The following is a 72,089-nucleotide window of genomic DNA, read 5'->3' on the forward strand; positions in this document are numbered from 1 at the left end:
TCGGGGCGTGCGGAGGTGGCCAGAGACGGGCGGCCCATGGTGAGTAGGGCCGGCGCCAAACTTGAGCTCGGCGTGGGTCGCCGAGGGCGTGCGAATCTGGGGTGGCGGCTCGGATCCGGTAAGGGTGCGCGGAGGAGGCGCCGCAGGGGAGGTTGGGGAGGACGAGATGGTGGCGGCACCGGCAGGGTGGGGGGCGATCCCGGGGTGGTAGCGGCGGGACGGGGTGGAGGCGGTGGGGGGCTGAGGCGGAGGTGAGGGGAGGCCGGGTGGCGGCGGTGGAACGGGGTGGAGGCACAGGAAGGTCGGTGCAGGAGCCGGAGTAGCAGCACCGGTGTCGAGCGGGGGCCCGGATGGCAGCGGCAGGCTGGAGCGGAAGCGGGTGGAGGAGCACGAAAATTTTGGGCAGCCTGACGGTGTACTCAGCCACGAACTCGAAAATTTTGCTAAGTGTTGGAAGGAAGAGGGTATATATAGAGAGTCATTTGTAGGGGCGGATGATACCCCTCACCTGGCCCCTACAAATAATTTTCCATTTTGTTGCGAAATTTTTACCATAAGCATATTGAGATATGTAGAACATAAAATAATATCAAAATCAAATTGCAGTGTATATAAGTAATAGAAGTGTTGAAACCACAATGTGTACCAATGTCACATTATTATCTTATACAACTCAAGTCTAACTTTATGTTTACCACAATCTTGAACACTAAAGGTGTTGAATTATATTTTTCGTATTTTTCTCTAGTTCTATAGGTCAATATATGCTTATGGTAAAAATTTCACATTTTTTTATGTATTTTGTTATTTTATTTTAATTAAATAAATTTTTAAAATAAATTTAGAAAACTATTTGTAGGAGCGGGTGCGGGCCTCACCCACCCCTAAAAATGAATTTGTAGATTAATATCATAATCATATTGTGATATATAAAACATAAGAAAAATATCATAATCGAATTGAAGTGTATGTTATTAATATCAATTTATATGTACTGATCGCAATTATTATATGTACTAACATAAAATATAGAAAACACATTAAAAAATAACAAGCATATATTTCAATATAAATAATGAGGCCAAGTGTCATTATAGTAAGCATGATATACTACAATTACTTTCGCACATTAATAGTTCTCATACTTATAATTATTTCAGAATACATGAACGCATAAGATATATTTAAGTGTTAATAATTCTCGATTCGCCATCTTTTCGTGCCCAAGGCTTGTCTTCTTTTCTTATGCCTGCTTCTATAATCTTCATCTTCTGAGGTAGGTCTGTTAAGAGGTTCATCTCATCATACTGATTATATTCTTCCACATCGTCGATACCCTCAACTCCTATGATATCTTATTTTTCAGGGATGACAATGTGTTTTGTCTTCTATGCAGAATCAGCTATGTAGAGTACCTGTGCGACCTGTGAAGCAAGTACCCATGGGTCATCTTTATAACCAATATTGTTGAGGTCGACAATCGTGAGCCTATAGCCGTCTACCTCAACACCTTTTGGGTGTTTGACCCAACGACACCGAAAGACTAGGATTTGTATATTGGAACCATTGTGCACTTTCCATATATCATCTATGATACTAAAATATATTGTACTTTTCCTAGTTCTCTCGTCTAAGGCCTCAATATGAGCACCACTATTCTGCGACACGGTCTTCTTGTTCTTGGTGGCAGTATAGAATAGATATCCATTAATATCATATCCTTGACATGATGTGACCTGGCTAGATGGACTAGCTGCCAATCTTTTGATCATTTGCTCCTCCACGATCTCCCCATCTGGTAGATCCAGGTCCTTCAACCAGTCAGTCGATGCTTGTGCTCTCTTATGATCCAATCATCCGAGCGGTCGTTACTTTCTTAATGAATTGTGCTCAAGTGTTCTTTGACTAAAGGTGTCATTATCATGAGGTGCTGCAAGATGCTATAATATGCTTGTTGCACATCTTTGAATTCTTTGTCGATGAAGATATTTCTTCCAGCTGTGCCCACACCTTCCAACCTCCCCAAAAAGCGTGGAATAGGCAAACCAAGGGACACATTATCCTTTAGGTAACCTAGGCAAGACTCGATGACTTCCTCAGTATCGTATCCCTCTATCAAGGACCCCTCAGGATGAGCTCGATTCAGTACGTACTGGTTGAGAATGCATATGAAATGCTCATACGTCCACATTTTGTGTAATTAAAGTGGACCAAGTGCCCATATCTGATCGACCATATGAATCATTAGGTGTTCTGTTATATCAAAAAATCCTAGAGGAAAGCGCATCTTGAGTTGCACCATAGTCTCCCTAATGAATTCTTGGAGATCCTACAATTCATCTTCATCGATTACCTTTTGTGAAATCCTATTGAAGAAGTAACACAACCGAGTGATTACCATCTTTACATATACTGGCTTGATCGGTCTGATTGCAATCGGGAGGAACACTGTCAGCAGCACATGACAATCATGACAGTTATAGCCGCATAGTGAGAGATTTTTCATCGAGACTAGTTTCCTTATGTTGGACGTGAAATGACTCGGGACTCTGATCCCTCTTAAGCTGTCGCACATTGCCTTCTTCTCATCATGTGTCAAGTTGTAGCTAGCTAAGGGAGTTCATATCTGTCATTCCCTTTATGCATAGGGTGAAGATCTTGTCTTATATTCATGGCTACCAAGTCTTGATGCGACTTCAAGGTATCCTTTGTTTTAGCCAATGTCTCCAAAAGGAGCCCAATTGTGTTACTAAACACATTCTTCTTCAGATGCATACCATCGATTGCATGGCAGACCTCAAGATCCGCCTAATACGGCAAGTATTTATAGAACATGGACTATTTCTTGAATAGTACGCCATCGATAGGTGACTTATCTCTCTTTCTCTTCTTCCCATCTTTCTTCTTCTTTCCATAAGTGACCTGGATTGTCCGGACCATATTGAAAACATAGTGCCTGTCCCTTTGTACTAGAGCAGAATGTAATTCAAACTTGCCATCAAAAGAACTATAGAACTTCTTACTTCGGTGCCTATCTCCTTCCACCAAGAAGCGCCTGTACCCAAGGTAAACTACCTTTGGAGAACCTTCTAGGAAAGACGATACGGTACCATCCACGCACACCATGCATCCCGTCCTACCTTTGATCTATCCTAATTAAAAGGCTGTCGTACAAAACCATCAAAGATATCGATACCCTCCTTCCATAAAGTTTCTATCTCTTGCATCAGAGGCTCAAGAAAAACATCTATATCGATGCCAGGATGCTTGGGGCCCTGTATAAGGACTGATAAAGGGGTTGTGTCCCAATCTTCCGAGAGGTATGATAAACTTGATTGGGTGGAGATCTCGACATTGATGATCCAAGGCTCCGAGCGATTGGTTCCTCGTAATCACTACACCACTGCTCCGTTGGTTATCATCCATGTCACACGAATGACCTCTCCATGAAGGCTTATCCTTGCAAGCGCAATCAAGAACACAAGCAAGAACAGTAGTTGCAATCAAAACAGACTTGATTACGAGTTTTGGTCTCACAAACCGATGAACGGCGACACTGTTCGATGACAGAAATAATCTAACCAAAACCCAACTCTATCTCGCAGTGGCAGCTGAGTATAAATAGTGTTTTGGGCGTGGCTAACCCTAGATATGCGTCCTTAAGGGACTCCAACATGATACATGGGCCAACGGCTTGTTTAGGTGGCGCAGCACCCTGGACAGATTCTGTCCATCATCTTGGGATGCGAATTCCCATTGACTCAGAAGTCCAAATGGGTTGAAACCAATGCCATTGGAAGCCTTTTGTTTTTAAGTTTCCATACATATGTGGATCACCAAATTTGGAGCCCGTTTGTGGCCTGGGCGACTAGTTTAGTGAATGCTGGTCCTAGAATCCAAAATATAGTCAAAGTCGAGTTCGTGTAGACGTCCTAGCTTCTCCTCCTTGCCTCGTTGGCCTTCTCCAAGTTCTTGCTGGTCCTCTCCAAGTTTCCTAATCACTAAAACATGCATGGAACCAAGCGTAAGTTCTGAAAAACAATTGACAAGGTTAGAACGTACCTGGAGATCCAACTGTCGTGCACGTGCTCTAGTGATCGGTCCTTGCATTGTATGTAAAGGAGTGATGTCCTCATCATCCTCCCCCTCTTGAATTGGAGTCGTCCTCGACTCAAGCTCATCTTCCTCACCCAAGTATGGCTTCAAATCTGAAATGTTAAATGTGGGACTAACCCCAAACTCGGGAGGCAACTCAAGTTTATAGGCATTATCATTTATCTTCTCACCAACCTTAAAAGGTCCAGCAGCACGTGGCATGAGCTTTGACTTTCTCAAATCAGGGAACCTATCTTTTCTCAAATGGACCCCACCAAATCATCGGGTTCCAATTTTACTTCTTTCCTTCCTTTACTAGCAGCAAAGTGATACCTTTCATTCATCTTTTCAATTTGCAACTTAGTAGTTTCATGCAACTTAAGAATAAACTCAGATCGTTGGGAAGTATCTAAGTTCACAATTTCAGAATGTGGTAAAGGTAGCAAATCAATTGGAGCACCAGGATTAATACCATACACTACCATAAATGGACTTAACTTGGTTATAGAGTGAATGGATCTTTTATAAGCAAACTCAATATGCGGCAAACACTCCTCGCACAACCTCAAATTATCTTTCAAAACAGCCCGCAACATAGTAGACAAGGTACGATTAACTACCTCCGTTTGTCCATCAGTTTGTGGATGACAAGTGTCGGGCCCCATTTCCGAGATCCACTGTGCTTACCGTATCAGTCCCTGGATCAGTAGCTGATACGCACAGAGAACAAAATGGTACAGAAACCATACATCGCATACCATATATCAGACAGAGTCTTACACATAATTACATAGAGTCCTTACATAACGGCTCTTAGGCCATGAGCTTTATTACACAGCGGATTCGATACGTGGTCACCCAAGTCCACAGACAACGGTTTGGGTGCAGGCGAAACCCTATCTATACGTCCTTGTCTACATCGAAGTCACCTTCCGCGTCTTCTGCTGAAAAACCACAATGAAGAAGGGGTGAGTACATAGCGTACTCAGCAAGCCCTATCTTTATTACAAAGTTTGTTTAGATGCATAGGGATAGGGCAAGGGTAAGGCTCTAGGTTTATTTTTGCGGAAATGCTGAGTTTGATGCAATGGTGTGAACTTGCTGTGTCATTTTTTTTTGTAAGGAGAGAAGGTAAGAATAAAAGTTTATTGAGTTGTGAGACTAAAGGGTTGGCCCTGGGGGAGATACTTCAATCCCGCCAGTTCCCGTGCTTTGAGATCTAAGCACAACTTGCATCTCTTTTTATCCCTTCACACAGTTTCCCACATAGGCTCAATAACAGAGTTAGAAAATCTTTTCCCAAAGATTACTCACGCAAAAGAAACTCACCCGAAAACCTAATCACTGTGACTCCACCATAGCATGCCTGAGACCGCAGGCACGGCTATCCGGATAGATTATTACTCTGCAGAGCTTGTACACTTTCCCCACACGATGTACTTGAGTTGCGTCAAGCACAACTTGATCCCGTACACATAGGACATATAGCCAACAACCACCACGGAACATCCAGGAGCCCAAATAGCACACAACTAATTGAGGATACTTTATCCGATTAAAAATCACGACACGGTATGCCACACAGTTCCCATGCCGGGGCCAGACTCCGTTACGCCACACAGTTCCTGGGTCCGCTCCTGGTGTCCGTTGCACCCTGCCTCCAGGTGAATTGCGGCTCTAAGCCTATGGGTATGTGAGCAAGTCCGTCCTAAGTCGGACGTGTGGTTATACTTTAGAAATGCTAGGTGATAACCACAACGACAGTCCTTATGTGTTAGGGCAGACTCTCCTTAGCAGGTGTACAAAGTAGGCACACAGCCATAGCTCAAAATAGTTTTTAAAACAATTTACCTGTTATAAAACTTAACGCACCATAACACCCACACAATTCACACTTTTGCAAGGCAAGAAAAGGCATTGGAAAGTATTGCATTATAATGTTTTTGGCCTGATGCTTCTAACCTAAGCAATTTGGCATGCGAGGCACTACATCATCAATTTATAGCTGATGATGAGTTTGTCCTAGGGTTAACAAGGAAATCAGGGTGATCAAAACTCAAGGAATGGCTTTGATATCAAATTTTTGGGTTTTAACTATCCCGCAGAAAACACTTGTTTTATTTTCAAATAAAGATCAAGTTTAATTGTTGGTCAAGATTTACCTTTGAAAAATATGGGTTCAATATGCATCAAGGAGGGACGATAGGACTTGCCTTCGGGCTCGTTGACGGGCTCTTCCTCGTAGTCCGGGTCCTCGAGGTCGTCGTCGTATGCGTCGTCGTTTACTCCAGCACGTTAAAATGTCACTATTGGTACGAGCACTCGTAAATAAACAACAAACAATACATTGAAATAAACATTTGAATTGGGAAAACTTGATATGGTTGGAAAGTTCTTGAATTTAGGAAATTTTAGGGACAAGAATCATCGGATTTGGATGAAAAATGAAAAAGTTATGGCTTGTAGAAGTTTGAATTCCTGGAAATTGTGAAACCAGGAAATTTTCTGGGGAATATTCTCGGTCTGGGGGTATATCTGGGAAAATCTGATCTTTGGAGGGGTTTCTTAGTAAATTCTAGGGGCTTAGATGTAAATAACCCATAGTTTCAGGGGCTAACGTGAGAAATTACACATCCAGGGACGACGGATCCTAATTCACAAAACTACAGGGGTTAAAACGTAAAAATAAGGGCTGTTTCACAAATACTTTTGAACTGAGCTGGACTGCGGGTTGATTACTGAAAAACTCAGGGGGGGTCCGGGCAAAAAGGACCGGCGCTGACCGGTACGCGGCTGGGTTGACTTGGGCTAAACGATTCTGGACCGTTCGATCGAGATCTGGTGGTCCTGAGCGATGGGGGTTGGAATCTAATCCAGTCCATTGGTTTCGGATTGGGCGGTTTGGGTGAAACGCGCAGAGTGGCGGCGGCGTTGGTCGCCGGCGGTGTTATCCCGCGGCGGCGGCTTGCCGGACTTCACCGAAACGGCGGTCCGGGGGCTCCCTTAGGCTCGGGTTGGGTCAGGGAGTGAGCTCACGCGACGGTGAACTCACATAGAGGCTCTGCTCGGGCTACGGCACTGTGGTGCGATGCGTACAGCAGTGAGGCGGCTACGCAGCGGTCAAGCTCGCCAGAGTCGCGCGCGCTTGCGCAATTCTTAGTGTGGCTCTGGGCATAAATTGGGTGGGTAGTATGCGCGAGGCATGGCGAAACCCAACAAGGACTACGCGCGGGGCTGCGGTGTAGCAGTGACCTCCGCCACGGCGGAGCGTCCTCTGCGCGCGGCGGCGACATGCCGGAGCCGGCGTTCCGGCCCCGGCAGTGTCCTAAAGACTACTGGATCTAGCCTAGGAGCAAGAGGGGATCGAGGCAAAGCTCACCAGCGCGTCAATTTGAGCGAAGCGGCAGTCTGCTGCGTCTAATTGAGCGGCGGAGCTGTGGTGGCCGGAGGTGGGAACACGGTGGGTGCAGGAGTTTGCGCTTGATTGGTGGCAGAAGAGGGGTGTTCGTGTGGCAGAACCACCTGAATTATCCCGGCCCAAGTGCGCAGGCCATCACCATAAAGGCAACACCGGCTCAAACGCACTTCAAATGAAACAATTCTTGGTCTGTCGGGTAACGTCCCGATACAACCACCGGTTCTCGGATCAAACAAGCATACCCCGCACGAAGGCGAGTCCAGAGATATTACAACCACAATTTTACAACACAGGCAAAGTAATGATTACAAACCAGTTCAAACCATTATTACAAAACCAACTTTAGTAAAATAGTTATACAAGCCTTGATTGTAAAACTTCAGAGTTAAAACAGCGGAAGATAAAACACGATGGCTACAACACGTCGCAAAAGTATACCAGGCTAGCCCAAGCATGGTATCACTCATCAGGGTCATTGCCGGCCGAAGACGTATCCCACTCTACAGACCAGCCAGGAGGCAAAGAGAAAGGATAGGTCAAGCTAGTGACCTGGTCCTCAAAACTCATACCTGAAAAAGGGTTTCAACAGCAAGGCTGAGTATTCTAATACTCAGCAAGACTTAACCGTCAACGGGTATACGTAGCCTACTTTAGCTAGACTATGCAAGGTTCTGTGAGGCTTTGGTTTTCCTTTTGCTGAAAAGCAATAAAGAGTAGGTCCTTACTTTCAAGTTTTAGCTTTCAAGATTCTAGTTGATTAACCATTCTATGTAAGCAACTACTATCCAATCATGGTAGAACTCTAAGCAAACATCAACACAGACGGGGTCTCACACAAGATCATGATATCGAACACAACCCCGTCCGTCGTCCTTATATTGATAATAGAAAGTAAACAAGCAATTCCTATAAAGCTCGCGAGTGACAGGCAATCACTCGACTTTTACCGGTCCTACAAGCTTAGCAATTATTCGAACTCAGGTCTAGTGTTCAGTACATAGGTTCATAGGATCATGCATCTAGGGTTTCAATTCAAATCCTAAGAACTGTAAATGCACAAGTAAGTAATAACAGTAAATGGTAATAATTTGAAATATAGGTTATGTCCGGGGCTTGCCTTCTTGGTAGTCACTAACTATTTCAGCCCTGGCCTCTTCCGAACTTTGGTCCGGGGCTTCAGTTAGTACAGCAGTGTTCACTTGAGCTTCGAAATCACCTCTGTCAGACTCCGGGATCAGTTCGTACGTCCCGTCCGATAGAGCAGACGTATCTATATGTGATGCAAGAACAGTATTATAAACACACTCACGATGAGGTGAAGCTAAGCAAACAAAATTAACACACATGGGCAATCGTTTATAGAGTAGTAACTCAACAGATCTAACTACACAAGGCATCATGATCAACAGCACAAGAAAGCTATACTAACTTCCTAAACAAGTGGAAGTAGCTTCCTATAGCAATTAAATCATGGTTTGTTAATAAACCAACAACTCAGAGCACAAATAGTAATAAATTTAGAAAAAATTACAATAAATATAATATGAACAGAGTAAGCAATCATGTAAATTTCATGCCAAAACATGTAGCCATTTATTCAGAACAATTGATTCATTCAGACAACACCTAGAACAATATTGAATTATACAGCTTAAACCATAGCAAAACAGAAGCTCAAAGTTTTTCATAACATACTACATATGATTATCAACACCTCATAAATTTTTCGGAATTTATTCTGGACAGAAATAATAATGAGAAAATAAACAAAACAGACATCAGTCTAACAAGATTCATTTTTAACTTCTGTTCTAATACTTAAATGGGGCTCAAACTTCATGGACAAGCTAAAATTTTAAAAAATAACACTCATAAATATTTTCATGATTTATCATAAAAACAAACTATTTATCATAATTAAAGTCTACTAAACAAGCATTAAATCAAAGAAATAGCTAAACCTGATAACTGACCACGGAATTTTTATAGCAACACTAGTGTCACATGAACAAACCACCATAAACATTTCAGAGCATAACAAGGCTTCAAGCAATAATTAAGAAAAAGAATAAACAACTAGCCTTTATGCACCTAGTAACATAAATCAAATTTTCCAACAAAAAGTTTCAACTAACACCCAGCATATTATGATTCTACTGCATAGAGCTACTCTCAAGGATTCCAAAACATCAAGGTTTACATTTTTCTAAATTTCCTACGAATTTCTATGGAATTTCAAAATTTACAGCAAAAATTACAAAGGGGCTCTTGCTGCTACTATTCAAATGAGTCTAGGGCTATTCAGATAACCCCCCGGGTTTTCGTTTCTTTTCACCCGAGGTCCTTGGCCGGTGGTCAGAGAGGGGGCGGTAGTTTGACTGGCCAAAACCGGCGAGGGTGAAGGGGCGTGGGAGGTTCACCAGACCCGTGCGCACCTGTAGAGGCCCGGGATTGAGGTCGGGGTGGCCTGTAGCGGCGGCGCTACGAGAGCAGGCGGGTCGGCGGCGAAGGAGAATGGCGGAGGCGGCGCTCCGGTGAGGATTGGTTGAGGAGGAGGTGTGGGTGAGCTTCGCGGGGCCAAGGCGGATCTTCTGGTGTGGTCAGCACGGGCAGAGAAGGACCGGAGCTATGAGTTCCACGGTGAGCAGGTGGCGGCGGAACTCTGAGCGGCGGCGGAGCTCGACGGCTAGGGGTTTTGGTGGACGATAGGCGATGATAAGAGGCCAGTGAGATGCATGAGGTTCGAGCGGTGCTAATGGCGAGGTCAGCGCGGGCGGAGCAGCTGTGGAATCGCGGTTCGGCGGTGAGCCTGTGCTTGCCGGCGTTCAAGTGGATGGCGGCGGCGTTCTGAGCTCTGGGAGTGGGGAAATGGCAAAAGAACGAGGGGAGAAGCTTTCTGGGGTACTTGTATGTAGTGCGGCTGCGTGCGAGAAATTGAGGGCCGGGGCTCTGCAGCGAGCTCGCCACTGCGACGGCGAGGTGGCGGCTGCTGGGCTCGGCGGGGGCGCGTGGCAGAGCAAGGAGAGGCACAGCGCGATGGCAAAGGGCGGTGGGGAGATTCTGTGCGACACGTGGAAGCCAGCGCGAGCAAGAGGTGGCCGGGAAGGCAGCCCAGCGCGGCGGGTGGCGCGGCAATGCGTCGGCGGCAGAGCAAGCAAGCAAGCAGGCAGGAGGTAGGGGAAAAGGGACCTAAATGCAATTTCCAAAAATTCTAGGGACCTGAATGAAAACCAGCGATAACTTTTAATATAGGGCTCAAATAAAAAAGTGCCCAACATGAAAGTTGTTCAACTTTTCAAGATCTACAACTTTGTTGTTGTGCAAAAATTTATTTGATCAAATATTCAAGAGCTATTTTTGAAAACATAGGAGGGATTTTGAATTCCAAGGAATTTTATCTTTTTCAATGCAAATTCACTTTAAACTTAGGCTGAATTGAAAATTTTCCTGCCATGCAATGATTACACTACATTTTGCAAAAACACCCTCCACAAAAGCTATAATTCCACAACCTATTCAAATATAACTATAGAAAGGACCTTGCATAAAATCATAATTACACATATAACCTTTATATTTACAAAAAGATCCTTTTTCAAGCAATTCAAGCACATGATGCATACAGTAGATACACAACTACTGTGCAGACACCTAGGGTGTCACAGTTCGGGGTGTTGTGGATGCAGCTATAGGAGCGCGAGGCAGCGAGGGCTCCATTTATAGGAGAGCTAGGTCGGGTCGGGAAGGGAGCGCGGCTCGGGAAGCTTCCCCGAGCTCTAATGACGGTGGCGGTAGGGGCCGGGCGTGCGGCGGAGGAGAAAAGGGGCACCGCGTGGCTCCGCAAGGTAGGGGCCGGGAGAGGGAAGCGGGGCAGAGAGGAGTAGGGCGAACTCGCACTCGTCGGCCACGTGGCACGGGCGCGGGTAGGGGCCGGCGGGAGTAGGAAGATGACCGCCGCGGCGGTGCCTGAGCGCGGGGCGTGGGCGCGAGACGAAGGCGGACGAGCAAGCGGCAGTGGCGGCTTCCTGCGCGCGCGGGCCGAGCGGCTGCGTGGCGCGGCAGGCTGGGCCGCGTGGGAGGAGGCGGCCCAGGGAGGAAAGGGTGGCCGGCCAGGCCGGGGAGGGAAGCGGGCCGCGCGGGCTGAAATTAGGAAGGGCGGCCCATTTAGAGTTTAAAACTTCAAACATTTTTCAAATGAGATTGAGCTCAAATTTGGGAGAAATTCAAAACGTTCAAGGCCACAACAGGAGCCTAAATATCTCAGAAAAACCAATGTAACCTAGAGATGCACTCAAAAATTTGAAAAGTTTTTATTTTGAGAGGGATTTTGAGTCTACCATTTTGCTTTAAATGAGTTTTATTTGAATTTCGGAAATTTCAAAATTTTATTTCATGGTTTTGGAAAGGAATTTAAAAATAGGGTGTTACAACAAGTAGTAGAAAACAACAACTTTGTTCCCAATTTATACCATAAAGTTTTCCAAAAGTGGCTCAAAAACTTAGCATCCCTATCAGAAACAATAGTATTGGGTACACCATGCAAACACACAACCTTATTAAAGAATAAATCAGCAACATGCAAAGCATTATCAGTCTTGTGACAGGGTATAAAATTTGCCATTTTAGAGAAACAATCAACAACCACAAAGACACTATCCCTCCCCCTCTTTGTTCCAGGCAATCCTAAAACAAAGTCCATAGAAATATCCTCCCAAGGTGCATTAGGAACAGGAAGAGGCATATAAAGATCATGTGGATTAAGTCGAGACTTAGCTTTGTTGCATGTGGTGCAACATGAGACGTAGCGCTCCACATCACGCCGCATTCGTGGCCAAAAGAAGTGAGCAGCCAGCACATCCTCCATCTTCTTAACACCAAAATGTCCCATCAACCCACCTCCATGCACTTCCTGCAACAACAAAAGACGAATGGAGCTAGCTGGAACACACAGCTTGTTAGCACGGTAGAGAAGGCCTTCATGCAGCAGGTATTTTTGCCATGTTCTTCCCTCTCAACAATTTTCAAAAGCATCTTTGAAATCCAAATCAGAAGCATATAATCCCTTTATGGTCTCCAAACCAAAGATTTTATGAGAAAGTTGGGACAGCATGGTATAACATCGAGACAAAGCATCAGCGATCACATTGTCTTTCCCTTTCTTATGTTTAACGATGTAAGGAAACATCTCTATGAACTCAATCCATTTAGCATGACGTTTATTCAGATTGGCTTGTCCTTTTAGATACTTCAAAGATTCATGATCCGAATGTATGACAAATTCTTTAGACCATAGGTAATGTTGCCAAGTTTGTAAGACTCGCACTAAAGCATAAAGTTCTTTGTCATATGTAGAATAATTCAGTGAAGGACCATGCAATTTTTCACTAAAGAAAGCAACAGGTTTACCTCCTTGAATGAGCACTCCTCCAATGCCAATGCCGCTCGCATCGCACTCAAGCTCGAAGATCTTCTCAAAATCAGGAAGTTGCAGCAATGGTGCTTGTGTGAGCTTCGTCTTGAGAGCATCAAAATCTTGTTGTTGTGCTGGTCCCCATCGAAACGGCACTCCATTCTTTGTCAACTTGTGGAGAGGTGCTGCAATGGTGCTGAAATCCCGCACGAAACGCCAGTAAAAACCTGCAAGACTAAGAAAACTCTGAACCTGCGTGACCGTAGTCGGAAGCGGCCAGCTCGTGATGGCAGCAATCTTTGCCTCATCCACCTCAATGCCCTGCGATGTAACAACATAACCAAGAAAAGACACACGATCGGTGCAAAAAAGGTGCACTTCTTAAGGTTACCGAATAAACATGCATCACGCAAGACATTAAAAACAGCATGCAAATGTTCAAGATGTTCATCATATGACTTGCTGTAAAGAAGGATATCATCAAAATAAACCACCACAAATTTACCATTGAAAGCACGTAAAACCTCGATCATCAATCTCATGAAAGTGCTGGGCGCATTAGTTAAACCAAAAGGCATGACTAACCATTCATAATGACCGAACTTAGTTTTAAAGGCAGTTTTCAATTCATCACCTAAAGCCATACGAATCTGATGATAACCACTACGCAAATCAATCTTGGAGAAAATAATAGAACCACTCAACTCATCAAGCATGTCATCCAATCTAGGAATAGTATAGCGATATCGAATGGTAATGTTAATGATGGCTCTACAATCAACACACATGCGCCAAGTGCCATCTTTTTTAGGAACCAAAAGAACAGGAACAGAACAAGGACTAAGGCTCTCACGAATGTACCCGCGGTCCAGAAGGTCTTGGACTTGCCTCTGAATTTCCTTAGTCTCATCGGGGTTGGTCCAGTAGGCGGCACAGTTTGGCAAGCTCGCCCCTGGAATCAAATCAATCTTGTGCTCAATGCCTCGCACAGGTGGTAATCCGGGGGGTATCTCTGATGGAAAGACATCCATATACTCCTACAAAAGGTTAGCAACAACAGGTGGCAAGGCAATGGACGCATCAGCAATGGAATATAAAGCATATATGCACACTAAAGCATAGCAAGTTCCATTAGATGCACATAACTCATCAAGATCAGATTTAGTTGCAAGCAAAACAGGATTTGTTAACTTAATAGGTTGCTGTTTTTCAAAAGTCGAAACACCATGTTGCTTAGCATTATTCTTTTTCTCTTGCTCAAAGTGCACAATTTCAGTGGGAGTCATTGGAAGCAACACAATTTTCTTGGCCTTATGCATGAGAGTATACTTATTAGATCTACCATGGTGAATAGCATTAGTATCAAACTCCCAAGGATGTCCCAACAAAAGAGAGCAAGCATCCATAGGCACAACATCAAAATCAGCAAAATCATGGTAAGACCCAATTGAAAAGTGTATCCTTGCTGTTTGTGTTACCTTTACCTTACCGTTGTTGTTAAACTATTGAATGTGATAAGGATGGGGATGCGCCCGCGTGGTCAAGCCAAGCTTCTTGACCACCTCATCATTCACCAAATTGTTGCAGCTACCACCGTCAATGATGGTATGCACACGGCAGTCCTTGATGACGAGAAACATGTTGAAAAGGTTGTGACGTTGGCGGTTGTCGTCCTCTCCAACCGTGGCACTCAAAGCTCGCTGTACAATCAAGGTATTATAGGTGTGGGTCGCAGATGGACCAAGGACCTCCTCAGCACCGTCATCGGAACCTGAAATGTTAGCTGCAATAATATTTTTATCTTCAATATCAGAAGCACTAACATACCCACCATCAGTAGTAGCAATGATCGCCCGTTTTCTGGGGCAATCTCGCTGCATATGGCCAAGTCCCTGGCAGCGGTGGCACTTGATGTCGGAGGAGCGACCGGTGGAAGTGTTGGGCGCAGCAGTTTTCACTGCAACAGCAGGAGGCGTCTGGGACTTGCTGTTGTCTTGGCCCCTTGATGTTGACTGTGCGGTACTGCGTACAACACCGGTGGAGGGGGGGTGTCGGCGCACATATGCCCGCAGAGGGCGCCGCTTTGGCTGGCGCCGGAAGCTGTCGTGGCGTGAAGGCACATTGCTCCGCTGCTGTTGGCGACCCTGCACTTCTTTTTCTGCCAACATAGCAAGTTGAAACAAACGTTGTATAGAATGATATCCCTTATAATCAACTATGTCCTGGATGTCACGACGCAAAACCCCATAAAATCTAATAATTTGCTCTTCCTGATCCTCCACTACCCCACAACGAAGCATACCTTTCTGCAAATCTTGGTAGTACTCTTGGACAAACATGTCACCCTGATCAAAGCGTTGCAATTTCTTAAGAAGGTCACGTCTATATGAAGGGGGAACAAACCTAGCGCGCATCTCTTCTTTTAACGCAGTCCATGTCTGTGGGGCATTACGTTCATTGACAAGTTCATTCCACCAAATGATAGCAAAATCTTTAAACTCACTAGTAGCTTGTCGAACTCTATGTCGCTCAGGAATAAGATGAGAGCTAAATTTTTGTTCTACCGTCATCTCCCAATCCAAGTAAGTCTCAGCATCATAAGATCCATAAAACGAAGGAATAGAAAAGTTAATCTTAGCATAAAGATCATTATCTTTGTTCAGGAGCATGAGGACGATGTCGACCATTACCTCCCATACCTTGACGATTATGTAGAAGGCGACGGCGGTGCTATGCATCTACCTCATCATCGTCGAACTCGTCCTCTGTGTCATTGTGAACATGGGCGTCGGCATCATGAGTGATGGGGGGTGGAACTGGTTGGGGAAGACGAGCCTCTAACTCGTCCATCCGAGTGAGAAGACCATCAACACTTGTATGAATCCTCTGAAAGGCGTTTGTTGTAGAGGTCTGGTAGTTGTTGAATGCGTCAGTCATCACCCGCATCATGTCCCTTAGTTCCAAATGGGACACGCACTCATTAAATTCTGGAGGTGTAGAGGCAGAGGTCTGGTCCGTAGGTTTCTGCCCTGTCATTGTTAGTACAAAACAGAGACGAAGGCAAAAAGGTTGGGAGCCCTACGACTACACTCTCTAAAGTGGAAAACAAGCAGTATGATGCGTCTTACCCCGCTCTTATAAGTTTCTTACCAGCACTGCAGGTGGCAAACGGCGGCCAGTGTAATAACCAGTAGAGAGTGAGTGTGATTGCAAAGGGTTACCTATTCCGCTCGAGAGAAGGTGGAGCTTGGGAAGTCTCAAATGCAGTATATATATGTGGCACACAATTTAGTAACAGATAGCAATGCTGAATAGGTGTCCAAAAGACTTGACCTAGTTGCTGGCCTAAAAATATATTAGAACAGTTACGGCAACAAGCAAGGAACAAGGATGGAGATGATGAACAGCAAAGATGATTTCATCAAGTATCCAGCAGCACTCACAGAAAACAGCACTAGTGGAAACCCCTTGTGCCTCCTGTTTCGTCATTTAGCACTAGTAGGAATCACAGTGTATTTTGTTTTTCTTTTTGTTTTTCTTTTTTTGATATTTTTTTCTCACTCAGGAGTACAAGAATAGGAACACCACAAAGTATCAACTCCAACCAATGAAGGATGTGATCGGTATAAATTCAGGAGTGTTTGGAAACACCGACGCTAAAACTTCACAGCTCGAATCAAGGGTCCTCCATAAATCGTATGTGCAATTTTTTGAGAGCGTTCAGGGAAAAAAAAGTTCACCTCAATCGGAGTTCCGAGCGAAAAGTTATGCCCGATTTATGGAGGACCCTCCGAAGTAGGTGTTGGCGGTGGCGAAATTGAAACGGATACGAATCGGTGGATGGAATTTTTGTAGATTGGTTTTGTATAGATGGTAGCGGATGGAAGAAACAAAACTGATCCAACCCAAATCTAAACCAGCAACCAACTCAACCTAGGACACGAACTCAGAACTGCGGACTCCGAAACCAAATTGTGCAAAAGGCTGAGCGAGGGTTGTAGGTCGGGAATAGTAAAAAATTTTGTGGCTTTTTGGTGGACTATAGGACTGAAACAAAAACGAATCTAAAGGGCACACGAGTTTACCACACGGGCAACCTGATAACTGATACCACTTGATAAGGGGTTGTGTCCCGATCTCGACGTTGATGATCCAAGGCTCCGAGCAATCGGTTCCTCGCAATCACTACACCACTGCTCCATTGGTTAACACCCATGTCACATGAATGGCCTCGCCATGAAGGATTATCCCTGCAAGCGCAATCAAGAGCACAAGCAAGAACAGGAGTTGCAATCAAAACAGACTCGATTACGAGTTGGGGTCTCACAAACCGATGAACGGCGACACTGTTCGATGACAGAAATAATCTAAGCAAAACCCAACTCTATCTCGCAGCAGCGGCTGAGTATAAATAGAGTTTTGGGTGTGGCTAACCCTAGAGACGCGTCCTTAAGGGACTCCAACACGATACATGGGCCAACAGCCCGTTTAGGTGATGCAGTCATCTTGCGATGCAAATTCCCGTTGACTCCAAAGTCCAAATGGGCTGAAACCAACGCCATTGGAAGGCTTATGTTTTTAAGTTTCCATACATATGTGGATCACCAAATTTGGAGCCCGTTTGTGGCCTGGGCGACGAGTTTAGTAAACGCTAGTCCTGGAATCCGAAATATAGTCAAACTCGAGTTGGACTTGGACTCCTTCGTGTAGACATTCTAGCTTCTCCATCTTGCCTCATTGGCCTTCTCCAAGTTCTTGCTGGTCCTCTCCAAGGTTCCTAATCACTAAAACATGCATGGAACCAAGCGTAAGTGAAAGTGATCGGGTGCTCTAGCCTAAGAGGGGGAGGGGGTGAATTAGGCACTAATAAAAACTTAGACCTATGGCTCCAACTAGTTTGCACAAAACTTGAACTCAAACAGCTATCAACATGTGCAACTAGGTTGTTCTAGTGTAAAACCCCTATCCCAAAAGAGTTTAGCAATCTATAGCCTTTCCTACCAAGAAACTATTCTATGAAAGTAAAGGCATACAAATTACTAGAATGAAATGCGGAAGCTTAAAGAGCGGGATAGGAGATAGCAAACTCTTGACGCGGGTGTTTATCCCGTGGTTCGGTTAGCCACAAAGGCACACCTACATCCACGTTGTTGTAGCACTCACTAAGAGTATTGCTACTCGGCCACCAAGTCTCTTCCGTGAACACAATCACGGTCACCTTGGCCCCGGGTTCCACTAAGGAGCTTCTCCACAAAGGATGGGGGTCTCCACGTCCCCCGCACAAAGGTGTCGTCGCCGCTCCACACCAAGTCGGAGGGTCGATGACGTTGCCGGCGAGCTCCACGCTCCAAGGTGCCGGCGCACCAAGCTCTTGTTTTGGTTCACTAATGAACCACAGCACAAAGGCTCTAAGCCTTGCAAACTCACTCACTAAGAGCTAATCCTTTACACAACACTCTCAAAGTGTGCTAAGGGCTAAGGATATGATCTTGATGCTTTTGTATGGCTTGGAGATGTTCTTGGGTGTGTGTGGGATGTCCAGCAACTCCAGCAATCTTCAAATGGCCGGGGTGAGGCATATATATAGGCCACCAAGTCTTGTAGTCGTTGCTCCAACGGTTAGCTGAAAATCTGCGTACCACCGGAAGAACCGATGCCTCTTGGCAGGGTAGCGTCGGTTCATCCGGTCACTCATAACACGAAGTAGCCGTTGGACTCCTGATGGCTGACGCAGAGACCACCGGTTGAACCGATGCTTTGCACCGATGCCTCACCGGTTCAACCGGTGCTGAAGGAATCTTCTCCTGGACGCTGACGTCATTACACCGGTGGTATGTACCGATGCACCGTCGGTTGAACCGGTGCTGAAGAAACTTCTTCTGGGCACTTGACATCGTCTCTGGTACAAAGGACGGCCATTGCACCGATGCCCTATTTTAGACCGTCGGTTCAACCGGTGCCTATAGGCTGACTTGGCTTCGATTCCCTTCTGCACCAAAGTATCAAGGCGTCGGTTCTTCCGACTACCATCGGATGCTCCGATGCCCTGGCGTCGGTTCTTCCGGTGCTCCTGAATCGAAGAGCTTTCAGGGCGCTGCCCTGAGACCTGCGAGGGGCGGCTCCCCCTCGACCCCCGTCCGCTAACCGGGTAGCGGAACCCCCGTAGGGGCAGTCCATCGGGCCTTGCTACGCCTATCTTCTCTTTCTCTTTGTCATCACTTGAACCTAAAAGCCTGAGAATGATTATCTTAACAATCATATTAGTCCAAGTGTTGTGTTGTCATTCGATCACCAAAATCACTCGAAATGGCATCGATGGTGCCATGTTCGTTACAGTAAGTTCTGAAAACAATTGACAAGGTTAGAACATACCTGGAGATCCAACTGTCGCGCACGTGCTCTAGTGATCGGTCCTTGCATTGTATGTAAAGGAGTGATGTACTCATCAAGGACAGATAGCAAAAGATACTTCCTCTTCTGGTACAACCTTGTAGGCAGGTTGTACATCGTCTGTATCACTAGCCATGTGCTGTAAAGGTAAAAAAAATAAATCAAGTTTTTTCTTAAAAGAAATTGAGCCCTAAATTGATATAAATATATACTTCTATATATATATATGCATTGGTGTTGAATAAATCAATTTAACTAGTACTAAATAAAACCAATCAAAACTCAACATATTATTTTACCACTAAATCTTGAGAAAAAAATCTATCGTGCATGTGTGTAAAAATAGGAAAACAAAACTAATCTTCTTCTCTCTCCTCCATAGATCTAGTAAATAATTTACTTAGAAATGAGGCTAAAACATATAGATCTAATCCAAATGATTAGGTAATCCTATTTTCCTACTTAAATAGCACAACTTCATCCAAATATTTTTGGCAAATGGTGCCTCAAATGGCAAATACACACCATGGAGATCTAGATCTAGCTAGAGGCAAAAAGAGCTCCAATTGAGCCTTCAAACTAACAAAAAGAACTTAGAGATGACATGGGATTAGCATCACCTTACCTCCTAGAGCCCCCAACTCGAAGGAAATCAAGTTAAAAACCTTCCCTTCCTTTTTCTTCTTTTTTTTTGGATTTTTGGTGACCTCCTCCCTGGAGCAAACAATGGCTTGTCGGGAGGAGGAAAAAGGAAGTATGTAGCTTTTATGGCCTGTTTTCGGGGTGGGTGGCAGCCCGAACCGCCCTTGAAAATTTCATTTGTAGGGGCAGTTCAACCCCCTCCCCCCTTCCCGACCCCACAAATGGCGCCCATTTGTAGGGGCTGGTGCAGGGTGAACCGCCCCTACAAATGAAAATTTTGGGGGTAGCTCACCCCTCTCCCCGACTGTAACACCCTAATTTTCAATTTTGGAACCTAAATAAATTTAACTAGATTTATTAGAGGTTCGATAAGGTTTTAATTGATTTATCTTGAATTTAGAGCATTTACCGTGAATTATGAATAAATTACTTAGCCATAAAAATAAATATAAGGAAAATAGGCCTTGAGCATACATGCTACCTTTGCATTGTTTTATTGCTTGTCGTTCAATTTGAATTTTAATTCCTTGAATTTGAATTTAAATTGAAATTGTTTGATTCTATTTCAAAAATGCAAAACCTTTCTCCCTGGTCCTTGCTTCCAGCCTAGCCCAATCTTCTTTCCCTTTCTCTTTTCTTTTCTCCCGCAGACCAACCGCCGGCCCAAGCTCTTTCCCCTCTCCCGACCCAGTCCATTCCACCTCCTCTCTCTCACCCTTACTGCTAGGCGGGTCTTGCCTATCGGGGTTGCCTTCCTCTCGGCGCCAGGCTCGGACTCGAGCCCGAGTCCGACTGCGCCATGTGCTGTCGCGGCCTTCTTGGCCCGCACGCCAAGGTGCCTCGGTCCTCCCTATAAATAGCTCCGCCCTACGCCCCTTGACCCACCAAATCCGCAGTCGCGCCCCTCGTCTTGAAACCCTAGCCCGCGCTGCCGCCATTAGAGCTTGGAGCTCAGGTCGCACGCTGAACCGCTGCTCCGCCGCCTTCTTCTCGTTGTCAAGTTGCATCCGAGCTTCGCATGGTGGTGAGCACGCTCGCCGGGCCCTTTCTTCCCCTCCCTCTCGCCTTCCTTCACATGGAATCGCTCACCGGAGCTCCGCCTTGCCGCTCTCACCGCCGAGCTTGCCATCCGCCGTGTTTACACCCCGCGTGGACCCCGCCATCAAGTTCCCTGTCGTACGCGCTTGCTCCCTGACCAAACCCGAGCCGAAACCAAGCCCGGATGGCTGTTTTCGGCCAACGCCAGCGAACCGCCACCGCGAATCCCGTCGCCGGCGCCCCTGCGCCGCCGCCTGCTCCCCCTGGCCAACCCTAGTCATTGGATCTAAATCTAACGATCCAGATCCGATCTATGTCGAGCCGCCAGATCTCAATCGAACAGTCCAGATTAGATCCAATCCCAGATCAAACCTAGGGTACCAGTTAACCTAGGCAAGTTTGCAAAAGAGCCCCTCGGTTTAATGAAAATCAAACCGCAGTCAACCATAGTTCAAAAATATTTACAAAATAGCCCTTTCTTTTCTATTTTAGCCCCTAACATTTTATAAAATCTAACATGCCCTTTATTTTTGCCTTCTAGCCCTCGCGTTTAGGGTTTAATTACATTTTAGTCCTTGGTTTCGTTGTCAAGAGCCCTTTTTCTTTGAAATCTTTCGCAAATAAATCCTTGAAACCTTGTTTTAGCCATAACTTTATCGTTTTAACCTGTTTTCAATGATTCTTGCGCTCACACAATCCTTGTAACATGTACAGTAGCTTTATAACCTCATTTTGTTCTATTTACATTGTTTGGTGGACTATTTCTTATTTATTGTATTTGTTTGCTTGTATGTGATTTGTGATATGTTAGACGGTGCGCTGTTCAAGGAGTAACAAGAGCAAGCTTTTGAAGACGCCGAGCAGGAGCAGCAGTTTGAGGCAGGCAAGTGGTCCTTGATCATACTTGTTGTCCCCGAAAAGCCACTAAATTCACTTTACTTTATACACATGCATGAGTCTATAATATGATGGATCCCAATTAAGGACATGCCTAGTTTGTTGATCATTCCTTATTGATCAAACTTGGGTTATTTCATTTATGTTGGGTAGCATTTGCTAGTTGCTATTACTTTTGGGCTATGGTTAGTTAAAGATGAGACAAATGCTACACCAGTTTTACTTCATGTTCTTAATGGTTTAATGTTGTTAGACAAGATCATATGTGTTAATTGGAACATGGAGAACCACCCAGAAAAACAGTGCAACCACAATACTACATGGCTCTAGTCTTGGTTAATTAATTAGAAACTCTAGCTTCTGATGATCTTACTGAAAGGGCAAGAGGGGATGCATCGTTGGGGTATAGCTCAGTCGTCTTTAGGTTTTCATTTTATGGTCCTTGGCTAAGGTACCTTCTCATTAGGATGTGTTATGACCACTTTGGATTGAAACCTTAGCGGATTGTCATAAGTAAGGGAATCTTTGTAAAGGCCTCATATTGAACTTCTCGCCACTCACCAAAGGAAGTGTTTAAGGGCCTTGCAAACCGGGGCGATATAGGGAAACATGAATTGTGGGTAAAGTGTTGAAAGTGATCAGGTGCTCGTAGCTTAAGAGGGGGATGAGGTGAATTAGGCAATTTAAAACCTTAACCTAAGGTTCCAACTACTTTGCAAATAAAATTAAACTATTGCATACTATCTAGATGTGCAACTACGGTTCTTCTAGTGTCAAACTCTCATCCCAAAAGGAATTTTGCAACCTATAGCTAATCCTAACAAGATACTACTATAAAAATGTAAATGCACACAAGTTGCAATATGAAATGTGAAAACATAAAAAGGGATGAGAGGAATCAAACACTTGACACAAGGATGTATCCTGTGGTATCTGTAGGCAAATGTCACCCCTGGTCTATGCTGTTGAAGCACTCAATCAAGAGTATCGCTTCCCGTCCACCAAGTCTCTTCCGGGGACACCTTGACTTGCCATAGAGGCAATGCCACTAAGGTTTACCCAAGTTCCAGGTCACTTTGGTCCCGTTTTCCAATAAGGAGCTTCTCCACAAAGAATGGGGGGTCTCCACATCTCTAGCACAAGTTCGTCTATGCCACTCCACACCAAGCCGGAGGGTTGAAGACTAGCCGGCGAGCCACCAAGACTCCAAGGAGGCCGGCGCACAGAGATACACAGGTGGTTCACTCTAGAACCAGCACACAAGGTTCAACACCTTGCTCTCTCACTCTCTCAAGAGCTAATCCTAGCACTAACACTCACAAAGCTTGTGCTAGACCTAAGGATTTGATCACTAAGCACTTTGGTTGGTTTGGAGGTGTTCTTCAATGTGTATGGGGTCTCCCTCAACTTCAGCAACACCAAAATGGCCGGGGATGGCATATATATAGCCCACACACTCGAGGTAGCCGTTTGTAGCCGTTGGGCACAATTCTGCGTAGGCATCGGTACAACCGGTAATCTTGCATCGGTTCAACCGATCACTAATAGGTCGAAACTAGCCATTGGATCAATGACACGCTCTGCTGCTGACTCAGCTGTCATCGGTTAAATTGATGCATTGTACCGATGCCCATCAGTTCATCCGATGCTGAAGATTTTTCTCCTCGGCTCCCTACAGCGCAGACGTCATTGCTCCGACACGTTGCTTCAATGCTTCACCAGTTCAACCGGTGTTGAAGACTTTGTTCCTTGCCGCTTAACATGCTCTCTAAGTAATAGTATAGTGAATGCACCGATGCATGTTTTTTGACCGTCGGTTTAACCGGTGCTTCTTAGTTTTCTTCTGGTGACTCAGCCATGCACCCTCCAATGTACCGATGCCTATGCGTTGATTTATCCGATGACCATCGATTTGACCGATGGCTAGGCGTCAGTTTAACCGGTGTAGCTAATTCTGCTGACACATGTAATCCCAGTAATCAAGTCTCTTCTGGGCCTCTTCTTGACTTCGCCACCAAGGCTATGTCAAGTCAGCACGGTCATGTTGAGCCCGCTTTCCACTAAGGAGCTTCTCCATGAAAGATAGGGGTCTCCACGTCCCCCGCACAAAGTCGTCGACGCCACTCCACACAAAGCCAAAGGGTCGAAGACTTGCCGGCGAGCCACCAAGACTCCAAGGAGGTTGGCGCACCGAGATATACAAGAGGTTCACTCTAGGACTAGCACACAAGGCTCAACACTCTGCTCTCTCACTCTCTCAAGAGCTAATCCTAGCACTAACACTCACAAAGCTTGTGTTAAGTCTAAGATTTGATCACTAAGCAATTTGGTTGGCTTGGAGGTATTCTTCAATGTGTACGGGGTCTCCCTCAACTCTAGCAAGCTTCAAATGACTCGGGGATGACATATATATAAGCCACCAAGTCCACAGAGCCGTTGTTAGCCGTTATGCCTTTTTCTGTATAGACATCGGTTAAATCGGTGGGTACCGTTGGTTTAACCGGTCCCACACAGGCCGAAACTAGCTGTTGAATTCTCTGACACGCTCTGCTGCTGACTCAGCTTTCATTGGTTAAAGCGATGCATTGCACCAATGCCCATCGGTTCATCCGATGCTGAAGATCTTTCTCCTCAGCTCCCTGCAACACTGACGTCATTGCTCCGACGTGTTGCTCCAATGCTTCACCAGTGCAACCGGTGCTGAAGACTTGATTCCTTACCACTTGATATGCTCTCTGAGTAATAGTATGGTGAATGCACCGATGTATATTTTTCGACCGTCGGTTTAACCGCTGCTTCTTGGTTTTCTTCTGGTGACTCAGCCGCGGACCCTCCAATGTACTGACGTCTATGCGTCAATTTATCCGATGACCATTGGTTTGACCGATGGCTAGACATCGGTTTAACCAGTACAGCTAATTCTGCTGACACTTGGCTTCTCTACGGCGAATTGGACACATCTCGACTGTGAATTAGACAGATCAAATTACATCCATGGAACCTAGGAATTCTACAAATGTGATCTCACAAACTTGTTAGTCCCATTGATTATGTTGTCACACAATCACTAAAATCACAAAACAATGGCCTAATTGGGCCATGTTCCTTTCAAGTGTACAAACTCTGCAGAGTGTAAAACTGATATATTAGCCTTGCTCATGGTTAAAAGCGGCTTAGACCCTCACATGATAATTGAACTTGAAGATGATCTAAATTGATGTTATTTATTCATGTTGTCTGTTATTTCAGCTATCTATTTGTGGGTTAATGGTATAAACTTATATTTAGTTAATGCTTGCTAATAAAATTTGATCAACTAAAAGTGCTTAATACAGTCAAATTATGTCAGCTATTCCTTGATTTGGCCTTGCATGTCGTATAATTTCCATCCACTTGTTGAGTACCAACCATAAATATACTCACCCTTGCATAATGTTGTTCAGACAAAGATAATTGTCTGGAGTTCCAAGAAAATTTTGAGGGGTTCTAGGCATATGTCTCCCAGTCATCTGTCTATGAAGATGAAGTTCCGCTGTTATTCTGATATGCTATTTATTCGCTTAAGATTAAGACATTCCATCATGTAATAAAGTTCTTAATACTCTCTTTCGTTATGGTATTGTAATGGTATTCACTTTATTTATATCTATCATATGTATGGAACTTGATCTTGGCATACATATGAGATGCATTTTATTTCTTTTCTAAACCGGGTGTGACACCGACCCGCCTCTAAAAATGATGCTCATTTGTAGGGGCGGGTGAGGGGGTGATCCACCCTTACAATTTGGTTTTTTGGTGGCACTATTGCTACAGTAACCCTGCTCTATTTGTAGAAATATGTGGAATTTTGGTCTGTCCATAAAAAAATCGAGATATTGCTAGAAATTGTTTTTGTAGTAGTGAAAAAATCCACCCTAGAAACAGTTTTCGAACCGTTACTAACTCCAGCCTGCATAAGAAACCGTCTAATGGAAACTGTGAGCCTGACCGTTGTCAAAGAACCGTGTAGTGGAAACGGTCGAGAGCCGTTTGCGTCAGAGCAGGACGGTCGAGGTCCGTTTTGCCCAAGTCCAGATCCTAGCGACGGGTGCCACACCTTTGGACCGTGGAGACCTACCCTGGAGGCTTGCCGCGCGCTTTGCCTATGCGCTGGTGCCGCGTAGGGGCTATACGTCGCTCGTGTTACAAAATCACGATCTATGGCCTGAAGCACGGCCCAATAGCAACCGATCCAATAAATATTCGACAGCCTGCTGTATTGATTGGTCCATCCACGCTACTAGGGGCCTACTAGGCGTGGTTGGAGCGGGGCTTTTTTTATTTTTAACATTATTTTTATTGTTTTTTAGAAAAATAGCATCTAAATTTTTTTTACAGAAATAGCTCCCTAGCGCCACCACTCATGACGTCTGGATCCAAATGTAAAGAAAAAATTTACATTTAGATCCTGACACCTTGAATGAACTTGTAAAATCGATATAAAATTGTAAATGAATTAGAAAAATACATACTCAACTGTTCTGGAATCTATGCAAGTAGATCTACAACTTTTACTACATGAACTTTTTTATTTGCTCACTGTATATAGCTCTATTTTAAATACAAGTTTAATATACCTTTAATTAGATCTCAAGATACCTCCTTTAGACGCCTGTCATTTTTGGCCAGTATGTTGCATGTTGTAAGTCTAGGCTCGTGTAAAATTTGTAGGACCAGTACACACCCCTAGCTTATGTTTTAAAATAGATCTTGAAATATACCTAGTTTAAATAGATTATTTAATCTAGTTTCAATACTGACTTTTAGGAGCTATAACTTTACCAGTATGATTATACAACTAAATAGAAGTTCCAGTAAAAATTTTAGATTTTTCTAGTATAGGAACTATTTTCCTTGATTTAGTGTATTTACCCTAATCATAAATCATTTGGTCCAGTTGTGCTTAAGAAAAAGTTATAGCTCCTAAAACTCAGTATAGAAACTAGATTAAATAATCTATTTAAACTAGACATATTTCAAGATCTATTTTAAAACTTAAGCTAGGGGTGTGTACTGGTCCTGTAAATTTTACACGAGCCTAGACTTACAACATGCAACATAATGGCAAAAAAGTATAGTCATCTAAAGGAGGGATCTTGAGATCTAATTAAAGGTATATTAAACTTATATTTAAAATAAAGCTATATACAGTGAGCAAATAAAAAAGTTCATGTAGTAAAAGTTGTAGATCTACTTGCATAGATTCCAGAACAGTTAAGTTTGTATTTTTCTAATTTTTTTATGATTTTATATCGATTTTACAAGTTCACCCAAGGCGTCAGGACCCAAATGTAAATGTTTTCTTTATATTTGGGTCCTGGCGCCATGGGTGGTGGCGCCAGGGGGCTATTTCTGTAAAAAAAAAGTTTTTGGGTGCTATTTTTATGAAAAATGATAAAAATAATGTTAAAAATAATAAAAAAAGCCTTGGAGCGGTGCCTGTGCGGTTCCGTGAGCAGCAGAGCAGGCACCGGCATGCAAGCATGCAAAGCAGAAGCACTTTCCTTTCTTTTTTTATTTCCTTTTTTAATTCTCCTTTTGTATTATTTCCTTCCATCCACTTTTCACTGTTTATTTCTAGTGCTGCGATAGATATTTTTTCATTTCATTTTCTATGTTATTTATTTTTTATTTCTTCTAATATTTTCCTCCATTATTCTATATTTTCTTTTTTTGATGCACTAAGTCTATGGATGCTATAGATATAGTAATACTTAATATTTCTTTCCTTATGTTTTTTATGGTTTGCGCCTTACTTCCTGTGTGATATTTTTCATTTCATTCTTGTTTCTTATTTCCCTATTTAGTTAGCTGATAAACTTGTTTTTCCTTCTTTTTTTTAGCCCTCGTAACTTTTTTCTTCTTTTTTTCTATATTCATTTGTATTCTTATTTTTAACTAAGATTCTTCTTGGAATATGTTTCTCAAAATATTGTTTTTTGGATTTTGTTGCCCGGTGAATACATTTTGTTCACTCTTATAGAATAATTATACATTAGATGTGTGATTTAAAAACTTTTCCCGAAGCATATGCTCTACGTGTGTCTGTGTGTAACATGGTGCATGGTGAAAATGAGGTGACTGATTTGTTTTCCATACTGACTCAATTGGTATGGCTATATGCTTATAATTCTTTATCTAAAATTATTTATTCGTAACTAATTTATTCGCAATGCCAAATTATTTGTTCTCGTTGTAGACTAAATTGTTCGATGGTGCTGACTCATTTGTTCGAGATATTCATTTTTCATTATTTATCCTGTATAATCAAATATTCGCGATATTCAATATTTTGTTCATAACATATTATTATTTATTCATTATGTTTAAATTTTTGTTCATAGAAAATAATTATTTGTCCATATTTTTAAAATATTTATTCCTAGTAGCTAAAATTAATTATTTAATATTAAGAAAATGTGCTTATAAAATCTCGGGCAAACATAGGCAAGTGTGGTCTTATTTTGAAGATTTTATCACAAGAAATATAATGGTACAATCTAAATTTAATTTGAATGCTTGATTTATTAGTTATAGCTTTTTATTTTCGAATTCGCATGCATTTGAGTGATGTCACCATTGTTGTCCACTTCTACATGTATGCACTTCTCTCTTCTATTTACGCCTTGTTTACTTACAAAATTTAAAATTCCAAATCTATCACATCGAACGGGAATTTTACATGTATGGAGTATTAAATTTAGACGAAATAAAAAACTAATTGCATAGTTTGCTTGTAAATTACGAGACGAATCTAATGAGCCTAATCAGACTATGATCAGACACTAAATTGCTACAGTAACTATATGCTACTGACGGATTAGTTGGCCTTAATAAATTCGTCTCGAAATTTACAGACGAGTTCTGTAATTATTTTTATAATTAGTCTATGTTCAATACTTCAAATGTGAAAAGATTTCATTTCAAAAAGTTTACGGAGGTAACTAACTACACAAGGGCTTAGATGCAAACATAAGCTCTGCAAACAGTCGGTCCGTACTTTATTACTAGGCTAGGCTGGGCCCATCTAATATTCTTTTCAGGTGATGGTTGCTGGTACCCTCGCCTGAAGTGATGGTAGCCGCCCCGTGCCCGGTGAGTGCTCGGACGCCTAAGCAACCGCGCAAAGAATACGAGGTGTGGCGGCCGGCGGACTGCCCAAAAATCCCCCTGAACTCCTGTTTTCTCAAATCCAGCAGTGGAATAAGTGAGTGCTCCTTCAATCCTTCCCTACCCAATTGAACAAATTTAATCACGACCTCAATCCAATCCCGCTCCTCAAACAGGCAAATTTTATCCTGAAGCTTTTTTCCTTAAGTGATGTAGAATGCCAGCGTATCAAGCAGGCAAAGTAAGCACAAAAAGAAAGGAAATGTTATATATCTCACTATAGAAGAAATCAAATCAGACAAGTGGACAATACATACAATAAACCATCAAACAGATTAAACCAGCAAACTATTTAGAAGGTTAAGTATGAGATTCGGACACTAATAGACTGAGCAGTTGTTCTTGGTATGAACTGATCTAGGAAAACAATACTAGTCTTTCCAATCCCAAGAAGTAAGAAAATAACTTGACAATGCTGAGACTAATCTAACACAATGCCTGACAAGCTACTCTAGCGATCCTGGCGACCTATTCATATAATTAAAATACATGTGGATGTACAGTTTGAAATGAGCTTATTTTTTATGGAAACTTAATGTCTTCTCAGAGCATGTACAACAGTTTAGACAGCTGCTGTCTATTTATCACACACAGACAGTTAAAGAGACAGTTTGTACAATGAGTTATCTGTTTAGCTGTCTATGAGATAGCTAATTTATTCTTTAGCACATATACACAGTGATCTAGTGCATAATTTGATATTTATAGCCATTTTATTGCATGCATAAGCGAATGCACAATATTTAGATAATACTATGACTCTTAAACATAAGCATGTATATAATTCAATAGCAAACAATTAGAAGGATTATCTAATTGAATAGCAATTAGCAAGCACAAAAACGAAGATTAAATCTAAAAAGTGGCATAAAACCATAAAACATTTTGTACCACGACAGACGGGCATAACATGCTCAGAAAAGTAATTCTATAGATAAAAACACAAGACAGTAGCATGAGCATTCATATTTTTAAATGTAAAGCATCACAAGACAGATCTAACAAAACAAGTTTGAGCTCATTTGAACGTATATTTATTTTACTATGGTTTTCAGAAAATTATGAACACACTAGTATTACTGAGAATCATTTGCTAGCTTCTACTGTTCATCTTGCTCCATCCGTAAAACACAAAGCGGAGGGAGAGAGGGACAGGTCTGCAGGCACAAGCATGCTGCCGTGCTGCAACACATGGGTAGGAGGGGCGCACCGGATCCCTGCCGCCGGCGCTGAGTGGGAGCGGGATCATAAAACGGCGCGCGGAGGAGGCGTCGACTCGCCTGGGAAAACGGGCAAATGCCGTAGACGAAGGACAGCGATCGATGCAAATCGATGGCGTCGTCTGGCCGTTGTACGTGCCCTCAAACATATCTATCAAAGTAGAAGGACATGTTGTCTTGAGATCCTTATAACCATCAGTTGCCATCACTGCATCCATCACAGTTGAACTGGAGATGAAATCAAGGCAAATATCCTTAAGCCTGTCGCAGTTACGCTGATAAGCTAGAGCAGTGGCGGAGGACGATCGAAAATTTAGGTGTAACGGTGCATTTATAGACTATAGTTATATATTGTACGGAAATAAAAGTTTACAACAAGGACATCGTTCAGAAGTACCTTAAATAAGGAAAAATATGTAGATTACTCATCAAATCAACAATTGGACCAAAATAAGCTGTGAAACAATAAGAAAATATCAATTAGCAGTGAAACATTAGAGTAAAAATATTAAATGTAATACGAGATATACAATTAGAGTATAGAGTTATACCGATAAATTTATTAGTTGTATCTAGGATACTTCAGCAATTTCATATTCCTATCTTTCTTCTTTTGAAATGCCTTTTTGATAGATTCAATATCAATTCCTTTAATATCTCCCTCTCAATATACACAACCATTAAGTCATTAAACCAACCATCAGACATCTTGTTCCGCAACTCAATTTTAATTATCTTCATGGACGAAAAAGCCCTTTCAACCGATGCGGTCGCTACTGGTAGTAGCAATACCAACTCAACTAGGTGATAAACCAATGGAAACATCATATGTCTCTTGAGCTCAATCATTTTTGTCCTAAACTTGCAAGATCTTGACAAACTCTGAACTCCTCAATTCTCCTTACATGAATAAGAAAGATTTGTAACTGCTCTTTTATTTATTTTCGATCATCAAAAGAGAAGTCATCTAAATATATCTCCGTGAGGCGAGCAAGGTTATTCACATCAAACTTAGAAAATGAGTCTCTTGGATCAAGGCATGCAAAGCAAGTAAGCAATTCCGAAGATACCTCATTGAATCGATGATCAAACTCTGTTGTAATAGCATCTATTGTAGCATAGAAGGTATCAACACGGAAGTAATGATCTTGAGTGATATTGTTTCTCCCTCCTTTTCTTGATCGATCAAATCTTGGTATATTATCTTCCATATTTGGTATTGGGATATCATTGTCATAGCAAAATGCTTTGGCTTCATCAAGTAATGGCTCATAACCTTCACTTCTCAAGTTGACCAAACATGTTTTCACATCAATAATCAAAGACATAGCCTCAACAATATTTTGATCCTTCTTTTGCAAGAGAGAAGATAGTTCACTTGTTAAGTGAAGGATTTGCAACATCATCTTCATAGTAAAGATAAAGCTAAAAGACTACATGGTATGCACCAAACCGCCCGCCCTTGATGGATTACGTTGATCATCATGTATGACTGATGGAACCACTATTATTGAATCCCACATTGTTTCAATACGAAGCAAAGTCTTCTAGTGAGATCCCCATCTTGTATCTCCAGGCCTAGCTAAAGATGTTTCTTGATGTTGTCCTCTACCAGATAAAATTTCTCCACTCTCCAACCTATCCAAAAGATACCTACCCAAAAGATTTTTACGATGATTATCAAGCAGTAAATCCTTTCTCTTACAACATGCACCGGTGCTGTTCACAATCATGTTGATATAGTCAAAAAAATCCTCCATGGATGAACAACATCTTGAGACCGAAACAACAACCAGCTGCAATTGGTGAGCAAAACAATGGATATAGAAAGCATACGGGTTCTCATCACGGATTAGTTTCTGAACACCATTGAATTCACCTCTCATGTTAGAAGCCCCATCATACCCTTGCCCTCTTAATTGTGCAATAGTTAAACTATGGGCACTAAGAACTTCTACCACTGCCATCTTTAATGCTTCTGATGTAGTTTACTTGACATGCTTGATTCCTAAAAATCGTTCAATCACTTGGCCTTTTTTATTCACATACCTGTATGAGCAACGATATGATAATTTATTTAGAAACTTCATATTGGTAAATTGATCAATGATCTATGAATCATAAACATAGACATTTACCTTACTACAATAGCCATTTTGCTCTTTGACTGATATATCACGGGATTCATCAACAAGAATAGATAATCGACAATCATCCATGTTCTCCTTTATTACTTTGGTAATCGCTTCAGCACAACACGCTGCAAGTTCTTTTTGAATTTTGCCAGAAGTCATTTTTGCATTTTTAGGACAGCCTTCAAAAGCCTGCCTCACTTCCTCATTTCTTAGCTTGTACCAATCAAGAAATTCTAAAAAATTACCTTTTTTAAAAGAATTTTCTGGTTCATCATGTCCACGAAATGGTTCACCTTGCAATGCAATATAACTCACAATACCCAAAGATGTATCCAAACGGGTTTCATACTTCGCTTTAGCATCTTCGGATTGAACTATAACTTTATGTTTTACATTTGCCTCTTGATTATCAAAATCAACATATGCTGTTCTTGCTCTATTATGAGCACTATTAGGCCCACCAACATGTTTCCGCAATATCAAGTAGGAATTCTTCCATTGCTTAAAGCCTATTCTAGTAAAGGCCTCATAACCAAATTTGTCATCATCTTTACCATTTCTAAAAAGATAATAGAAGCAATAAGCCCTATCCTTCTCCAAACTATATTCCAACCAATCATATTGCTTAAACTAATCTTTTTTGAAGCTCCTATTATCTTTGCCTTTAGGAAAATTATGACATGAAGGTTGAGTTGGACCTCTTTATTTGAAAGCCATCCTAACTTCATCTCTAATATTAGGACCAAATTGATCTATTGGAATGCGAAGACCCGGACCCGAGATGACATGCTCCAGATTAAACTCAGTTATTATACCTTGATCATTTGCATCTTCATCTTGAGTTTGCATCACCACCTGCTCGACCTTCAACCTCTTCAACCTCCGGCATTGGTACTGCTACAGCATCGGTACTCTCTACTTGAGTTTGTACCACCACCTCCCCCCTCTCCAATGCCTCAAGACCAACTTCACTTTCATGAGTACTTGGGGTGCTACTTGATCCTTGGCTAAAGTAGCTCTTTAGATCTGCAAACAAAAAATTGCATTGAAGTAAATTAGCCCCTTAACCTTAAGTTCTACTTCTACATCTATTTCAATTTGAGCACTTCATGTCTTTATTGGTATTTGGTACCTCTTCCAAATCATACTGCTTTTCTTTTTCCCTTTCTGTTTCTGTTGTTGCCGGAGCCCACAATATCCATTGTTAAATGTTTTCTGTTTCTGCACACACCACCACTACATCATATGAACTTCACATGGCCGGCATTCAGAGAACTCCGTCGTCAGAACTGACCAGCATACTAAGCATTTGACCAGATAACCTAACCTTATCTGACGGCAAGGCAATACTGCGTGATTTGAGAGAGTGAGAGGATGCAGGATTATGCGCAGAGACAGGTCGGCGGAGGCAGGTGGCATGGAGGCGAGGCGCGGCATGGAGGCGAGGCGCGGAGGTAGGCGGCGGCTGCGGCGTGGAGGCGTGGAGGCGGGGCGCGGAGGCAGGCGGCGGCTGCGGCGCGGAGGCGGCGGCTGCGGCGCGGAGGCGGCTGCGGGGCGGGCGGCGGGCGGAATGCAGCGCGGGGGGGGGGGGGGGGGGGGTAGAAAAAAATTTTTTAGGCCTGGGCTTAGATATGGCGCCCGCCATACTAGGCTATAATAGGCCTTCCGCCCCTGAGCTAGAGCCAGTGTAGTGGCCACAGTTTCCACATCAAGATTCTTGCAAAGGATGGTTTCACATAGAGACTTCAGCCTGTCTACGGCATATCTGTCAGCAGCCACAAGTAAATGCCAGATCAAATCACTGTTGTACTCTCCCGTTTTCTGATCAACGTCAGGCAAGGAATCAGTATATATGAAATGCAACAGGGCCCTGAAAATAGCAGGCTGCATATCTTCAATGGTCACATGGTGCACCTTCGACTCCTTCATCGGCCCATAGAGCTCCGCTCTGAAAACTGGCGACCGCACCGCCAGCAGAATCTTGTGTGCTCCAATCGTATCTCCCCCAACACTGAATGTGACATCTACATTCTCCTCAGCCTCCAATAACTTGGCAAGTTGCTCCGTGATGCTGGACGACGGCGGCGGCGCCTCGATTTTGTTCACGAATTGGGTTGTAGATACAAGTGATTTCCTGACAGTGAGAATGCACTTGATGGTGAGGTGATCATTCCGAAGGTACACCGATGCCTCGAACTCTCTGCGGTTCATGCGCAAGCCTGAACATTGAATATGAAAGCAGGGATTGAACCACATCATGTCTGTCTTTTGAAAGAATGAAGGCTGCCCTATGGTCTGGTCGAGCATCCTTAGCTCGCAGGATGCCCGCACCTCGGCGTGGATCAAGTGCTTTAGAAAAATGCAGATTTCCTCGCGGTTGCTATACCCATCCGGGTAGAAGAGGAGGGCCCAGTCGTGTCCACCGATGTTGGAAAGGCCCGGCGATCACCTTGGTGAGCCGGCGATCACCTTGCCGCGCCTGGCGACCACCTTGGTGAGCCTGGCAACCACTTTCCCGCAGGCAATCACCACCCGGCGACCACTACCGGGCGATCACCCTCACAACGCTAACTCACGTGAACACCTAGAACTGGATTTAGAAATGTTGGCCTTGCCCTCACTCAAGCTCTCACTCGCGAACACAAATCACAAGGGAAACACAACACAAAGAGTTGCCAGTGACGAACGCCGCAGAGCCACTGCTCCGATATCTTGGCCTACATTCACAAGTAAAATGTAAAATGGTACCAGTGCCCCCCCCCCCCAACAAGGAGCACGGGAGGGTACAAATAGCCGAGGCGCGCTGGAGCTAATCTCCATGCCCGGCACTCTCGCCATGATCCCATGCGACCTGCACGACGCAGCCACGCACTAACGGATCAGCAGCACGCACGCCTCTCCTCCTAACCGAAACCGACCGAGCCCATCGCAGCACCCCTACTGGCTCGAGCTTGATCCAACACACCGGAACACGACGTGACATGATACGTCAGGCCTCCATGGCCGCAGCTCTCCTGCTGCTTATGCCGGACATACGCACACAGTACAAACACGCACACATGTCGTGGCTTATTTCCTAACAACCGATGGAGAAGGTGCCGGACGTGATGAACTGCTCCAAGCCCAAGTTCCTGTGTTTGCTGTACCCGAAGATCTCAAACACATGCTTTCCGTGCTCCGTCTGCGGGGTGCACGTAGAAACCATCATCGGCGTCGGCATGAGGTAAGGCGCTAAAGATGAGGAGGATGGCTGCAGCGAGAAGAATCAGTGACGGCGGCAGTGGCAATAGTGTGCCCTAGATATATGAATGGCGACAAAGAAAGGCACAATTCAGGATTACATGCCAAGAGCAAAGAAAAGGTGCTGATTAAAGTGATCTAACCTTTAATTCCGAAGATGGCCTGAGCAGGAGGCAGTGCAGGTGAGGCGAGACGGCAGCAGCAGCAGCAGCGTAGGAGAGAGGCGGTTTTGGAAAGGAAAGACGAGGCAGTGGGCTTGTTCTATTCTGTCGACCTTATATTAGGCGCTGGTACATGGGCCCAGTGTAGCCAAGAGAACCACATACGCCCAAACCCAGTAGGAGTGTGTTTTTTTTATTTCTAACCATTTTTTAATATTATTTTAAAAATAACCCGTACCAACTTGTATTTTCACGTGGCCCTTTTGGTCATGTCAAGAGAATCGGCGCGGCAGGGCCACTATGTCACTCCACATGCGGTGGCGCGACAGAGTTACCACGCTGGCCGCTCCATCGTGCGGCCACCAACATGGCTCCGCTGAGCCCGGCTCTACCACGCCACCGCATATGGCGCGACAGGGTCTCTCGCGCCACATGGGATGGCGCGACAAGCCTATTAGCAGTCGGTGACCAGGCTCTTCTCCCTCCCCCTCCCTAACTTCTCCTCCTCCAACCCGTGCCTGACCCCGCCGTCTCCCTCACCACCGACCGCCGCCGCCCTCATATCTGCCCCAAATCGGCCGATTTGGGGTAGGTGAAGTAGGGGGAATCGATCCCCTCCCTCCTAGGAAGGTATTGCCCCAAAAAAATCCTCCTTTTACCGGTACATTTGCTTGATTTGAGTATGTGTAGGTGAGCTGGGGTTAGAGTAGAAATTTTGAAAAATGTTGAAGTAGGAGGTGTGTTGTTTGCATGAGATGTCCGGTTTAGACGTAGTATTCGTACTACCCGTGGATTTGGCGAGTAGAATTAATTGCAAGTATATATATTGGTATTTTGGAATTGTTATTTAGTTTGTCATGCAATGTGGAGCCTTGTGTGAGTGGATTATTAGATTCTCGTGGTGACGTTGTTGATGGAGGTTGTCATGGTGACATTTTAGGTTATTCATATTTATATGTTTGGTGGTTTTGTTATGTTAGGTCGATTTGATTTATAGTTAATTAAATTTCATTTGCTCTCATTTAGTACACTATGCAATTATAATTGCTATTTAGGCTTGAGTTGACTTGAATTAATTGTTAGCTTCTGGTGCTATGTTATAGGTATTTTGGACTATGTTGTAGCACTGTCATATCTTCATATTTTATTTGATTTGCTGCATGAGTTGTGTATTTTGCAGCATATAAAGTTATGATATATGTTGTTAAAGGAGTATTGTTATGACCCCCGATTAGTAAATGGATTGGAAAGCACTGAAAATGGAGAGGCAACGGTAGAACGTTAGTAAATAAAATAGATAAAATAATAAATATAATTGTAGGAATAGTATTTAACAATTGAACTTATACTCACTATAATTGGAGTGATTGTATTTTGTAGATGGATCGTTTAGTTCAGGTTTTCCAAGGTGGAACTATACAACAAAATGGGGAGTTTGAAAATATGAATGAAGACTTAAAAATATTTGATGAGCCTCCTTCCTTTGAACATTTAGTTAACCGTGTGACCTCGAAGTATGGTTGTCATGTGGATGAGGTTGAAATGAGGGGCCATTTTGATTGTGGTAAAGCTAGGTCGCACTAGTACATTGGAAGCAGTACAAGGAGGTTGTAGAACGATCAAATGTGGTATGTTGGGAGGTTATTGTTGACATATGTCGGAGGCCAATGACATTTGGACATGAAGATCAGATTGTAGCTCAGAACCTGACGCAAGAATCAACAGTTTTGCATGACATATCTGTTTTTGCCCCTAAGTGGTCCTATGAACGCTCCTAGTTTCGATTTGGCCGTGGCGGCTGATCAATTTGAGAGTGGTGTTTTTGAGGAAGATGAACTTAATCAAGACGATGATGAGATATATTAGGGTCCGAAGATGAAGATGATGGTGCAAGCTTGGAATGTGATGTTGAAGGGGAAGGGGTAGCACGAGAAGCAAGTGATATAAGGCCTGAGGATGAGGATGACGACAATGCAGAGGGTGAGGATGACAAAGAGGAAGAGGAAGAGGAGGATGAGGATGTCATTTATGAGTGCCCCTCTAGACCCCTTACCGATGCAGATGGTTTGTATTCTTATACGCGAAATGAGGTGCGCCTTCTGAAACAAGTTGATTTTCACCTACCGTCAGTGCCTAATGCTAAGGACATAAGCAGGGCCCACAAGGCCATCTGCAGTTTTGCATTCATATCATGGGAGGGCCAAAATGAAAGCGAGCATCTGCAAATTCACAAATGTATGATATTCGACAACCTTCAAGAATTGCAGTTTTTCATGGCAGATTATGGAGTGAAATTTCATAGGCCATTCACAATAGTTCACTTGGATAAGAATCTAAGGTATGATGTCATGTGCAAGCAAGGATGCCTTTGGCGTGTGTGGTCACGCCATGTATGGAGCACCGGGAAGTGGAGGGTAAGCAGAGTTGTGCAACCTCACACATGTTCATTAGCTACCAAAGCAAGTACACGCACAATGCACGGCAAAATATCTTGGGCGACATATCCTTGGTATTGTTCATGCGGACAGCGACACCTTTGTTCCTTCTCTCGTTGAGTCCATATTTTCCCCGTGTAAAGTACTCGAAAGCTTGGAGGGCGAAGCAACACGCCATTGCATTGCTTTGGGGTGACTGGAAAGTTTCATACGGCATGGTCCCTCGGGTACTTAGTGCTACGGCCCATTACAACCCTAGAATTAGATGGTTTCCTTTCTCTGGAGGATTGATGGTCCCCGAGAATGGAGTTTGCAAGCATGTTTTGCAAAGGGATTTTTGGTGCTTCCCGCAATGCACTGTCGCATTCCAGCATTTGGCCAGTGATTCTAGTAGATGGTACATTCTTGACCGGCAAGCATAGGGGCACATTGATGATGGCAATTGCTGTCGATCCGGAGGGTCAGCTTGTACCCGTTGCATTTGCCTTGGCAGAAAGTGAGAATAATGATAGCTAGTCATGGTTTATGAAGCTAGTTCGGATGAATGTACTTGGTCCATCAAGGCAAGTTTGTATGATATCAGACCGGCACCGTGGCTTCTTGAACTGTGTGAATGACCAGATAGATGGATTCCCACCTCTTATCCATCAGTGGTGCATGAAGCACTTTGCAGCAAGTATATAGCGCCGTCACAAAAAAAAGGTCATAGAAAAGTTGAAGATATTGTGTTGTGTACGTGAAGAGAAGGAATTTGAAGAGAAACTTAAAGACTTGGAGAAAATTTTGAATGATAGAGGCAAAGAATGGTTAAAGGCATAAATGCCCAACAAGAGCAAATGGGCCCTGGCTTTCGACGAGGGGTGGAAGTGGTACGGCATTATGATGACCAACAATTCGGAGTCCTTAAACAATGTCTTCAAAGGTATCCGTAGTAGACCCGTAACCGGTATAATTGAATACTCATTTCAGAAATGCAACAAGTACTTTGTGGATTGCTAGTGGCCTTGAAACTGGTCACGCATTGGGGAAAATTGCTCACGAACACATCGAGGCTGCTGAACTAAGATCTGTTAACCAAATTGGAGTCCCATTTGGCCCTGAAAGGATGATCTATGGTATTTGAGGTGCTGGTGGAACAAATATTGGGGGTGAGAGCCATGGCGACCGGAACTATAGAGTAGACCTAAGCTCCGGACACTGCACATGCATGCTACCGCAATTGTTACACCTTCCATGCTCCCATTTGATAACAGCATGTAAGTGTAGAGGCACTGATTACAAGAGTGCAAGCTATTTGTCCTCATGGTATGATAGGTCGCACACTTTAAAGGTTTGGGAATCCAGTTTCGAACCATATCTCGATCCAACGCAGTGGCTTGTCTATAATGGTTTCGACTATGTTCCAGATAGTGGCCTTCTGAAGGACAAGAAGGGAAGGAGGCAAACCAAGCGACTTAAAGGCGATATGGATGCATCTCAAGGTCGGTTTAGTGCCGATTATGGGACCGGTGATTTCGAAGAGGATAAGTCACAGAATCGGTGCTCCAAGTGCCACAAGTTTTGCAAAAACTGCAAGTGCCGTAAAAAAAATCCAAGGACAAAAAGAAAAAGAAAAAGAAAGCCAGCAATGCTGTAACCATAATTCCATCTAGCTAGGTAATCGATTAAATTAATAAATTACAAGTTTGCTAGTAAATTTGGGAAATTGTGAAAACCACTTCAGTTTAGTTTGTTAATTTTTTTTGTATTGCCCGTAAAATTTACTTTGCCATATTTGTCATTATTCAAACAAGGTATTTGCATTGTAAGATGGCGCATCCGGTGTTCCCCCTACTTGAGACAGTGTATGATGCGAAGCACAGGGCACACCTTATGGTCGATGAGGGCAAGGTTCATAGTTTCACATATTCCGCTTTCACATAATGTAATTTGTTCTTGGTTTTGGACTAATTACTATGTTTTGCATTTTTTGCAGGAACTGGAGCCATTGTGACCTCGTACTCACTCCCCTTTGAGGTGGGACGAATGGTATGCATCCCACATTCGGCGTGTCGGTCTACTACCTTTAGCTTGGGGTGATCAACGATGGGCTCCCAGCAATGGATGGGCCCCTGTTGTCAGCTTTTGTGGACCGCTGGCGTCCAGAGACCCACACCTTCCACCTTCCTTGTGGGGAGATGACAGTGACCCTGCAGGATGTGGCCATGATCCTAGGGCTGCCGTTGGAAGATCTTGCATTAACAGGCATCGTGCAGTCAGATGGATGGAGAGACATGGTTGAAAACATCATTGGGATAAGGCCTCCAGCACCGCTGGAAGGAGTTAGAGATTGGAAGACTTTGGGTGTCAGCTCGGCGTGGCTGCATGCCCACTTTAGCCACTACCCGCCTGTAGCAGCCGCATAGGTGGTGGAGAGATATGCTCGTGTATGGATGTGGCACTTGTTCGTTGGCTTCCTTTTCCCAGATGGTTCGAGCAACACAATATCCTGGATGGTTCTGCCCATACTTGGCCAAGTATGGGACAACCTTGGTCAGTACAGCTAGGGCTCTGCGACACTTGCATGGTTATACAGGCAGCTTTGCGATGCTTGCAGGCGTAGTGGGGCTGAATCAAACTTAGGAGGCTGCGCATACCTTCTACAGATATGGATATCGGAGCGATTTCCTGTGGGGAGACCTTATCGCGGGCCGATTCCGGTGAGCGCTTTCTCTTTGTCTTGTTTTCCATTCCTTGATTGAAACTTGTGCTCACAGTGCAAGCTTGATTTGCAGAACTGGCCCTACGATGATGAAGGCTCGGACCCAACTATTGCTTTCCTTTGGAAGAATGTTGGAGCGGTCCGTGGTAACCCCTGCCGTTGATACAATCACTATACCAATGACCTTGATTGCATTACCCAAGCTCAGGTATTCTGGACTACGACATCTTTAATGGCTTTCTCAATCATATTGACCCAAGTACATGATACTTACATGTTGTTTGGTTTTTTCTAACTGCAGGTATTCTGGATGCTGTACAACGACCGTGTAGAGCTCAATGATCTTGTTCTTAGTGGCATATGCACAAGGGATAGAGAACTCTGGCGTACAACTGTTCCTTTGATTTTCTTTTACGTGGTGGAGATGCACTTGCCTAACCAAGTGTTGGGCCAGTTTGGCAAGGCACAACCATTCCCTCCAGAGACTCCTTCGACATCTCAAGAATGGTACAAGTAAGTTTGAACCAAAATAACAGCAGTAATGACTTCATGCATATTTACAATTCCTTAAATTGACAATCTTTTCAATTTGTTTAGAATTGATCGAAAGAAGTGGTACAACGAGCTCGATTGGCGTGTTACCCATGCAGCGCCACTTCAGCTTTGGGAGCAACGGCAATGGGTTGAGCCGACCATACGTCCTTACCGTCGGCTTGGAGGCACCAGGGATTACCTGAGATGGTTTTACTCAGTCACACGGGTCTCTGTCAAGCCCCCACGGCACAACAATCCCATTGAAGACCTTCTTGACACAGATGATGAGGATGAGGGTGACATTGTCGATGAGTACGACGACCTCACTCGTGCGGGAGTGCAGCCAGAGAGAGCTCCTATCCCGAACTACATGGTAAGCCAAATCACCTACATCCTCCATCTTGAAATTTGTGTGCATAAATGTAGTTAACAATGACATTTATTGATAGCCCCAACAACTAAGTCGGCTTGCAAATGAGGCCGGTGTTGCAGTGGTTCATTCCAGTGGATCCGGCCAAGAAGATGGACACCTTCATGCTTTTGTTGAAGTGAGTACAGATCTCCTTATTTTTGAAATTGGAACCTGACCTAATCATGTAGAATCATATGCTTTCATTTTCCTTCTCTGAAATGTTATGCAGCGGGTGCGGAGGAGCTGCATGTCCTCTCTAGATGGAGCATTTGCTCTAGGACGACCAGAGTCAAGTGCCCGTGGTGCTTCTTCTTCGAGAAGGACTCCCATCCATTATGGTGGACAATCCAGGACGTCGACTTCAAGGACAAGTACGGCTTCATCCTCAAGAGCATCACGAGGCAAGGCACAACGAGCAGAACAAGAGAGCGAAGATTCAGAGGTGCCTGGAGATTCTGAGGCCGATGACCCGACCTTTGGCCCGGATGAGCTTACTATTGTCACAGAACAGTCCAAATAATACTGATCAAGTGCAATAATTAACAACTTAATCTTAAACCATAGCTTCTGCACTCAACCAGTACACCCAGACTGGCTGCTATAACCAGGATCGCTTACACGGGAACTCTCGACAAAAGACGAGCACAGGTGATTACAAGCAAAAGCAGAGTTCAAGTTAATTTACAAACAGAGTTTAACACAAGCTTCAGAAATAATTTACAACAAAGTTTTACAATCCAGGGTTTACAATCCAAATCTCAGAGTTCAACACAGCGGAAGTAAAACAGAGTTTAAAAACACAGACCCAAAATACAATACGATAACTGTCATCTCCGACAAAAGACGAGCTTCACATCTTGCCCACTGATGTGAGGCCAATTTACCCGTACTTCAGGCAGAAGACAGAACGCACTCGACAGTCCAACCCGGAGGAAGAGGCTGACCACTCCAAGATGCGCAGATCTCCTCAAAATCTTCCGGAACACAGCCTGCTCAGAAGGGTTGCAACCAAAACCCTGAGTACTCTAATACTCAGCAAGACTTACACAATTATGGGTATACTTAGCCCATTACCTATACATGCAAATCTCTTTGGCTCTGGAGTTCTTTTGCGGAAAAGCTACTAATATTGAGTCCTTACTTTCAATATTTTAGCTCCAATTGATTTGACAGCTACAAACTAGGTTCGCCTATTTCTCTAGAGCATACATGGTTGATCATATTATCTTTTAGTAACATACAACTCAACATTTCCATTCCAGTCTCATTTCACTTCTTTACTACGATGTGACAGAGAGATCAAGGTTCTCATATCCGCGAGTTACGGCGAATCGATCCGATTTAACCTTGCAAGGTGGACCTAACTCACACGCCAAGTGCGACCTCGGCGAGTCACACCGAGCAACTGTTCCCATGATTACCCCGAAGCCTGAGTCAAGCCCGCAAACACTCGGATGATGAGCCCCGCACGTGCGAACACCCGGTGAACCCGTGGACGACTTCACCATCCGTCAACCCTTGCCCAGCACCACGGGTCGAGAATCAGATTCTGACGCAATTTAGGTAATTAGCTTACCGGTTTCGACTACCTCCTACTTCCGGCATGTGGTTAGTACTGTTCAATCCTCGATCAATAGTGCCAACAACGGTACGGTCCTCAATCGACACAGGTGGAGTCTCGGTTTTTCCTTTATTCCATAGTCATGTCCAACTTTCCTCCACCCGGTCTCCACTTTCAAACATACAGTACTCTTTTCCCATAACCTTCTGAAATAACAACCCTATCTCTCGCGGGTGACAGGAAATCACCCGTCCTCTACCGAATCTTCTTTACGCGTAGCAGTGCTATCGTCCTGCACATACTAGTATTGACACTGGAGTAATCTAGGGATTATGCATCTAGGATTCCATACAACTCCTAGAAACTTAATGCACAAGTACATACTTTAATAACACTTTATAAATTTAAAGTAAAGGTTATGCTCCGGGGCTTGCCTTGTAGGTCAGCGGGGTTAGCAACTTCTTCTGAAGCGTGCTCAACAGTTTCCTCCTGCTGCTCTTCTGCTTGCGGCTCCTAGACCGGCTCAGCAACTAGCTCGTAGACGGCTTCGTTCGCGGCGTCTACACGTATGAAAAGGATGCCATGCAAAAGTTAATACGGTGCAATGAAATAATACAAGTGTTCATGATGCAATGCAAAGCGATTAAAAACAAGATAAAACTGGGTAAGCAAAACCAACTAGAGATTTTATTTATTGGCAAGCAAATAGAATCAAATTATTTTCAAGTGCAGCCTATTTTGATTCGAAAGCAAGAACACAAGATTAAACTAAAACCAAACCATTATTAAAAAGATACACCGCAGAAAATACTTTATTTAGCAGCCACTAAAAAGAACGCCGCAGCTAGGAACAAAATAACTACAAAAACATAGCTTGCAGCCCTAAACAAGCCACTCAAAAATTACCAGCAAGACAAGATATCGAAAGAACATGCAACAAAAATTTACCAACATTTATTGATGGCTGAAAACATTTATTTTAGCCCTAGAATGAAAATCAAGCAATATTACATCTACAAACTTGCAAATAGGATATGCTAATGAAAAATTTTCAGTGAACTACACATGCAAGGAGTAGTCTACCACAAAAATTTCATGATTTTTAGACCAACAAAAAAACAGATACAAAATAAACTAGCTTAACCACAAACCAAATTTTTAGCAGGGGCAAAATGACATTTCACATGTATGAGTATTTTTCCTCTAAATATCTTGGTTTTAGAAAGCTAACAAAATTTAGTTTGCATTTTTCACATTTTTCTACAATTTACTACGCATTTTACAAGATCAGTACACAAAACTGAAACTGGAATTTAACTGAAAACCCGGAACTTCCGGGTTCCAAACCCGGAACTTCCGGTTTTGGGGCAAAAACAGGGGACAGCCAGGCCAATGCCATAGCCGGCGCGTGGCTCGCAAGGGCAGGGCTGGCGGCTCTCTGAGTTCCCCGCCGGCGGCGTGGCCGGCCGGCGGCGGGCGGGGCTGGCCCGTGGCCAGGGGAGCCCTGCGGCCCCGGGGCTTGCGGCGGTGGCGGCCGGACCTACGCAGGAGCCGCCCACGGCGTGCGCCAGTGGCACAGCTCGTCGGCCACGGCGGCGCAGCGGCGTTCCGACGCCGACGGCGCCCAGATCGAAGGGGAAAAGGGTCGGGGGGATGAGGGGCTCGCGGGAAAGCTCACCATGGGCTCGAATCGGACAGAGGAGGACCGGAGGTGGGGGCTCGGCGTGAGGGGCGGAGCTCCGGTGAGGGCAACAATGGCGGCCGGCGGTTGGATAGCCGATTCGGCCGGGACACGGCTCAAACGAGCTCGAGATGGGGCGGCGTAGCTGCGGGGTGAGGTGAGGGAGGCTAGGGCACAGCGAATCGAGGCGGGGCGGCGAGCGGCGGCATATCTCTGCTCGGGCTAGCTCGAGCGCTCCTCTCAGCTCGATGAAGAAGATGAGGACGGGATGAGAAGCATCCCGAGCACGCGAAGGATAAGGGTGATGCGCACAGAGGGCGAAGTTCGCCGCGACGGCCGACGTGTGGCGTCGCCGGCGGCACAGTCGCCGGTATGGCCGCCGGAGTAGGTGAAACAGAGCAAAACCGGAACTTCCGGTTTCAAAACCTGGAACCTCCGAGTTTTGGGGCAAAACAGATTCAATTTCGGAGCGCCCAAAACTAAAATTTTCGCACAGCAACTTGAAATTTGGTCAAAATAAAAGTTATAGAGGAAGAAAAGTTCTACAACATTGGTATTGGATAAAAGTTGTTTTGATCAACGATTTGAGAGATAAAATTGGGTCAAAAGAAGATCAAAGCTAATTTTAGACTCAGCGCAAAGAGGGGTTTAGACAGAGATTGGACTGGATTTTGACTGCTAGTTTGTAATTAGCAGAAATGGCGCAATGACCCTTTCAGCCCTCCAGACCATCAGTGCCGCCGTCGTTAAAACAATTGTGGTTCCTGTTGACGGCCATTATACGCCCATTTTGGCCGCCAAACATTGCATTAATGAGGGAACTTGAAGCAGTTTTGATATAAAGTTCTATTTAAACTAATGAGTTCCATGAGTTTTGTGTCCCAACATATTTTGCAAGGAATATAGGTAATATGATGTACAAATACCATTTTTTGGTGAAGTAGCAATTGAGGCCATACAAATGATGGTTCATTTAGACATCTTAGCAAAAATGACACTTGGACATGGTACAAAAGTTACTCAAATCATATATTTGACAACACCATGTTGAAGAGCTCTCCGAGATGATCAAAATGGATAGTTACATCACCCAATTTGGAGTCCGGACAGAAAAGTTATGCCTCTGGGAAGATCATCGACACGGCCCTGCCGGGCCGATCGGCCTAACATAGGCCGGCCGGCCTGGACAAGGAAGGCTGGCCTGGCACCTCCCTCAAATCACTCTCCACTCAATATCATGGCCTTGGGGACTCACCAATGAACCCCTCCCCCACCCAACACTTGGGAGGCAACCCAAAAGTGAAAGTAAGACCGAAAGGCCTCATATGTTCCTCTAATGGGCTCTCGAAATGGCCACTCGATGTTAGGTTGATCATCCAAGGTTGGACCTGCACCTGCATGCAAAGAAACACAAGGAGAATCAATGCAACCATTGGATGGAAGTTAACAAAATTGAAGGGATGGACGAGCTTGTCACATGGATCAAAGGGCCCATCTTCCGCATGAAGAAATGTCCAACCGACTGCAAACCACATTGGAAGAGCAACTCCACATCATCCATCATGCAATGGCGGTTGATCCGACGCCTGGGGGTTGAGGCCGGCCGGCCTCACTTTTCGGCCGCTCAGACCAAGTCTAATTGGCGGTTACTCCAACCGATTTTGCAAGAAGGATTTTGGGGCGCACGATCAAAAGTCGGTGGATCGAAGGGCCGGCCAGCCTGAGGGAGGCCGGCCGGCCTAAAATTTTCACGCCATATGCCCATCCTTCGCATGGAAGCTAAGCAACTGAAGTACCAGCGTACAAGCCATGCATTAGCTCAAGCACCGCCCTTGAAGCACTATAAAAGGAAGCCCCTACCTCCATTCCAAAACACAGTGAATTGAAGCAAGTCCAAGGAGAAGCGTAACGGTCCATATATCTTTAGAAAATAGGGACAGAGGCGATGTGGCGGCCTGTAAGGATCGATGGACCAAGAGGGGGGGTGAATTGGGCCTTTTTCAAATTCTAAAGCAAGGTAAAGCAACCTTAACCTATGCAATACTAGTAGGGCACCAATTCACCAACCGGATAACTAAACTACCTACACAAGCTAAGAGAGATAAAAACAAAGTAAAGCCTAGCAAGGTAGAGCTAAGTTATGATCTCTAAGTCAAGCTCATGAGTAAATTGCATGAAAGAAAATGCTTGAATAAAGAGAGTGGACAAGAGACGACCGGATTTTTTCCCGTGGTGTCGATGTGTTGGCACACACCCCTAGTCCACGTTGTGACACTCACTAAGAGTCTTGTCACCTCCCAAGTCACCGAGACGAGGGCGCTCACTAAGAGTCTCCGTTCACCATCCCGGCGTGGTGGAGATCAAGCCACGTACAATCTTCTTCTCCGGGCTCCCACAATCCTTGGCAAGCTCCGCGAGAAACACCCCGATCACCAAGATCGCCTAGGTGATGCCAATCACCAAGAGTAACAAGCTAAGGCCTTCACTTGAGCAAGAACCGATCACCAAGAACGGATGCACACTAGCTTCTCTCTACTCAAGTCCTTAATCTTGCTTCTTGATTGATTGAATGCACAAGTATGTGAATGATGAAGCTCAAGGTGGCTCTTGACTATGGTATGAGTGTTTGGATGTTGCCTGGTGTCAAGAGTGGGCGAAATGACCCATTGGAGGGGTATATATAGGCAGCTCACACAAATAGAGCCGTTGGAGAAAAGCTGCCAGAAAACTGCGTAGCGCCGGTTAATCCGACGTACCCCCCATTGTCATCGTCGGTTTAACCGGTGAATGTAAACTGCCTCTTCTGAAAACTAGCCGTTACAACTGGGGCAGATTAACCGACGTAGCATCGGTTTAACCGGTGAGTGTAGTTGTCCACTGAACCACTGAAAAATCAAGTCTCTGGACAACTGCACCGACGTTAACTCAAACCTATCGTCGGTTTAACCGGTGAGTACAACTTTTGAATTCCTCTGAAAAAACCATCTCACTGGTCAATTGCACCGACGTCTTGATTCAAACAGCGTCGGTTAATCCGGTGAATAGAACTTGAATTTCCCTGGAAAAACCAACTCTGGACCAATGCACCGACGTTACATTCAAACACGTCGGTTTAACCGGTGTATTGAATTTGTCCAGACTCTGCTGACTTCGTTTAACCGACGTATGGAAAATTGAGAGCGTCGGTTAAACCGGTGTATAGACTTTTTCTGATTTTGTCTTTTCTGATTTGAGTCTTGAGTGAAATCCAAATATTCTTGAGATATAGTTTGAGAACCACTTATTTGAACTTCTAGAAACCTGAGTGACCATAGTGTGCATCCATTTTCAAATGACCATGTCCATGCTCAAGTTACTAAGCCTTAACCCCTCTTAATAGTGCGATCACTACAAAACTATAAAACATATACTAACCTAAGTGTCCTTCTCAACCTTGTGACACTTAGGACTAGAAAGATCCTTAGCCTTGACATATATATATAAGTTGAAAACCGAGATCGCCTTTTAGAATAACCGAAATTGAGGGGCCTCTTTTGACATATGACCAAATGAGCGATAATGATCTTTTAAGCTGCACAAACTCATTAGTCACAATAATGGTTGTCATTAATCACCGAAACATACCTTGAGGGCCTAGATGCTTACACGGCCGAGAAGCGATACTCTTGATTGATTGATTCAACAACGTGGACTAGGGGTGGCTGAGTGCCTATGGATACCACAGGATGCATTCTTGTGTTAAGAATTTGCTTCCCTTCATCCCCTCTATACGTTTGCGCATTTCATACTTGAAAATTGTGTGCCTTTACATTCTTAGTATAGCATCAAGCTAGAATTGGCTATAGGTTGCAAAACTCCTTTGGGATCAGGGTTTCTCACTAGATGAACACTTGTTGCACATCTAGATACTATGATCTAGTTTATATTTTGTGCAACTTTGTTGGAGCCATAGGTTAAGATTTTAAATTTGTCTAATTCACCCCTGCCTACTACGAGCAACAATTCCTTTCAGTTATGAATGAATGAAGTGAGCAGATTTAAAACATCAATAGTGTCTTCTCTGGTACAAATCAATTGATTATGAGCAATGCAAATCCAAAAGGCACATCTACTGCAAGAACTCCAGTTGTTTATCAAATCAAAGGACTAGTTTCTTACAAGTCATCACGAGAAGTTTAATATGAACATACTTCTCGTTTCAGTGTATACACATCCTAGAATTATGAACACGAGTGTATACCGCAGACTCGTACTGGGAAATATTGGAGGCAGAATAAACGCCTTAAGAGTGTCAAAGTTTTCCTAGAAATGATTATAGCCATCAATAATTAATAATATGCTATCATTATGTTTAACACTGAATTATAATGGATGATTAGTACACCATAGCATTAGAAGTAAATAGACTATCTACATGTGTCCATTATTCGTGAAAGGGTATGTACAAAGAACAGAGAGATTTTGCACACAAATAGTGACGTTATACAGTGGGAATACGAAGTACATATAGAGAAAAGTAGGCAATTCGCAGATCAAGCCATTCAACAGATAAAGCAAGCAGACTGCTTGGAAAACTTAAATATGGATAGAGCACAGGATGAAGTTGTCTATCAAACTTGATCATTTTTAGATTCATCTAATGCTGAGCTGCTCAATGCTAAAATTATAACAAACTTCTATGGAAGAATCTCTCAAACTATTTGGTGTAATTTAAGAACTAACACTACTGATGGACAGCTAGATATGATCTCCTTATGCTTTATGTAGCTTCCTTGACTTCTCAAATAAATCTACTAGTGCAGAAGGGCAGGTTGTCTTCAGATTCTTATAACCTTGTGTTGCTACCACTGAATCCATCACACTTGATGAACAGGTGATAAAGTCTAGGCAAATATCTTTAAGCCTGTCGCAGTTATGCTGATAAGCCAATGCCATTGCAGCCGATACAGTCTCGACATCAAGCTTCTTACGAAGAATGCTTTGACATACCAATTTGAACCTGTCCACAGCATATCTATCAGCAGCCACGAGCAAATGCTGGATCATTTCTCTATCGACATCTCCCTCTGGACCACCATCCATGTCTGGTAAAGAATCGGTATAGATGAAATGCAGCAGGGCTCTGAAAACTTCCGGTTGCATCTCTTCGATGGTCACAAGCTGTTCCTTGGCCTCCCTCATTCGCCCAAACAGCCCGGCTCTGAAAACTGGTGATCTCATCGCAAGCACGAGCTTGTGCGCTGCAAAGGTCTCTCCTCCAACACTGAATCTGACATCCACTCCCTCCCCTGCATCCAAAAAGTTCCAAAGATGCTCCCCAATGTTGGATGGCGGGACCTCAATTTCATTCAGTAACGCAGGTGCGGATACCTGTGGTCCTTTCCTTACAGTAGTAATGCATTGGATGGTGAGGTGATCATCCCGAAGGTACGCCGATGCTTCGAACACGCCCCGCTGCATGAAAGTGCCACTTGGTGGAGCAAATCTGCTAAGATCACCGGAATTGAACACCCTCAGATTCGTCTTGTGCACGGACGTCGGCAGCCCGGTGGTCTGGTCGACCAGGCTCAGGTCGCAGCTGGCCCGCACTCTGGTGTCCTTGCTCAGGAGCTCGAGGTAAACTGAGATGTAATTCGTGCTGTACGTGTCGAACCCGTCGGGGTAGAAGCGGATGGCCCAGTCGAATCCACCGACGGAGAATGTTCCTGACCTGATGAACTCCCCGCTGCCCATACCCCGATGCTTGCTGTAATCAAAGATCTCGAAGACATGTTTGCCTTGCTCCGTCGCCGCGGTGCACGTCGACACTGTCGTGGGCGTCGCCATGTGGCCGGCGAGGCGTCGAGACTGTGACAAGGGCGGAGGCCGTAGCAGAGGAATCGGCGCGGTGGCAGCGGCAAGCCGGCAAGCCTCCCGTGCCGGCGTGCCCTAGACACATCCGATTGGAAGGAGAAAAAAAGAAAAGGCACGTTTCAGAAGGGAATGCGAGCGTGAGAGAAGAAATCTTGTCGGAGGCGACAAACCTTCAGCAGATGGAAGCAGAAGGCGGCGGCGGCGGAGAAATCGCGGCGCCGGAGAAGTTAAGAGACGACACCAGGAGTATTTCCACCAGGACTCCAGGAGGATCGTTTACAAAAAGACCATAAGCTGTAACAAATTCGGCCCATAAGATGGCCCATTGTGGCTGACCCCCTTTCCCTTTCTTTTTTTGGATTCTTTCACCTCCGCATATACCAACCTCCTTTTGCAAATAATTATCACTTTTAACCAATTTATTTATTTAAAAATATTTGGCACTTCATGTTCCCCGAAAACATGATTTTCTATTTTACCCTCACAAGAATATTTTAGAAATACTAAAAGGCACCTTTACAAGGTTATTTTGGTCATTTCATGCTTAACAAGTGAATTGTCTTGGCATACAAGGTTATTTTGGTCATTTCATGCTTAAAAAGTGAATTGTCTTGTATTTGTGTCTTGGTTAATGTTGCCAAGTATTTGGAAACCGAGGTTGGTAAGCAAAATCGACCCCTCAAAAAAAATGTAAGAAGTGAAACAATGGCGCAATAAACAAGAGTGGTTGGCAATTAGCAGATGGTTAACAATTTGATTTTGTCACCGTTTAGCAATGTGTGGTTCAATGTTAGCACTAACCTCAAGCATCCAGCTTGATGATACCTTAAGAGTGGCCTTCAAATTACGGGCTCATTCGACAGCACAAGTGACAAACAAACCCTGTGATTCAATAATCTGAACTGGGCAACAAAAACCGAAATCAGGGTCCATTTCCTGTAGCGCTGGTTCTTAACTGAAATCGAAAGTATAGTAGTTCACATTTGTTGAATCATTTCTGGCTTCTCGTCAAAGGTGACGCGTGCTTATCTTGGTGACTCAAGCTGCTCCAGGGTCTTATTGTGTGCACATCTCAATATCCCGTCGGTCGTCGCTTCATAATCATCATCATTAAGTCAAGAAAAATCCAAACCTCATCCAAGAAAGGAACATGATGTGAAAAGTTTGTTTTGTTAAATGAAGATACGAATCAAGAAAAATCACACATAGGGTTTGAGTGTACATGCAAAAGCACCCACGAGCATCCTAGAGCTATGCACATGATATATAGTAGCCGATATATTGCTAGTAGCAAATATATAAATGGTAAAAAAACGAATTACTAAAGTGACAGCTATTAAAAGCTTTTTACCTTTTATTGATGATTGATGAAATAGCTTCAACTTTATGTTATAATGGATGAATGCAACATAGAATTCTATGCAACTATAAACGGTCTCTGAAAAGGATGCATACAAAAGAAATTCTATTACATGACAGAGTGGAGTTATATATAACAGGAGTACCAGGTAGATAGACAATTGCAAAATTCACACATTAAGCTGTTCAGATAAAACCAAGTAACTAGCACATTGCTGTGAATATCTAAATTAGAGACAAAACATTAGTGGATTAAGCACAGGAGGAACTAATCAACAAGAACAATGATGGTTCCATATCCTTATAAGAACAAACCAAGCATTTTTTTAGAAATTAGATGGACCTGGCACTGATCGTTGCTCATCAATAATATAATATGTTCCATGACATAATGGAATAATCTTGCGAGCTATTTGTACGATTTACAAGCAAAAACTGATGGACAGCCTTTCTTAAAAAAAAGAAAACAGAAACTGATGGACAACCACAGACGAGCTCCTTATGCTTTATGAGACCTCACTGACTTCTCTAATGCATCTACTAGAGAAGACGGGCAGGTTTCTTTGAGATTTTTAAAACCTTCAGTTGCCACCACTGCATCCAGCACATTAGGACCAGTGATAAATTCAAGGCAAATATTCTTAATGCTGTCACAGTTATGCTGATAAGTTAATGCCAACGTATGAATGTATCTGACACAGTCTCCACATCAAGATTCTTGCAAAGGATTTTTTAGATTAAGGAAGATCCGGCCTCGACATCTCACAGGCGAGAGTCCATAGCCAAAACAAGAAATGCAGCACACAGGCTGCAAAGCAAACGCTACATCAAACCCCCGAACAAAGCTGAAAACGAGTTCAGGAGACACGACATGCAACTCCTAAAGCGTCACTCTGTTCCTGAAATTCCACCCCCCCTTTTGAGAACAGCTCCAGCATCAATCCTTCAAGCTGCCGACACATGCTTCTCAAATGAGTCTTCTCTTCTTCTTAAGCATCAATTCTTGCAAAGGATGCTTTGACATACCAAATTCAGCCTGTCCACAGCATATCTATCAGCAGCCACACGCATGCATGCGTAATGTGGACCGTAGTGGGCCTTCGAGAAAAAAGACGGATAAAGCAGCAGACTTGCACGGCGGGATGGACGGCTTCTGCGACAGCTCATCGCGCACTCACGCGCACGATGAATAGACTCGGCGTGCTTTACGGGGCCTCATTGACTTCTCTAATGCATCTACTAGAGCAGACGGGCAGGTTGCTTTGAGATTTTTAAAACCTTCAGTTGCCACCACTGCATCCAGCACATTAGGACCGGTGATAAATTCAAGGCAAATATCCTTAAGACTGTCACAGTTATGCTGATAAGCTAATGCCAATGTATCTGACACAGTCTCCACATCAATATTCTTGCAAAGGATGCTTTGACACACCAACTTCAGCCTGTCCACAGCATATCTGTCAGCAGCCACGAGTAGATGCCTGATCATTTCTCTATTAGCGCCTCCCTCTAGGTCATCCATGTCAGGAAAAGAATCAGTGTAGATAAAACGAAGCAGGGCCCTAAACACAGCAGGTTGCATATCTTCTATGATCACCAGCTGCTCCTTCGCCTCCCTCATCGGCCCATACAGCTGTGCTTTGAAAACCGGTGACCGTGTTGCGAGCAAGACCCGGTGTGCTGCGCAAGTCTCTCCTCCAACACAAAAAGTGACATCTGTAGCCTCCTCTGAATCCAACAAATTCCCAAGCTGCTCCGTGATGTTGGATTCTGAGACCTCAATTCTGTTGAACAATTCTGTTTTAGATACACTAACACGTGGATCTTTGATGACAGTGACAATGCAGTGGATTGTGAGGTGATTACCATGGATGTACCCAGATGCCTCAAGCTTGCTCCTGTTCATGAACTTGCCATTATTTGGCGAAAACCTACTAGAATTACCGGAATCAAATGTCCTCGGCCCTTCCTGCGTCACTGAAGCCGACAAACCGGTGCTCTGGTCGACCAGCCTCAGGTCGCAGCTGGCTCGCACTTTGGTGTCCTTGCTCAGGAGCTCGAGATAAACTGAGATGTAATCTTTGCTGATCCCACTGAATCCGTCGGGGTAGAAGCGGATGGCCCAGTCGTAGCCGCCGACGGAGAAGACGCCGGACCTGATGTACTCTCCGTTGCCCATGCCCCTGTGCTGGCTGTAATCAAATATCTCAAAGACATGGTCACCGTGCTCCGTCTCAGCCGTGCACGTAGAAACCGTCGTGTGGCGAGGCATCGATGCGTCGGAGGCGGATGGCCGGAGGGGAAAGATTCGACGCGACGGGCGGCGAGCGCGAGGCCTGGACTCCCGATGACCATGAAGAAAATGCGGCTTTCAGAAACGAAAGCAGAATCAAGAGAATAGGGTGCGGTGGAGGCGAACTAACCTTGGGAAGATGCCGGAGAAGACGGCGGCGGCGGGGAATTGGGGAGACTAAACGGGGAGTCAAAGGAAGCAGGAGTTTTGTTATTTGGGCTGGCTCATGTTGCGGTGATAAATAGCAAGGCCTAAGCGATTTTTTCTTTTTTATATTTAAAAAAATCAAAATTTCAAAAATATAAGTCTGTTTCGAAAAATTTCGAAAATATACCCCGGTCGCCCACCCAAGGGGCGACAGGACCTGTTTGTAATTTTTTTTCTTCTAATTTGCAAATAGGTCCCTGGCCGGGGGCGCGTGGGTGCAGGGGGGCTGTCTAGTCTCTTGTTAATTGGGAGGTAGAAAGTGATATATGAGAATTGATTATGATACACAGCACTGATGACTGGCAGAAGTACAATGCAAGCAGCTCTAGAGCATGGGTGGCCTCTGGCCATTATTGTTCAAACCCGGGAGAAGACACAAAATGAAATCCAACATGGTGCAGATCAAGCAACTCCGAGTATTCGAAGAGAGACCAACTATGTTGAGCAAGATGAGTCAGAAGAGATAGAGAACCAAAACATCGGACCAGAGGGCCTTGCTGATGAGGGAGAGAGGATGCATAGCATTATGGACGAGATGGAGGCAGAAGACCAAACCACAATGGAGATGGAAGAATATGAGGGCTCATCTGATGACGAGCAGTACTCATTGCCAAAAGAGTGGAAGGAGCATGGTTTTGGCAATCATGTCGCAGAAGACGTACGAAATCAGGAGTGGGAGTACAGAGGGAATGAGGTAGTGCAAGGTGCAACATATCCAAACATTGAAGCCGTAAAAGATACTGTGAGACTATGGGCAATATCATTGAAATGAGAATTTAGAGTCGTAAAGTCTGACAGTAAAGAATATGAGGTGAAGTGTGTGAATGATGGATGTCCATAGCGAGTACATGCATTCAAGGGAAAATGGAAGTCGAACTGAAAATGTTCCATTGTGACATAGCACACTTGTTTGCTGTCAGAAGTTTTTCCCTCGCATCGCAATATATCATGCGACTTTATTGCAAAGCAAATATATGGGTTGATTATGGACAACCTAAATTATGAGCCAAAAATGATTATTCGACATATTGAGCACTTACCAGTACACCATTAGTTATTTGAAGGCATGGCGGGCTAAACAAAGGGTATTCGAGATGCGGTTCGGCACATACGAGGCATCATATGATAACCTACCTCGTATGTTATTCCAGGTTGCTGCCTATAGATTCTGGAAACTTTTATGACACATACCTTGTACCAGCCGTGACTAGGGGACAAAGCATTCTGCAACGAGTCTTCTTTTGCCTAGGTGCCTGTGTTAGGGCATTTCAGTGTTGTCTTTCGGTGATCTGCATTGATGGCACATTTCTGACTGGAAGGTATAAAGGTCAGATAATCACCGCAATCGGGGTAGATTGCAACAACCAAATAGTTCCGCTCGCATTTGCATTTGTTGAGAATGAGAACTTAGACAGTTGGTATTGATTCCTTGAACGAGTGAAGGTTCATGTTATTGCTGCACGTCCAGATGTGTGCCTTATTAGTGATAGGCATGCATGTCTACTATAATCAATACTGAAATTGCAACGTGGAACTGCGACAATGCCTCCATTGTGGCCCGATGTCCAAAACAGGTGGTGCATTAGGCATATGGGTGCAAACTTCTATGACCACTTCAAGAATAAGGATCTTAAGAACATGTTTAAGAGGTTGTGCACCCAAAATCAACAGAGAAAATTCAATGCATTATGGCAGATGCTTCATCAGTTGACTGCAGAGCTAGTGAAGGTAAGGGCATCAAGAACAAGCACGAGTCAGGCTGCAGAGGCTAGGGATTCAATTGAGAAGCCATTTTCACACTGGATTCGAGGTGCACCTAAGGAGAAATGATCATTCATTTATGATACTAACGGAATACGGTATGGTATTCAGACAACGAACCATGCAGAGTGTTTCAATATGGTTATGCGTTCTTGTCGTGCCTTTCTCTTGTGGGAATTGTTGAGTTCATCATGTATGGGTGCATGAAGTATTTCAGAGAGCGTTACATGGCTGCAAGCATAAACATCAGCAACCCCCAAATTCAGTTTTGCACAATAGTGACACAATATATGCAACAGAAGATTGAAAAGGCCAAACTGCACCGCGTCATATTGACAGGTACAATAGAGCATAGATTTGCGGTTCTATGCAAGAATAGAATTGGTCGTGGTATCCGTAAAGATAGGGTGGTACAGAAGAGTTTGATTACAGTAGATGTCAAAGCCTTCTGCTTCTACATGAAGCCTAAGTTATTGCATTTGCCATGCTCGCATCTCATTTGCGGCATGTGCAGAGTCTGGGTTGCAGCCAGGAGTATTTGTTTCACCTTACTTTAGCAAGGAAGCAGCTGTATCCACCTGGGGACATAAGGTATACGAGATTGGAATAGTGGGACCTTTCATTCAGGATAATGAGAATAAGATGTTTATTCCTGATCCAGCTACTAAGAAAGGCAAAGGCCGCCGTCAGACATGTCGTATTCGGAATGGTATGGACGAGTCCGAAGCAAGCAAGGCACAAAAGCATTGCAGCCAATGTGGAGCATTGGGTCACAACTACAAGAAGTGTCCTCATAATGCACTTCACGATGCTGCTGACGTCGGTCCTTCCGGAAATCCCAGAGATGGAGCACCTCCTACGTTCAGACGACCATCGGCGAGAATTGCTCGTGGAAGACACTCGGTGTCATGATCCACCAGTGTGCAGTTTGTACCTATATACTAATCGTGTGAGGAGTTTGTATCGAACATATCTGTAATATGTAGTAATCGTGCGTCCAGTTTGTATGGAACATATCTGTAATGTATAAATATCGTGCGTGGAGTTTGTATCGAACCTATCTGTAATATATAGTAATCGTGCGTGGAGTTTGTATCGAACCTATCTGTAATGTATAAATATCGTGCGTCCAGTTTGTATGGAATATATATGTACCTATGTGTTCTCATATATTTTTGAATGTAGGTATGGAGATGGACTCCTTGCTAGACCCAGTTATCGACTCGAGCCACAGGTCTTTCTTTGCAGTAGTTGAGCACCGAGCCCTAGAGGTGCTACGTCCTCGTCCACCTGGGGAGGCGATCTCTATACACCACGATTGGGTTGACAGGTATGTAATGAAATATTATTGTTTATCACTTATATATTCGTCAGTATTCATTTGTTTCGACAATTTTGTTTATTGCAGGTTACGTGAGTCTGGTCTACTAACATTGGGCCATCTTGTCGAGGGTGGGCCTGTTCAGCTCGACCGATCCCTCCTGACGGCATTCGTTGACAGATGGAGGCCGGAGACACACACGTTCCACCTCCCGTGTGGGGAGATGACTCCTACACTGCAGGACGTGGCCTAGCTCCTCGGCCTCCCTATCTCGGGGAGGCTGTAGGTCCGCGTGTGGTGGCGGCCTCGTGGAAGGATGACCTGGAGGCCTGTTTTGCCCTGGTTGACCGCGTGGAAGAAGCATGTCCGATCAACGCGCACCCGCGAGCAGCAGGTCCTTCGAAGACCTGGTTCCTATAGTTTACAGTACGTATTCATTGCATATTTAAGTTTAATTGTTACAATTCACATGTTGCATTGTCAGTTGAAACCATTAATCTTAATTGTTTATGCAGCCTACCCTGTTGCCTGCGGACGCCGATGAGTACAGTGTGACCAGATCGCTGGAGGCGTACCTACTTTGGTTGTTTGGTTACATCATATTCAACAACACTCATGGCAACTCGGTCGATTGGATTCTTCTTCCGTATGCACGGGAGATTGCGGATGGGGACGAGGACGTACCGCCCTACAGCTGGGGTGAGACGGTACTTGTAGCTACTTACCGTGGACTCTGCGACGGCTGCGTGAAGACACATGGGAACGCTATCCTGGCGGGGTGCCCACTACTGCTACAACTTTGGTCGTACGAGAAGCTAGCCGTTGGTCGACCCATCGTCAGCCACGAGCCTTACCACGAGGCCATGTACGGCGACGAGGAGGATGACAGGCCCACTATAGGAACTCTCTGGATCTGGCATCAGGTACGTTCGCAACAAATCTAATTTTGTTATTCATTGTTACATGATGTATTAGCGCACTTTTAATTTTACTTATTCGGACTGCAGAGGTCCTGGGCGCATGCGCAGGTTAGACGCGCATATCCTGAATTTGTTTCGGAGCTCGACATGCTGACGCCCGAGGACGTTGTCTGGTAGACTTACAGCCCAGAGGCTGTGGCTACCCGTGCACCAGCAGGCCTGTCTTCGCACTGCTCCGCGAATGCGAGCCTGTGGCTTACTACAGCCGTCCTGGTTTACGACATCGCGGTTGATGCATATTGCCCCTGGAGAGTCAGGAGACAGTTTGGGCAGCGCTAGGAGTTTCCGGTGCCCACCGCGTTGGAGCGTGTTAGTCGCCAGGACCACAGGTAATTATGAATGAACTTGGCTCATACATTCGTGTCGAATCTAACGATTCTTCGTGGTCCACTTTTGTAGGTGTCAAGGAGTGGCTTGCCATGCTCTGATGATTGGCTCACCAAGATACAGCCGTGGGTGGACCAATGGGAACAGGCAGACGAGCACTTGGTCCATCCAACAGGACCACACACAGACAGCTCCTTTAGGGCTTACCTCACCTGGTACTTACTCCGGACTCGGGCTCGTCTGGTTTATGTTGACACTCACCCGCAGCCACACCAGGTAAGGCCTCAGGATGGCTATGCCCGGCACCACGTGGAGGCACTAGCTGGCACGGTGAGTCTCTTGATCATATTTGCATATATATTAATATTCATAAGATAATTCATGTGTTTATAACTGTTCCTTTACTGAATGGATGCAGTTTCGCCTTTGCAACATGATGGAGACGGACTGCTCGACTTACCTGACGAGGGTACGTGCCGGATCCCCAATGACACAGTTTGAGCAGACAGAGACATGGTCGAGGCAGCGCGACCAGTTGCATTCAGTACTGCACAACTTGGGAAGCCGTGTGCAGTATGAAGACAGCCACGGGTCGTCACAGGCCTCGCCGTCGTTCCCGTGTCCGGCGACCGTGCACGAGCCGACGTCTCAGTACTACACAACTGCAGGTAATGTAGATATCTCTTTAAAATTAGATCAAGTATTGCTACATATTTACTAATATCACAAACAGGATACGATCCAGATACAAACAGAACCGTATCCAGGGATGGTACCGGGGCCATAGATACTGGCCTACACATGTTAGTTTATGTTTCGTATTTCGATTTCTACATGTCATGACGAAAGACACGAGCGTACGCTAACATCCGCATTTTATGCGTAGGATTCTACCCCGATGCGGGCGCCGGACCTTCTTCCTCCTTTCGACCTAGTACAAAACACTCTCTCAATACACTCACTAATTTACCACGCAACATATGTTTGTTTACATTTATATGTTATGCAGAGTTTGTTTCGAGTACGTTCGTTCCAGATAACGAGGGCGTCACCTTACACGAACTCGACAGCTTGACTCCAGACTCACCTGGCGCGCACGGTGACCCCGATGTCTTGGGGTATTCACAGCTAGGAGGAGCACCACTTGGGATCTCTCAGCATCAGACACCGCAGGCCCTTTTGCATCCTGAGCGATAGGTGAGGTCTCCGGATCGTCACACCTACTCCGAGGGCTATGTCCGTGCCTAGCAGAGGGCTAAGAGGGTCCGATGCCCTAGGGGTGGTTAGATATATCCGATGTTTGTATCTCTGATGTTTATTTGTAATGAGATAGCTGTGGACTGCTTATTTGTACACTTCAACGTTCGCCTCTGATCACTCTCGTATTTTCCATTACATACGATAGATGGTATGTTTATACTTCGATGCTCCATTAGGACTAACTACGATTCAAACTCGACATTATGTTCATGTCCAGTGAATGCAAGTTAGGTACGAGACATACATACAAGCATAATACAACATTAACAATACTAAATGCAAATACATCTTGAACCGATGAACATCATATGTTATAGATCATGGCATGAAATCATCTAGGTCGTCATCCCAGTTGACAGATGGTGGTGCTGCAGGTGGTGTAGTATGGCTCGATGAACCTCTTGCCTTTCACTTTCTCTCTTTTTTGGATCTACGTTCATGTACAGGGGGGAGGAACATCATGTGTTGGAGGCCATGATTTGGGGGGCATAAAGTCATCCATGTCGTCATCCCAGTTAACACAAGTTGGTGCTTGAGGTGCTGCAGCATGACTTGACGAACCTCTTCCCTTTCTCTTTCTCTCTTTTCTGGATCTAGGTTCATGTACAGGGGAAGGAACATCATGTGTTGGAGGCCATAGTTTGGGGGGGGCATGAAGTCATCCATGTCGTCATCCAAGTTAACACAACTTGGTGCTTGAGGTGCTGCAGCATGACTTGACGAACCTCCGGTCATCTGTTCTTGTGGAGGCCAAGTACTATCACCCGGAGATCTTCTCCACCTCCTTCGCCTAGTTTGCGGCATAAGTCCACCGAAGATATATACCAAATTACGGAAATTTGGTATCGATTTGTTAATCAACTCCGTGTTCTCGGGGTAATCATAGCATATAATTAAACAACAATGTTATTGTTTCATACATATGGATTCCAAATGACGGACAGGATTAGAACTGAATGAGAGTTACCTTAATGTGCATCTCATACACCTCTGGCCGCATCCATATCTTACAAGAACTTTGTAAGAATCCAATGATATTAGGATGATTCGCTAATTCACATACTCTCATGTATATCTTCCGACGTTCTAGCAGGTGTCCCTTTATATCTTGCGTTGTAGTGCCTCGAAATAATGTCAAATATTTAAACTCTACTACTTTGGACAACACCATCTCTATCGTACCATCCGCTAATGGATCCAACTTCTTACTAATAACAAGATGTGTCATGATATCAAGTATTATATTAGATTTTTCTTCGGTCCATGAAAATCCTACACAATTGGATGCAGCCATTGCCTTATGCTGCAATATCAATAAGGTGCTGTCATAATTCTATTCTAATTCATAATTAATTTAAAAATAAGTCTGTAATAGTACTAAAATTGTAATACTAAACGAGTGTTCTAAAGCACCAAATCTAATTCAGCTAATCCGCTAATTAAATTAAATTATTATACAATATCAATGGATTCATACGGAAGTTACCGGTAGATCACAAATGCGCAATTCGGCAAAGCTTCGCTGCTTTTCCTCTCCTCACCCCTCTCTTTTTTCTGAATTTTTGGTGCAATTTTTGGGCTCAAATGAGAAGGGAATGGAGGCCAGGGCTTATATAGGGTGGGAGACCCCCTGTTGCCCGTGGGGGGGGGGGGGCGACAGGCGCCCCTCCCTCCACACACCCCCGGCCAGGGACATCTTTGCAAATTCAAAAAAAAAATTATATTAAGGTCCTGTCACCCGTTGCTCGGGTGACAGGACCTCTGTTGCCCCCCAGCGATCGGGGTATATTTTCGAAATTTTTCGAAACAGACATATATTTTTGAAATTTTGATTTTTTTAAATATAAAAAAGAAAAAGACGCAAGGCCCAACGTTCTTTTCGTATTCGAGCTGGCCCATGCAAGAAGGCCTGTTGTGGCAGCCTCTTTCATTCCTCCAACTCCCACATTTTAACAGCACTCTTTCACCACTCAAAAAAAAAACAGCACTCTTTCATATTTACATGTATAACATCATAACAACATGACGCACTGATTTCTAAAAAAAAAGAAAGAAAGAAAGGACGTACTGCATTGCACAATAGTTCCTAACAAACAAAAACACAGGTCTCAAGTTTCAATTATATCAATTCAATTCATGGGTGCGTTTCCAATCTACACTCTACTGGCACCATCTCATCCCCTACCACAGACACGCTATTATCCAGCAGCGAAAATGGAAACAAGAGAAGAAATTCGGGAGAAGCCACTAGTCTGGAATGACAAAAAGACTATAAGGTTGCTTGGCGCATAACACACTACATGCCCCAGAACACGCTGGAAGGCAAGGGGCGAGCGACCTCCATCAGTTTTCACCATGGACAAAATCATCCACCGCAAATTACACGGAAGGTCCTAGCAGCCTGCTCAGCAGCTCTTGGTTGAATCCAATTCCTTGACCAGTAGCTTTAAGTGCCCTCCATATTCTCGCTTCAATCTCATGCCATTTGGGTCGGCTGCAACCGCTGTCTCGTGATGGTTCATGCTCTGGAAAGTACTTGAGGACTATACCATCCTTGCAGGGAGCTGCCCCCAATTCTCGTGGCAGCGGAGCTCCCAACACTTGGACATGGGCTGCACTGCAGGAAAGGGCAGCAAACTTCAGTTAAAATTAAAGATCAGAGCCACAGCAGAGCAACGACGCAAGAAGGAATGGGTATTTCATCAGGAAATGCAAAAGGCCATGGCCCTCACCATATGTAGTACAGATCATCATACACCTGTTTCTGAATCCTCCCAAGAAACTCAACCTTCACCACTCCACCAATGCATAAAGCTGGGCGTGGAAGCTTGAAAGATTGCAAAACATTCTTCTGCAACCGGACAAATCATTTAATAGTTAATATAAACAGTTTATGACAACATAACTCCGAACATATTGACAAACTCAACTGCCCTATGGTGCAGTGCTTGAAGTAAACTATAACTGAAAATATAGTAGTTTCTTCGTGCTGAACTTACAAAGATTGCTTAAGGTCAACTCATTGGTACATTCCCAGAGTTGATGAATTTGTACTCAAGGAGGTAAACAATAATAAGTGCAAAAAAGAACAAAATATATTGAGCTGACCTGTAACATTGGGAATTCTGAGGATGTATACATCCAAATATAGTTGTCGTCAGCAGTCAACTGCCCTTCATTCTCTTCAGATACAAGATCCTCAGGTCGTAGAGGCGACTTTGGACAGCCAAACCTGACACGAACATACCGTGCTGAATATATCGGGTGGCCAGGCTGTTGATACGCTGCAAAGCAGGAACACGGAAATATACTAGTATCAGGCACAGATGTTTGTCATCACATACAAAAGGAAGTAAATAACACTAAGAACACAAACCTCTGAATGGCTGTATCCTGATTTCATCGATGATGCAAAGATCCGAGCAAAGCTTGTACACAAGAGACTCCGGGGCCCCCGGATCCTCTTGGCCACCGCTGGACCAGTAAGATTCCATATCGTCCATGTGATCCCCCGGCACAAGGGTATTTTGGATGCCCTCTTCGGGGAAATTGTCGGTACTGGATGCGCCTATGCAGGCGGCAATGCAGCCCTTCCTGGTGTGAGGGGACAGAAGAGCATGTGCGAGACGCATGTACACCCTTTGCTCTCTCTTGTGGTTCTCCCAAGCAGTAGCAGTGGATTCAGCATCTTCTTCGTTTACGCCATTGTTGCTGCTACTGGCAGATGTGGCTGATTGTTCAACACGGGTGAACCAGGAGACCTCGGGAAACAGTCGCAGGCACTGCATCTTGCTCAAGTGAACCGCCATGACTGGATGGATGGCAGCAAAATTAATCCCATCAGCGTGGCGAGGCGAGGGCAGCAAGCGGGACAAATTAATGACATTGCGGAGAGGAACGGCAGGACAAAAGTAATAATAATTATAAACGGAACCAAAAAAAAAAGCTGGGATTGCGAACAGGAGAGATGCAGAAGGATCGAGGCATCTGCATCTCATCTCTAAGACGCGGGGGCAAATAGTAGACAAATAATTCCGTAAAAAATTAGGGGAGCGAAGAGAAGTGCAGACCGAGGGTGCGCCACGAGCGGGAGACGGCGGCGGCGCGGGCGAGGTCGGCGGGGTCGCGGAGCACCGCGAAGACGGCGGCTGAGGCGTCGGGCCCCAGCCGCTCCACGAAATCCACGCCCGCGGCGGCGGCGGCGTGTCCCTCCTCGTCCACCTCCATATCCATGGAGCTGCGGAACCGAATCGGACTGCGCGAGACGGATCGGAGCAAGTAGGCAGCCACGGATCTGTAATTTCTCTCTTGATCCGGGGACGAGGAACAAGAAGATTTGTTTAGCCGAACACAAGATGCGCGACTAAAAAAAAAAGAGTGACTTTGGCCGGCTCAGCCAGATGGATATTTTTAGGATTAATTAATAGTGATCAATTAGGATTAATAGTGTCATTAGCAACTACTAATGATACTTGTACAGTAGGCATAGAAATAAACACCTTTTGGTGGCAACAGACACCCTTTAGTCATTAGACCCCTTCGGGCCTTTTGGCCCTAGGCAACTACTTGACTCTCTTTGTATAAATACTTTATATTGTTCATCAATACAGACTGGTTACATTTATTTTCACTCAACACATTATCACGCACTCGCTCCAAGATAAGCAAATCTATACTGCTTTGACTTTACTACGATTTTATATTCATAAGGATCTTAAAGCTGAATATCTTATGATTGAAAATCCTCGTGAATTATGGGACTCTCTTAAAGAGCATTATGAGCAGCAAAAGGAACTCATTTGGCCTAAGGCTAATCATGAATGGAATCATTTACGCCTTCAAGATTTTAAATCTGTGGCAGACTATAATCATGTTGTTCATAAAATTTGCTCTGAATTGAAGTTTTGCGAGAAAGAGCCAACAGATGCAGATAAGATAGAGAAAACACTATGTACTATGTTTCCGTCTGATCATGTATTGCAATAGCAATACAGGGCCAAAAATTACCAAGTTTATTTTCAGCCTATTCATACATTGACTCAAGCCAAAAAAACATGATGAACTTCTCTTGAAGAATCATCATAAGCGCCCTGTTGGTTCGGCGCCGTTGCCTGAGGTTCACAATGTACAGAAAAATACTAAGAGTAAGAAGTTCAATGGAACTACTCCAAAAAATAGATTTGGTAAACGCAAACACAATAAGGGGCCAAGACCTAATTCACACAAGAGGAAAAGAGACAATGCGAGATCCAAAAATGACAACAAGTGTCATAGTTGTGGCAATTTCTCGCATTTTGCTAAGAATTATAGTGCTCCAAAGCATTGGTTGCTTTGTACCAAAAGTCATTAAAGGAAAGCAAGCACCCAGGAGGCACAAGATATGAGACACACTTCAATCTTGCATCCGAGGCTGTCCAGGATAAGGGTTGTTCACACCAAGAACCAAAAGAACAAGTGAACAGCAACACTTTTCACGTCGAAGAGAACCTTCCATCGACAGACAACATGCTCATAGACTTCGGTTCTGGAGACATGTTTGGCGATATGACTATTCTTGGTCCATTACTAAATATCACATTATATATATGTTGTAATAAGTTTGAGTTGTAAATAGTTACTTTCGATTGTAAATAGTTACTTGATATCACATTATCCCGAGCATCGGATTCAATCTATCCGAATGGACAATGCTGCTGAATTCTCATCCCGTGTATTTAATGATTATTGCATGGCATTGGGAATTCAGGTTCAGCACTGGTTCCATATGTCCATACTCAAAATGGTTTGACTGAATCATTGATTAAACGAATCAAGCTTATTGCAAGACCATTACTAATGAATTGCAAATTGCCTACGTCGTGTTGGGGTCATGCAATTTTGCACGCTGCAGACTTGATCCAACTACGACCAACTGCATATCACGAAACCTCCCCATTGCAGTTAGTACGTGAAAATCCTCTGAGTATTTCCTATTTGCATAAGTTTGGTTGTGCTGTGTACGTACCCATCTCACCACCTCAGCGAACATCGATGGGCCCTCACAGAAAACTGGGGATCTATGTGGGATATTCATCTCCGTCCATCATAAAATATTTAGAACCCTTGACTGGGGATCTATTTCCTGCCTGTTTCGCTGACTGTATTTTTAATGAGGTTCATTTCCCGGCATTAGGGGGAGAATTGTACAAAAAAGAATGCCAGGAAATTAATTGGAATGGCGAAGGCATTTTATTCTCTGACCCACGTACTACAGAAACGGAACTACGAGTTCAAAGAATCATTGATTTGCAAAATATTGCAAACAATCTGCCAGACCCTTTTGCTGATTATAAAGGTATCACAAAGTCTATTCATCGTGCAAGAAACGCGCCTGAAAGAGTGGAGGTACCTAATAAAATCACTCAACCCCAAACTGGAAACAAGAGGGGGAGAAGCACTTCCAAGAAGAAGCAAGACAAGACTGGAAATACAACTAAAATTTTGGTTGATAGACACTTAAAGGACATAGAATGTCCTATGGATAGATGTGACCCACAATCCAGCCCAATTATGCGAACATCGGAAGACCCTAGATCCATCGTTTTGGGAAATCATGATGAATCTTTAAGGGTAGACGCAATTGCTATAAATTTCGTAGAGATTGGAGAGTCTTATGAACATAAGTCTACAATAGTCGATTGTTACCTCTCTGAGCAAATTGCGAATATTCTTCAAACAAATTCAGATCCTAAGTCTATGACAGATTGCAAGAAGCGCTCTGACTGGGATAAGTGTAAGATAGAAATAGAAACAGAGATTGCCTCGCTTTATAAAAGGAAAGTGTTTTCAGCTGTAATGCCAACACCTTCTGGTATCCTTCTTGTGGGATACAAATGGGTTTTCGTTCGTAAAAGAAGTGAAAACAATGAAATGGCGAGATATAAAGCAAGGTTAGTGGCACAAGGTTTTACGCAAAGACCTGGCATTGATTTCAACGAAACCTATTCTCCAGTAATGAGTGGAATAACCTTCCGATACTTAATATCGCTCGCAGTACAAAATCGTCTATCTATGCAGTTAATGGATGTAGTGACCCATATTTATATGGGTCATTAGATTCTGAGATATACATTGTAGGGTCGAGATGGCGGACTAGAGGGGGGTGAATAGTCCTTTCTAAAACTAATTGCGCCGGCTAACCGAAACTTATGCGGAATTGAAACGATTTGCTTAGCCAAGATTTCACCCCTCTAAATATGACTCTAAGGCACCTCCAAAAAGATCCTACACAAAACAAATGGAGTGCCAAGCTAGCAAGAGCTCTCCTAACAATTCTAATGCCAAGCCACACAAGTCTAAGCACTAGTACTTCACAAACAAGGGGAGCTCCTACACAATTCTAATGAGCAAAAGCACAAAGCCAAACCTAAACTCACTAGATGCTCAAGGACAAGGATACACAATTCAAACCCAAGAGCTCAACTTGCTTAGCTACACAATCTAAGCAAGAGCAACTAAATAAACTACACAAGCTAACTAGTTACACTAGGATCTCTACTTCTAGCTACACAAGCAAGAGGATGATTAGCAAGCTACACAAACTAACTAATCACTAGAGAGCAAGTACACAAGCACAAGATATATATGAATGTAAATACAAGGCTTGTGATTTGGAGAATGCAAACCACCGAGAAGAGTAGACAAAATTGACATGGTGATTTTTATCCTGAGGTTCACTTGGTTGCCACCAAGCTAATCCCCGTTGAGACAAGCTCCAAGGTTGCCGCCGATCCTCTTGCTAGTGGTGACTCTCAAGTCACACTCTCCCATGTGGAGTGCTCACACCGAGCTCTAGCACATGATCTGGCCGAACCACTTGTTGCTCTTCACGTCTCGCTCAACTAGAGTTGCTCTTCGTGGCTCCCGCGGGGTGAGCACAATACCCCTCACAATCTCTTATCCGGAGCACCGCACAATCTTCTTGCGAGCTTCAACAGAGCCTCTTGCCACCAAGCCGTCTAGGAGGTGGCAACCTCCAAGAGTAACAAGCACACCGGCTTGCAACACGATGACCTAGTGCGACTCAATGCAATCTCTCAAAGCAATCGCACTAGAAACGCTCTCTCACTCGATCGGATGATTACTATCAAGTTAGAGTGAGTAGATGGCTCTCAAGCACTCTCACACAAGGACACCAAGTCCCCAAAGTGCTCAACAACCTCAAATGGCTGGCCACACCCTCTATTTATAGAGGGAGGCCCCAAACTACCCGTTACACTCAAATCCCGTGAAAACAGAGTTTTCGCGGACTGTCCGCCACACAGAGACCGGACCGTCCGCCATTCAAAACCAACGGCTAGAACTGCAATGATTATGTGTCAGAGTCGACCGTTAGAGCCCCGGGCGGACTGTCCGCACCCCTGGGGCGGACCGTCCGCGGTTCAAAACTTCGAACCAACCGATTTGCAAACGTCTCTGACTAAATCTGGAAGTGACCGGCGGACTGTCCGCTCCCGAGGGGCGAACAGTCCGCCTCCTACTGAAAATTCTGGGACAGAAACACTGCAGTTTCTGTGTGTGCTCACTTTTTGAACAGCGGACGGTCCGCCCCGAAGGGCCGGATCGTCCGCAGTACAAGTTGGACACCCAAGACAGAACTACCAAGTTTCTGCGCCTGTTTCAGCTTTTAAAGGCGGACCATCCGCCCCCATGGACCGGATGGTCCGCAGTTCATTTTGGACCACCAACAGAGCCAAAAACGGTTCTGTTCGAGCTCATCCGAGATAACGGCAGACCGTCCGCCCCTAAGGAGCGGACCGTCCGTAGGTCTATTTCCAGCAGAAATGTACCTCGGTAAAACGGCCATAACTCTTAGCTCCAATGTCCAAATTTGGTGATTTTGGACTCTATGGAAAGCTTATTCAGAGGGATACACAACCCAACTGAATATTTGATCCAAAACACAATGGATCAAAGAAGTATTTTACTCCAAGAGCCAACCTAATCTCCGAAGAACACCGAAAAGCCTTTCTTACTTCCCCAAGTTGATAAACATCAACTCCAATTCTTTCTCCTTTGCAAATGTGCCAACAACACCACCTGAACAACACCATGTGCATGTGTGTTAGCATTTCACAAACATTTCAAAGGATTTTCACTTGATCTCACCACGCCACTCGATCCTAGCAACATCGCAATGTTAGATCGCTCAAGTGGCACTAGATGACCGATATGCAAACAAGTTTGCCCCTCTTGATAGTACGGCCATCTATCCTAAATTTGGTCATGCACTTCTCTACACAACCTTTGACCGGTGAAATGAAATGCCCTACAAGTCATACATTTGTCTTGCGCATTCCATTTCATCTTCCCAAATATTGATGCCACACAAGCACCAAACTCCATCAAGCCTTTTGATCATCATCATGAGTCAACACTTGGCTTGATCTTCTTTGAATGATATGATCCACTCCATATCATCACATGACCTCTTTAGTCCATCGATCTTGACCTTGCTCGCTCTTCACCGTTGCCTCGGTCCATCGGTGCCAAATCTTGCCCAAGCTTCACCGCCTCGCGGTCCCTCGCTTCACCGCCTCGCGGTCCCTCGCTTCAAAGCCTTGACTTGCCCTTCTCCATTGCAACCGGTCCATCAAGCCAAGCCTTGTCTTGATCATCTCCACTTTGGTCACATAACTCCATGGCATGTCTCATATGCAATGAGCTCTTCGATCACACTATATGAGCATAGCATCAACCCTTAGTCATTTCTCCTCCATGGCACATGTTGCTCATACTAGTGTCTTTGTGTGAACTAATCTCCTGTGTATCTCAACATAAACATTTATTAGTCCACCAAAGTTGTCACTCAATTACCAAAACCAAACAAGGGCCTTTCATACATGAAAGTTCCTGAAGGAATTAGTATACCAGATAATAAGTCAAATCACAACATGTATTGCGTCAAGTTGCAGAAGTCATTATATGGCTTAAAGCAGCCAGGCCGAATGTGGTACAATCGGTTAATGAATTCCTTAAATTGAAAGAATACACAAATAATGATGACTACACATGCATCTTCATTAAGAAATCTTCAACAAAATTTTGTATTATATCGGTGTACGTTGATGATCTTATACCATTGGTAACGAACCCGATATTAATGAAGCACATCATCATTTGAAGACAGAGTTTGAAATGAAAGATTTGGGTCAAACCAAATTTTGCTTACGTTTACAACTTGAGCATTTCCATTTTGGTATATTTATATACCAAGCTGTCTATGTCCAGAAAATATTGGAAAAATTCAATATGGACATGTCATATCCAACAAAAACTCCCATGGTAGTAAGATCCTTAGATATTGAAAAGGATCCTTGTAGACCATGAGAGGAGGGAGAAGAGATATTAGGACCACATTAGTGCCAATGGAGCACTAATGTATCTTGCTAATAGCACCAGGCCTGATATTGCATTTGTAGTAAATTTGCTAGCAAGACATAGTGCTGCACCTACCAAACGTCATTGGGTAGGAATCAAAACAGTATTGAGATATCTCAATGGCACTAAAGATCTTGGATTATTTTATAACAGAAATCAAGAGCCAAGTTTGTTAGGATATACAAATGCTGGTTATTTGTCAGATCCCCATAATAGCATATCACAAACAGGCTTTGTATTTTTAAAAGGAGGAACAACAATCTCTTGGAAATCTACAAAGCAGACATTAGTGTCCACTTCCACCAATCATTCTGAGATAATAGCTTTATATGAAGCATCACGCGAATGCGAATGGCTTCGCAGAATGAAAATCACATAATATAATCATGTGGTATTCGTGCAATTGAGACACCAGCAATTATCTTTGAAGATAATTCCGCATGTGTTACTCAGATGGAACCAGGTTATATTACGAGTAATATGACTAAGCATATTATTCCCAAGTTGTTCTATCCCCCATGAACTCCAAAAGAATGGAGAAATTGAAATCTTGCAAACTAAGTCATGTGATAATTTAGTAGATTTATTCACAAAATCTCTACCATACTCTACGTTTCGTAAATGCGTTGAAAGTATTGGTATGAAGAGACTTAGAGACTTGCAAGGATCAGGGGGAGAATCAAATAAAATATAACTTGCATAACCATCACATTACTCTCTGTTGTTTATATAAGTTTTACTCTTCTAGAGTTTTCTCATATAAAATTTTTAATGAGGTAATGTTAACACATGGCATATGTCATATTATCTATTTTTCCTCACTGAGGTTTTTCGAAGATAATATTTAAGGCATATTGATCTCTGATCAAATTGTTTTAGACTATGTCTTTAAGAAATTCTTAAAGGGTCTATTAACATTGGAGTTACATATATATCATGGTGTTTCTCCTTATTTTTTCCACTGGGTTTTAAGGAGTTTTGCCTGGTATATCGATATACTTTGGTTTTTTTCCCACAGGGGTTTTCCAAATCTTCAAGACAATAACTGATGAACAAGTAATGATGCCTACAAGAAGATATTTGATCAAGAGGGAGTGTTATAATTAATTAATAGTGATCAATTAAGA

General features: G+C 44.1%; 4 protein-coding genes across 5 annotated transcripts; all 4 read right to left on the reverse strand.

Annotated features, from left to right (window-relative positions):
• Positions 1–30,195: 30,195 nt before the first annotated feature.
• On the reverse strand, positions 30,196–34,668 carry LOC120713256 (BTB/POZ and MATH domain-containing protein 1-like). The gene is made up of 2 exons (XM_039999250.1): positions 34,129–34,668; positions 30,196–30,600 (listed from the first exon to the last, which is right to left on the reverse strand). The coding sequence occupies exons 1-2, from the start codon at positions 34,666–34,668 to the stop codon at positions 30,196–30,198; spliced, it is 945 nt and encodes a 314-aa protein (XP_039855184.1).
• A 15,266-nt stretch (positions 34,669–49,934) lies between these two features.
• On the reverse strand, positions 49,935–51,008 carry LOC120713257 (BTB/POZ and MATH domain-containing protein 1-like). Its single transcript, XM_039999251.1, has one exon. It carries the CDS (start codon positions 51,006–51,008, stop codon positions 49,935–49,937), a length of 1,074 nt encoding a protein of 357 aa, XP_039855185.1.
• A 2,101-nt stretch (positions 51,009–53,109) lies between these two features.
• Positions 53,110–54,847, reverse strand: LOC120711826 (BTB/POZ and MATH domain-containing protein 1-like). The gene is made up of 2 exons (XM_039997488.1): positions 54,818–54,847; positions 53,110–54,730 (listed from the first exon to the last, which is right to left on the reverse strand). The coding sequence occupies exon 2, from the start codon at positions 54,664–54,666 to the stop codon at positions 53,569–53,571; it is 1,098 nt and encodes a 365-aa protein (XP_039853422.1). The 5' UTR covers positions 54,667–54,730; positions 54,818–54,847; the 3' UTR covers positions 53,110–53,568.
• Positions 54,848–62,595: 7,748 nt separating this feature from the next.
• LOC120711828 (F-box protein At4g00755-like) lies at positions 62,596–64,934 on the reverse strand. 2 transcript variants are annotated; one of them, XM_039997490.1, is made up of 5 exons: positions 64,614–64,934; positions 63,920–64,354; positions 63,652–63,827; positions 63,276–63,394; positions 62,596–63,155 (listed from the first exon to the last, which is right to left on the reverse strand). In XM_039997490.1, the coding sequence occupies exons 1-5, from the start codon at positions 64,774–64,776 to the stop codon at positions 63,062–63,064; spliced, it is 987 nt and encodes a 328-aa protein (XP_039853424.1). In that variant the 5' UTR covers positions 64,777–64,934; the 3' UTR covers positions 62,596–63,061. The 2 variants fall into 2 exon arrangements, with proteins under 2 accessions (XP_039853424.1, XP_039853423.1); XM_039997489.1 differs by having other exon boundaries at positions 62,596–63,160.
• Positions 64,935–72,089: the final 7,155 nt, after the last annotated feature.

This window comes from Panicum virgatum, chromosome 6K, assembly GCF_016808335.1.
Source record: "Panicum virgatum strain AP13 chromosome 6K, P.virgatum_v5, whole genome shotgun sequence".
Lineage (NCBI taxonomy): Eukaryota > Viridiplantae > Streptophyta > Magnoliopsida > Poales > Poaceae > Panicum > Panicum virgatum.

Bases quoted from the DNA above. Each gene is read 5' to 3' on its own strand.
- LOC120711826 (XM_039997488.1), bottom strand. From the start codon at position 54,666: ATGCCTCGCCACACGACGGTTTCTACGTGCACGGCTGAGACGGAGCAC.
- LOC120713257 (XM_039999251.1), bottom strand. From the start codon at position 51,008: ATGGCGACGCCCACGACAGTGTCGACGTGCACCGCGGCGACGGAGCAA.
- LOC120713256 (XM_039999250.1), bottom strand. From the start codon at position 34,668: ATGAACCGCAGAGAGTTCGAGGCATCGGTGTACCTTCGGAATGATCAC. The intron at 30,601-34,128 runs GGGCGGAAGGCC...GCTCTAGCTTAT, and splicing joins CTACACTGGCTCTAGCTCAG to CAGCGTAACTGCGACAGGCT.
- LOC120711828 (XM_039997489.1), bottom strand. From the start codon at position 64,776: ATGGATATGGAGGTGGACGAGGAGGGACACGCCGCCGCCGCCGCGGGC. The intron at 63,828-63,919 runs GTTTGTGTTCTT...CCTGCTTTGCAG, and splicing joins CAGGATACAGCCATTCAGAG to CGTATCAACAGCCTGGCCAC. The intron at 63,395-63,651 runs GTCAGCTCAATA...GTCCGGTTGCAG, and splicing joins CAGAATTCCCAATGTTACAG to AAGAATGTTTTGCAATCTTT.